Source organism: Rutidosis leptorrhynchoides, chromosome 3 (genome assembly GCF_046630445.1).
Source record: "Rutidosis leptorrhynchoides isolate AG116_Rl617_1_P2 chromosome 3, CSIRO_AGI_Rlap_v1, whole genome shotgun sequence".
In the NCBI taxonomy this organism is placed as follows: domain Eukaryota; kingdom Viridiplantae; phylum Streptophyta; class Magnoliopsida; order Asterales; family Asteraceae; genus Rutidosis; species Rutidosis leptorrhynchoides.
Window position 1 is genome coordinate 430738565 of NC_092335.1, and position 72089 is coordinate 430810653.

General features: G+C 34.5%; 2 protein-coding genes and 1 non-coding gene across 3 annotated transcripts; 1 reads left to right on the forward strand and 2 right to left on the reverse strand.

The window, feature by feature from the left end:
- Window positions 1–14970: 14970 nt before the first annotated feature.
- On the reverse strand, window positions 14971–15077 carry LOC139903336 (small nucleolar RNA R71). The gene has a single exon (XR_011778162.1). It is a non-coding gene; the product is annotated as a small nucleolar RNA R71 (small nucleolar RNA).
- A 22318-nt stretch (window positions 15078–37395) lies between these two features.
- On the forward strand, window positions 37396–40559 carry LOC139897869 (uncharacterized). Its single transcript, XM_071880581.1, has 2 exons — window positions 37396–39525; window positions 40413–40559. Exon 1 carries the CDS (start codon window positions 37422–37424, stop codon window positions 39246–39248), a length of 1827 nt encoding a protein of 608 aa, XP_071736682.1. The 5' UTR covers window positions 37396–37421; the 3' UTR covers window positions 39249–39525; window positions 40413–40559.
- Window positions 40560–40803: 244 nt separating this feature from the next.
- LOC139897871 (protein DOG1-like 3) lies at window positions 40804–42954 on the reverse strand. The gene is made up of 2 exons (XM_071880582.1): window positions 42487–42954; window positions 40804–41466 (listed from the first exon to the last, which is right to left on the reverse strand). Exons 1-2 carry the CDS (start codon window positions 42952–42954, stop codon window positions 41131–41133), a joined length of 804 nt encoding a protein of 267 aa, XP_071736683.1. The 3' UTR covers window positions 40804–41130.
- Between the last annotated feature and the right edge of the window lie 29135 nt (window positions 42955–72089).

Below are 72089 nucleotides of genomic sequence, written 5' to 3' on the forward strand. Positions count from 1 at the left end.
ACTCTCACAGGAGAATCCTATTGCTTGGTAGTTACTGATGAATATTCACGTTTTTCTTGGGTGGTGATGTTGAAGAATAAGTCGGATACTTTTGAGCATATTAAGGTGCTGATTCTAAAGCTCGAAAGTTTATATAAATTGAAAGTGAGAAAGATTCGTACTGATAATGGTACGGAGTTTAAGAACAATCAGATGCTGCAGTTTTGTAACGAAAAGGGGATACAACAGCAGTTCAGTCCTGCTTATACACCACAGTCAAATGGTGTTGCTGAGAGAAAGAACATGACTTTGATTGAGACCGCAAGAACAATGTTAGCTGATTCATGTCTTCCGATTGCCTTCTGGGGTGAAGCAGTGAGTACAGCGTGTTATGTTATGAACAGAGTTCTCGTGGTGAAGCGTCATGGTAAAACTTGTTACGAGCTGCTGCATAAGAGAAAACCTAATATTAAACATTTCGAACCCTTTGGCGCACCTTGTACTATTTTGGTACGTGATGCTGGAGGAAAATTTAATTCAAAGGTTGTTTCTGGTATCTTCTTGGGTTACGGGAATCCGAACAAGCGGGTGTACAACAATGAGACAAAACGTCTGGAAGAACAGTTTGAAGTTGATATTCAGCGCAATGCACCGCCTCGTGTCAGTAAAGGTTATGCATGGCAGTTTGAGTATGATAAGCTTTTTGATTCATTCAATCTTCCACCAGGTGCTACAGAGGAAGAACTTCTGACTCAAATATTGTTTGATTCTCGGAATTCTTCAGAAAATGTTATCACTATTCCTACGCAGGTTCAGAATCCGGTTTCTAGCGTGCAACCAAGCCCACAAAGTGTTCAAGGTAATCTTGAGTCTAATGAGGACGGGGTAGTTGATACAGATGAAGATAGTGAGTTAGATGATGATGTGGAACGTACAGTATTGACAGAGAGACATCTGAATCCTCTATATAACCAACCATCTACTGTGACTGATCCAGAACAGATAGCAGATGCAGGAGGTGTACGGAGATCGAATCGTGTTATTCTGCCACCAAAGCGTCTGGCAGACTATTATGTGGATACAAGAGGAATGCCTAGTGTCAATCCTCCTCAAACTACTACATCTGGGGCATCCACGTCAGGAGTTATCTCTACATCCGAGGTTCCCGTGGTTACTGAAAATATGACTGCAGTTGAAGATGTTCAAAGTGAAAGTGCGAATTTGGTGACAGCTTTTTATTCATCATTGAACAAGACAGGGAGAGTGTTTGTTCATGCCCACTCGTGTTATGTGTGTCAAATCGAGCCGGAAGATGTATACGAAGCTTTAAAGTACGATGAGTGGGTAAGTGCTATGCAGGAAGAGCTGTTGCAATTTAAACATCTTAAGGTTTGGAGGTTAGTCAATCCACCGCATGGTTGTGTACCCTATGGTCTTCGTTGGGTTTTGAAGAATAAGAAAGATGAGCAGGGTATAGTGATTCGTAATAAAGCTAGATTGGTGGTTAAGGGATATCAGCAAATCCCGGAAATTGACTATGATGAGGTTTTTGCTCCAGTTGCGAGACTGGAGGCTATCAGGATTTTCTTGTCCTTCGCGTCCTATATGGGTTTCAAAGTTTATCAAATGGATGTGAAGAGTGCGTTTTTGTATGGTGAGATAAACGAGAAAGTGTTTGTTGAACAACCGCCTGGTTTTGAGGATCCGCATTTCCCAGAAAAGGTGTATCGACTAGAAAAGGCGCTATATGGTCTACACCAAGCTCCTAGAGCTTGGTATGCAACGTTGTCTAACTACATGCTTGAAAATGGTTTTCGGAGAGGTGTCATTGATCAGACACTTTTCATCAAGAAGAAAGGACAACATCTTATGTTAGTGCAGGTCTATGTTGATGATATTATTTTCGGGTCTACAGATCAGAGTATGGTTGATGAGTTCGAGAAGGTTATGCAACGGAAGTTTAAGATGAGTTCCATGGGAACTATTAAGTTTTTCTTAGGTTTGCAGGTAGCTCAAACGGATAAAGGCATCTTCTTACATCAGACGAAGTATGTTGCTGATATCCTTAAGCGCTTTCAGGTAGATACAGAGAGACCAGCTAAGACTCCGTTGTCGGTTAATCATGGGATTTCACCAGATAAGGAGGGTGCTCCAGTGGACCCTACTTTGTACAGGGCTATCATAGGTTCTCTAATGTACCTAACTGCTTCTAGACCAGATATAATGTTTGCGGTGTGCCTGTGTGCTCGTTATCAGGCAAACCCTAATGTTCATCATATGTTAGTGGTCAAGAAGATTCTGAGGTATCTAAAAGATACTCCCAGCTTAGGGTTATGGTATCCGTGTGAGGATGGTTTTGATCTCACAGCGTACAGTGATTCAGACTATGGAGGTTGCAAGAAAGATTTCAAGTCAACATCAGGAGGGTGTCAATTTCTTGGTAGCAAACTAGTAACCTGGAAGTGTAAGAAGCAGACAGCAGTGGCTCAGTCCACTTGTGAAGCAGAATATATTGCCGCGGCCAGCTGTACATTACAGGTTATCTGGATACAACAGCAACTACGTGACTACGGTTTGAAAATCTCTAACACTCCTATTTATGTTGATAATATTGCTGCCATAGCTGTCACTAAGAATCCCGTAAATCACTCTAAAACGAAACATATAGGGATTAAATACCATTTCATTAGAGATTGCTATGAGAAAAAGTTAATTGATGTAGTGCAAATTGACACTACAGCCCAAAGGGCTGATCTCTTCACAAAAGCTTTTGATAAACCACGTTTTGAATTTCTATTAAATGAGATAGGTGTTAAGTTGCTTCAAGATGTAGTTCCTGAAACTGAAATTCCTGAAACTGAGGTTCCTGACACAGAGGAATCTAAGCCTGAGACTGAGTTGTGAATGGTTAGAAACTGCTTGTAGAGTTTGAATAGTTTTGCATGATAGCTTCTAGATCATTTGCATTTTTCGTTTGCATGATAGATTAGTTTTTACTGAAATTTGCATGTTTGCTTATGTTTTTAGATAGTTTTATGCTTTTGTACAGAGAAAATCAAAAAGCCATAAAAATTGAAAAACCAGAAAAACAAATAAAAATTAGAAAAATAGAAAATCCATAAAAAGTGAAAAATCAGAAAATGAGTTGCTTGTTATGTTTGTGGGGAAGTGATTGCAATACTGAACTGACATGTAAGTTGTGAAAAACAAGTAATACAGGATGATTGATAATATGTTGGTAAACTTTATTGATCTAATTCTAGATAGAGATGATCACACTAATAACGCGTAAATATCATGATGAGGAAATCGTGGAAAGGTTTACAGCGGTTGAGGGTAGTCACCTAATTATCACTGAATATGTACCGAGAAATGATTGAACAGAAACTCGACAGACGGTTGAGGTCTCCCCTACTACGATTTATACTCGGTAGCAAAAGGATAATTTTGTGAGTCCCCAAGGTGAGCATATTTTTTCTAGGATGCATACTTGTTTCTATTTACCTTTATTACTTGGACCGAAATCCAACAACATACATATCGGGTACCCAAAGGGAGGTGTTTTCTCTAAAAGGGTTGAGAAGTGCAGTTTTGTATCACAGACACAGAATGATTTTTAAAAGGCAACATCATCGGGTTCTAGATTTCCACATACGAAGATTGGTTTTCCGTGCAGTTATAACAAATGTCAAAGACAGTGGTGCGTCATCATCATATTTAGTTGTAATCATTTATTTATTTATTTTGTTTATGTATTGTAAGGAGAAAATGCAACATCAGAAAATCCAAAAAAATAAAAATAAAAAAAAATAAAAAAAATTTGCAAGTTATGGATTGTTTATGTTTATTTATGTATTTATTTCAATTTGTAAATAACATGATGCACTACATAGCTGCAAGAGAATCATGGATCAAGAATTGAACAGAGTTTCAGAGATTCCTCGGTTATCAATGTTTGAGACAACATACATTCCAATCGGAGACTTATTTGAACGATTTCGTTATCTACATCCGAGGGAGAGAATTTATCAGATCATCAGATATAGAGAACTTAAATCATTTAGTTCACATCTCAATTAGTGAACTTTACATCTTTTGTCTGTGATATGGGATTGTGCCTATTGACCTGGATAGAGGGAATATCTTCTGGAAGGTATCTTAGCGTTCCATCACTCAAATATATATATCACTTCCATCCATCCAACACCATACATCATACTATTTCCGTTTAAGTATGAGGTTTATAGCGGCCGGTATGCGTCCTTAACAGAGTATGCAATAAATTTGAGATTAACAATGTTATCTGAAATGAAAGTTATAAGTTTAAGGTAGAAGCCAAAGGCTGACAGGGTTGCTAGAAACATCGTGAGATGGTTCTGTTCAATAGAATCGAAAGTACATTGATGTGATAAGAGGACAGCGTCAACAGGTTTGTGCTCAATTGTTCTACCTGAGAAATCGTGCGATCTCAAACGAGGACTGACTTTGTGATGTAAATCTGACATTGAAAAATGTTAAAGTAATTAATCTAACGTGATCATCGAAGTCTAGGGTGAAAGTTGATGAATGTTTATTGATATATTTGAAGATTGTTCTGTATATGCTTTAATGAATAAGTTCGTGAATGAACTATGGAATAACATGTCAATATAGTTCAGTTCTGATCCCCGAATCAAAAAGATTCAATCAATTTTATATGCCAACTCACAAAAAGATATGTTATTCTTCTGGAAGTGTGACTGATGATAAGCAGTATTATTTGTTCCTATGCTGATAACATCATGAATTTGTTAATGTTAATGCTTTATGAAACTGATGTTAAAGGTTTATTATCCACAGATCTAAAAGGTTAAATGTTACTGATTATATCTGTTATTATATTGCTGATCATGATACACTTGATCTTATACAGTTATTTGCTTTGTGTATTTGCATGAGCATGCATTTCTGAATTAGTTTGCATTCATGTGTTAGTTGCATGTGCATTTATATTTCATCTTTTAAGTCTACAACTCAGTTCTGGGTAAGGTTTACTGTGAAAGGAACCTTAGGTTTCTTATTGTTTTGAATATAAGTTGTTTTGAGCTTAAAGGAACAAAGCGTGATGTTTTTTATTGTGGAGATCAGTCCCAGGGGGAGTTAGTGTAAATGGGTAAAAGTCTGATATTGAAAAGTGTTAAGTTTTAAAAGTTTTCAAATGTCAGACCACCGGCCGACACTCTTTACATCCGGCCGATGGACTCAGACCCTCGCCAGAGTGTCAAGACCATCGGACCGACGGACTTGACCATCGGCCGAGGGTCTCTGACCATCGACCGATGGTGTCCATCGATCGGCCGGACATCTTGTCACTCGGCCGAAGGTCGTTATTTGACCAGTGTGTGTATGTGGTTAGACCATCTGCCGTAGGTCTAGACCATCGGACCGATGGTCTCCACCATCGACCGATGGTCATTCTGTTGGACCGATGGTAGATTATTTTGATTAATTTTAATTGAATGATTGGTCTCTGATAATTTCTGTGATGCCCATCTAATGCTAGTGATTGTAGTTTGTATTAGAATGTCAGGTGGCTCATTTGTTGGTCAATGGATGTTCAACATCGACCGTAGGAGAATCCTAGCTAGATATCGACCAATCTTAGTAGAACAAAAGGTCATTGCGACTCGACAGACTTATAGTCCTTGGGAACAGATTGGGTGTCAGGCTTTCATAGATATTGGGGATTATTACTGTCCTGCTCTACTTAGAGAATTTTACGCCAATGTTGCTTTAGAGGATGGTAAGAAGAAGTTTGTACACTCGGGTCTATTTAATCAACAGTATAGGTGGACTTTAGAGGAATTCTCAAACCTGTTAAACGTTCCTCATACTGGGGTTAAGATACTGTACCCTAGCAAAGATATCAGAAAGATTCCCAGTAGATTCAGATTGTCAGATGTTATTGTTAGGATATGCAAGCCAGAGAAGGTAGTGTATACTGGTAGAGTTGAGGTTAGTGATGAAGATATCTTGCCACAACATGAGATACATTTGAGAATCATCAAAAGAAATGTGACTTTTAGGAGAGAAGGAGATCATTTGCTGTCTGGTACTGAAGTCTTGTTTCTATATTGCCTACTAGAGGGTATTCAAGTGAATGTGGGACACTTTCTCATTCATGTGATGAAAGATTTTCTTGAATCAGAAGAACCATTCCCATATGCAGCTTTACTGTATAACTTGTTTGAGAAACTCGATGATGGGGAAGTTGATGGTTTAATGGAAGATGTTACTTTTGAAGAATATCCTACGTATATGAATGATAGGAATGAAGATCTTCCTGGTTTTGAGGAGTTGTTTAGAACAGATGACGAAGTTTTGAATCGGAGGTGTAAAGAGAAAGAGAGAACTGAGGTTTTGCCTGAAGGGTTCTTGCCAGTCAAGTATAATGATGAGGTTGCTGCGAAGTTAGAAGCTGACTGGCGTGATATTTTGAGGATTCGAAAGTATTGTGAAAAACCGAAGCTTGAGCCAAAGTATTTGAAGATGATAAATTTGAGGAAAGGTGCGAAAGGAAGGATCTTGGCCTGGGCATACATTGAAGAATTCAACATGTTTGCAATTAAACGAGAGTTTGGAGTTGACTACATCAAACATGGTCATGAGTTCAAGTCACTGCCGTATTTTGAGCTTATGCAGATTGCCAGGTTAAAGATGTTGTATTGTGGAATGAACGATCGCTCATCATTGTTGGTTAAGAAAGTTCGAATCGCGTACAATTCGAATAACTGGAAGGATTTTAGACCACAGTATCCGAGGATTAAGTACAGGGTTGATCCTATTAATGGAGTATCTCGACAAATTTTGAAGTATAAGCCGGCAAAGACTATGAAGAAGGTTCCGTTAAGAAAATTGCCGCAGAATTGGAGTCAGAGATTTCGTTGGTGGTTTTATGATGATCGTTCTGAGGAAGCTGTGATTGTTTTAGATAAGCTGAAGGAAGATGATATCGATTGTATTCGTGTGTTGGATCCGATCTGGTTAAGGAACTGTACCGAAGCTGATATTTTTACTTTGTACTATAACCGTATGCTTTATCGTCGTGAAAACAGGGTACAGGCTGAACAGTATGTTAAAGTGAAGACTTATGATGACTGAAGACTTATGGAATAGAACTAGGTCTTAGGGGGAGTTTGTTGGTGCATAAATCCCGAGTTCTATTACGTTTATTGTTCTATTTGTTATGTACTTGATATTTCAGTCATATATGTACGTGGACACTTATACTTTGTGTTTATGATGCTTAGTATAATGTCGTGAATAGGTCAAGCAGTCGGTTGGCTGCTCAAGACCATCGACCGATGGTAGGGACCATCGGTCGAGGGACTGTCACCTTCGGCCGAAGGTCCCCGACCACCGGCCGATGGTCGCTGTATTTAGTATAAATACGGGTTTCGTGGTTTTGTGTTAGGTTACACACCATAAACCCTTAGGCCGTCGTATTACTTGCTGCTAATCGTCCCAAAACCCTTACCAACCGAATACACAGTCTTAGGCATCGATTCTATCAATTATTCATTGGTTAATTCGATCCCGTTAGTCTAATACGTATTCGACTCATTCTAATTAGTGTTTCCGCCATTAATCTAGATACAACGTATGATCTAAGGTCCAAACTACATCTACACTATTTGCTTTTACCAACAGTGACACATTTGCATGTTGCTTGTCCATGAGTATCCCACAGTGGTATTTGAATATGGGTAAAAAAATGATTTTATGTTTTATTGGTCAAAAAATGACTTAAAATAGCCTAATTTGAAAAGGCAGGATGTAACTGTGCAAAGAAAACTAATCAGTGAGACGAATTTAAAATTTTACATTAACAACCCATAATCACAATTCATAGAAATCAAGATTATCCAATGTATAAGTGTGCTTGTGATAGCATACTTATTATATGTATGTGTTTTAGTGATACAGAGAGACCACATTTAGGCTGGAACTAGAATGCAAGTTTTAGGAATATAATTCAGACACAAGCTAAGTTTTATTGTCAATTCACAATAACAAGAAACGTAAGGTGGTGAAACATTGTTTGTAATTAAAGAAAATAAACGACACTTATAAAAATATTGGACGGTGCTTGCGTTGAACAGGCTAAACCGCAATAATCCGTCTTAAGGATTTCAGGAATTCACATATTTCATCATTAGCATCGCATAACTATACGATCAACATTCTGAATCCATATTAACTTACGACCTTTCTGTGAGAAGATTGTATTTACCAGTTTGATGTAATGAATGTGCTGTTCAGACCCAAATAATAGATGTAGAATGAACAAAAAGAGGCAAATAATTATTTGTGATGTCCAATGAATTCTTGTCTGCATTTACAATTGTTTCTATTAATGAAGTTTTAATATCATCATCATCATCGTCATCATCATCAAAATAAGAATACGAGGGTGACTGAATGTTCATTTCAAAAGTGATTAACATGAAGAATTAGAATAAGGTAACCAGTATTTGTTTTCAGTTTCTTAGTTTACATTGATCCTAAATAATTGAAAATCCGAATCATAATCATTTTAAACATACATAAAACAGCCCTGATGAAGATGAAAATGATAATGATGAGGCAACCATTGACCCAACTATGTGAGTTGCAGTGTTCTGCTTTTTTTAATTTTCTCCAAGGCAGTTGGGGGCGAGTTATGATAAACGCGTGGGTGGTTTAGTCCCTGGTGATCCCGAACTGATGTTCAAAAATAAACATGGTACCAATAAAATCTTGGGTCCTTTACTCATTTGCCAAATCTGCAAAATTTATGCATCATTATTTGGACAGGTTGATCTGCTTAGGTAGTGGGTAAATTTTGGTGCACATTAGAATGAGGCGACTCAGGTTGAGCAACTCACTAACACTTATTTGTCAAAATGCATTTGAACTTTTAAACTTTATAGTATTCAAAGAAGTGATTTTGAAAGTAAATGCAAACCAACTTATTCCAATAAAGTGGTTTTATAAGTTGTAACTAAAAAATCGAGTTCGCTTCAAGTGACTTTTAACCTGTTTACTCGGTCGGCACTCTTTGGGGAGTACTCGGCAACTCGCGGGAAGTACTCGAATGTTGACCAAGTTTGACTTTGACTGATTTTCACCGACTTTTGACCTATTTTACGAGTAATATTGACTTTTGACCGAGTAATCCCGAGTTTTGACCGAGTACCCAGAGATCTCAAAACAGTGAACTCGGCAAGTACTCGAAGAGTTTTATCGACTTCTACAACCCTGTTTTCGTATTCTCGAGATTTATTTAGGATGAAAAGGAGAGGAGATTGATGGATTAAAAAATAACAGCGATTCTCGAGTTTTAAATTTCAGCGGAAATGAGAGGAGAGGAGATGATTAGGAAGGATAGTTCCTTTAGATTTTGTCACCAAAACTCTCCGCCCATATTTGGACAGATTGGGAAGGATAGTAAAATACTCTCATTCCCTTTCTTCTCCACTCTTTTCCGCTAAAAGAAAAACTCGAGAATACAAGAAAAGTGATCTTTTGAACTTGTAAGAGGTAATGCTGCATGAATTTAGAAATCCGCCAAGTCAGCTTTAGCTACAACTACTATATGCGATTTTACAGCAAATCTATAGTTAAAAAAACGCAGTCATATCTTAAAAGTCGAAACTACTACAAACTCGTTAAACAACATATTCCGATGTGTACTTTGGTCGAGATTATGTGATATTGAATGACTTCAAAAACTTGCAAGAAAATCAACTTAAATGAAACATGCCTTTGAGATAGTGTTTGAATTATGTTGCTTAAAAGTAATACAATCACTTAAATATCGTGTTGTTTATATTACTTGTATACAAGGTTGAAGAACTCGGAACTCGGGGAGTTTTCGGCGGGACAATTTTTAGGAGTTCTCGGAGAACCCGGGGAGAAGTCGGTGGTTGACTTTCGTTGACTTTTAATATAAATATATATTTTTGAATATATATGTATAAATATTAGACTTTTGAGATAATTACCGAGATTTGACCGATTTTTTCGAGAATTTGACCGATTTGACCGAGAAGTTGACCTATTTGACCGACAAATCGGTCGTTGACTGATAAATTACGCGTTGACCGCTTTTTTGCCGCTTCACAAAACGAGTTCTCGCCAGGATTAAGTTTCCGAGTTCTCGCTGACTTCTCGGCGATTTTTTCCGATTTTTGCAACCATGCTTGTACAATAGAATTGTCAACACGCATACAACGGAAAGAATTTGCTACATTTGTGTTATTATTGTTAAGTTTTACTTACAAATTTTAGGCTTACTTTATGAATTTATTCGAGTTTAATCTCATTAACATCCAATAAAAAAACCAAAAGTTCAACTACGTGTATGAACCCTACTTATTAGCATTTCAAACTTGGTTAGGAATACGAGCAAATGAGTTTTCAGATTCGTCTAAATCTCTATCCGCAGGTTAAAGATACACATATTGGATACCCTATCCGTTAAACGTAAAACACTCAAAAGAAACCTTCCGGAGACGGTAAATGCCACCCGGCGTGACGGATGAAGATGTCACCTACAATTTAGTATCAAGGCCAAATCCATCAAATAAATTGGAACCGCTACAAGGTACACGTTGTCCGGCTGTATTTACACGTAAGCCCAAGTACCTGGCAGTGTGCATACGTCATCGATATGCCACATAAGCCCGACATGTCAGCCTTAATAGGCTTGGACCCAACTCACAATGTTGGTTAGCCCATCATAGAATGCAACGTCAGCATGGTCGGCCCATGACAGTACAAAACCTAGTAGTTGTCTATAAATAGTACCATGCTACTGTTATGTCGGACCTTCAATCGCTCAATAATTCGCACACTGACAATCCTTTATTAAGACTAGTACTTGATAATGCTAAAAACGAACATATATTTCATAGCATTATCCCTCAAGAAAGACAAGCTTTTAGTTGCAGTTGTCCTATTTACAAGGAATATTCGTTTAAATATTAAAAGGTGAAGACAAAAGGCAGATTCGACAAATTAAAGACGCAAACGACCAAAAAGCTAAAAAGTACAAAGTACAAGCAAAGAGGTTCAAATTATTGATAAGGAACGCCTAAAAATGACAAGAGTACAAGTCGCAAAACGCAAAGTACAAGATATTAAATCATACGAAAGGACGTTCGAAAATCCGAAACCGAGACATGAACCAGCTTTCAACGTATGACGCAACGGACCGAAAGTTACAAATTAATTATGTATATAAATATAATATAATATATAATTAATTATATAAATTATATATTTATATTATATTTATATAATAAAATCCGTCGGCAAGCTAGGAGCCAAACTTATGTTAGCTGGAATCAGGGGCTCCGCACTCGCGGAGCTTTGAAGACAAAAACCTCCGCACTCGCGGAGGTCAAACAGTATTACGTGGACCTATAAAAGGCCGAGCATTCGGCCGATTTTTACACATCTTTTTCTTCTTCATTCATACGTAAGATATATATATATATATATATATATATATATATATATATATATATATATATATATATATATATATATATATATATTTTAATTTTAATTTTAATTTTAATTTCTAATAATAAGGGTATGTTAGCGAATATTGTAAGGGTGTAAGTCGAAATTATGTCTGTGTAACGCTACGCTATTTTTAATCACTGTAAGTTATGTTTATGTTATTTTCATTAATGTCTCGTAGCTAAATTATTATTATGCTTATTTAATACCGAAGTAATCGTGATATTTGACTAAATATTAAATTTGAGTAATTGGGCTTTGTACCATAATTGGGGTTTGGACAAAAAAACGACACTTGTGGAAATTAGACTATGGGCTATTAATGGGCTTTATATTTGTTTAACTAAATGATAGTTGTTAATTTTAATATAAAGATTTATAATTGGACGTACCTATAAATAACCATATACACTCAATCGGACACGATGGGCGAGATATTTATATGTATGAATAATCGTTCATTTAGCCGGACACGGGAATGGATTAATAGTCTATGGAATTATTAAAACAGGGGTGAAATTATGTACAAGGACACTTGGCATAATTGATAACAAAGTATTAAAACTTTGGGTTACACGCAGTCGATAACCTGGTGTAATTATTAAACAAAGTATTAAAATCTTGTTACAGTTTAAGTCCCCAATTAGTTGGAATATTTGACTTCGGGTATAAGGATAATTTGACGAGGACACTCGCACTTTATATTTATGACTGATGGACTGTTATGGATAAAAACCAGACGGACATATTAAATAATCCAGGACAAAGGACGATTAACCCATGGGCATAAAACTAAAATCAACACGTCAAACATCATGATTACGGAAGTTTAAATAAGCATAATTCCTTTATTTTCATATTTAATTGCACTTCTAATTATTGCACTTTTATTTATTGTCATTGTATTTAATTTCACTTTTAATTATCGCACTTTTTAATTATCGTAATTTTATTTTATCGCACTTTTATTATTCGCAATTTCATTATCGTTATTTACTTTACGCTTTAAATTAAGTCTTTTATTTATTTAATATTTTACATTAGGTTTTAACTGCGACTAAAGTTTTAAAAATTGACAAACCGGTCGTTAAATGGTAAAAACCCCCTTTTATAATAATAATATTACTTATATATATTTGTATTTTTATAAATTAAAACTAATATAGCGTTAAGCTTTGTTTAAAAGATTCCCTGTGGAACGAACCGGACTTACTAAAAACTACACTACTGTACGATTAGGTACACTGCCTATAAGTGTTGTAGCAAGGTTTAGGTATATCCATTCTATAAATAAATAAATATCTTGTGTAAAATTGTATCGTATTTAATAGTATTTCCTAGTAAAAATAAAGCTATTTCATATACACCTCGCATAACATCAAGTATTTTTGGCGCCGCTGCCGGGGAACTTAAACGCCGAAAGCGCAATGCTAATGATATAAAAATAATAATAATAATAATATAATTTTGTAAAAGTTTTTATTAAGTCCTTCGTATAAAAATATAAGTTTTTTTTTAAATATAAAAATACAAAAAGAGTTTGTTAAAAAATATATAAAGTTTAAAAAAAAGTATTTTTACTTTTGAGTTTAAAAATAAGTATTTTATTGTTTTATAAAAATATTTAGTTATATTTATATTTTATATATATTTGATAAAACAGAAAAACATAAAAAAAAAATAAAAAGAAAAAAACTGAACCCGTGCAAAAACGAACCCCTTTTCAGCCTAAATTTGACCCTCCGCGACTCGCGGAGATTTTGAACTGGACCTAACCGCACTCGCGGAGGTCAATCTGACAGGTCAACCTAGGACTGCAATTAATACGAAATTAGGGTTTAATTAATTTAATTATTTAGTTTTTAGGGTTTTATTTAATTAATTAGTTTAGTTATTTATTTAATTTGTATTATTAAGTTATAATTAGTTTAATTAATTTATAAAATTAATAGTTTTATTAAATAAATAATATAAAAATAATATTTTTATAAAAATTGTACTTTTTACAACTTTAAGTATATTTTTATATTTTGTACTTTTTTTTATTCGTTTTAGCGTAATATTTATATTTTTCGCTCGTATTTAGTTTTAAATCATAGTATTTGCCATAGTTATTTTTATTTCTAGATTTTTAGGCTTTGCCGTAAAATCCCTTAAGTGCTTTTTCTTTAGACTAAGATTTAGGTGCTTTAGAATTTTGCAACGCTGTTCTAAGTTTTTAGTACCTTTTTAAGATATTTCCATTTGGGATATAGAATTCCTTGTAAGCTTTAATATTTTTAGACGCAACTTTTAATTCTTAGTTTTTAGTTCCTTTTTAAGTTTCGACACGCTACTTTCTTATTTTTATTTTTCGACGCCTATTATTTTTCAATCTTTTATTTTTCGACGTTTTTCGACGCGCTCTTTTTCTTTCTTATTTCTCGACATTCTAGTTTTTAGGACTTAGAATTTTCTCTATTTCTTATCTAATATTTCTTTAAATTTCAAACGAAAAATTGTTTTAAGTGATTAAATTGATAGACATCAAAATTTTCTGGTTCGTAGTAATAGTTGGATTTGTACATGGACCGAGTTATTGAAGCCAAACAGTACTCAATTATATTGAGACCAAACGAATCCTGCCCCTCTGCTGCATCTTTTGGCTATTCGAAACGTGGGCAAAATCAGAAAAGTCTATTAATTTGATAACTTATATAATTTTTCTTTCTTTTTAAAAACTAATAGGATATTCAGTGAATGCACTGAGCAAAACGTTCACCACCTTTTGTACGTTCACCACCTGTAACTCGATCAAGACATCTAGCAAATATTGTCGCCGTTGATTTTTCTTCAGAATTATCATCCAGTCGACCAAGTACTCCAATTCAAATTTCCGATAATCCATTTTTTGAACCCGACCTCACAATTGAGAATCATGAGAATATTCAGGGACGGTTCCGAGATCCTGAACCACTAATCTTTCCTCCAGAACCACCAATCATTCAAACAAAGATTGTTGAGGAACGAACCATTAAATCAGAATCCTCTAGTGATTCAGATTCAACAAATTCAATCATGGAAAATCTGGAACCTTTAAGTATGGAAGACCGAATGAGAGCTAAACGCACTGGCTAAGGTCACGCAATTACTCATCCAGACATTAATGTGCCAGATTATGAAATCAAAGGACAAATTCTACACATGGTGACTAATCAATGCCAATTTAGTGGTGCACCGAAGGAAGATCCAAATGAACATCTTCGTACCTTTAATAGGATCTGTACTTTATTTAAAATAAGTGAAGTGGAGGATGAACAGATATATCTCATGTTATTTCCCTGGACTTTAAAGGGAGAAGCCAAAGATTGGTTAGAATCGTTACCTGAAGGGGCGATTGATACATGGGACGTTTTAGTTGAAAAATTTCTTAAACAATTCTTTCCGGCATCTAAAGCCGTAAGACTTCAAGGAGAAATTGTTACGTTCACACAGAAGCCAAATGAAACTCTATATGAGGCATGGACAAGATTTGGTAAGTTATTAAGAGGATGTCCTCAACATGGTTTAGACACTTGTCAAATAGTACAAATATTATACCAAGGATGCGACATCACTATAAGGAAAGACATAGACATAGCAGCTGGTGGTTCAATTATGAAGAAAACAGAAACTGATGCTTACAAAATTATTGATAACACTGATTCCCACTCACATGAGTGGTACCAAGAAAAAGATATCGTTAGATCATCTAAAGCAGCTAGAGCCGATTCTAGCTATGACTTAGATTCCATTTTCGCAAAGTTAGATGCTGTCGAGAGACGAATGGAAAAGATGACTAAGGGTATACACTCAATACGAATTAGTTGTGACCAGTGTGGAGGACCACATTTGACAAAAGATTGTCTCAGTATTGAACTAACAATGGAACAAAGAGAGAATGTTTCATATCTAAACCAAAGGCCTGGAAATAATTATCAAAATAATTATCAACCACCAAGACCAATTTACAATCAAAACCAGAATTATAATCGAAATGTTCCATACAACAACCAACAAGGTCCTAGTAATCAACAAGTATCCAATAATACTTACAATCAGCAAAGACCTAATTTTCAAAACAAACCACCACAAACCGATGATAAAAAGCCGAATTTAGAAGATATGATGACGAAGCTAGTTGAATCTCAAACGCAATTTTTCACATCTCAGAAACAAACAAATGAACAAAATGCTCAAGCATTTAGAAATCAACAAGCTTCTATTCAAAATCTGGAACAAGAAGTAAGTAACCTAGCAAGGTTAATAGGTGAAAGAAAACCGGAAAGTTTACCTAGTGATACAAATGCTAACCCCCGGAATGAAACAGCTAAAGCTATTACCACAAGAAGTGGTATTACACTTAAACCACCTGAAATACCTGTAATTTCTGAGGAAGCTATTCCTACTCCACAAGAACCACAACCTGAACAAGATAAGGAAAAAGAACCGATAGTTGAAAAGGTTAATGAAGATAACACAGTTAAAGCTAAACCTTATGTTAAACCATACCAACCACCACTTCCTTACCCGAGTAAAATGAAAAAAGAGAGACTTGAAGCCGTGCAATCCAAATTCTTGGATATGTTTAAACAGATAAATGTAAATCTTCCTTTCATTGATGTGATTTCAGGAATGCCTATATATGCTAAATTTCTGAAAGATCTAATCACGAATAGAAAGAAAATGAAAGAACTCTCGGCTGTTACTATGAATGCTAATTGTTCTGCAGTGCTGTTGAATAAGATACCAGAAAAACTATCTGATCCAGGAAGTTTCACAATTCCATGTTTTCTGGGTAGTCTTAGTTCAATAGAAGCATTGGCAGACTTAGGTGCTAGTATAAATCTAATGCCGTATTCACTATACGCTAAACTAGACCTTGGAGAATTGAAACCAACAAGAATAAGTATACAACTAGCAGATAGATCAATAAAATATCCTAGAGGGATAATGGAGAACATGCTAGTTAAAGTTGGTACTTTAGTATTTCCAGTAGATTTTGTTGTTCTGGACATGGAAGAAGATTCTCAAGTTCCTCTCATATTAGGAAGACCATTCTTAAACACGGCTAAAGCAATGATAGACGTGTTTGGTAAGAAACTGACCCTAAGTATAGAGGACGAGAGTGTTACCTTTTCTGTTGATAGAGCAATGCAACAACCGCAATCTGCAGATGATACATGCTATTATATTCAAACTATAGATTCACATGCAGAATTCTTAGAAGAATTTTCAGAATTACAAGGAACGGGAGAATGTTCTTTAGGAGAAGGTACTGAACCAATTGATGAAACTGAAATGTTAGCTACACTTATGGCTAATGGATATGAACCAACAACAGAAGAAATTCAAATGCTAAAATAAGAAGACAGATATCGATATAAATCATCTATAGAAGAACCACCGAAATTAGAGTTAAAGCCACTTCCAAACCATTTGGAATACGCTTATTTACATGGTGAATCTGAATTACCTGTAATAATATCGTCTTCTCTTATTCAAAATGAAAAATCTCAACTCATTTATGTGCTAAAAGCTCATAAACCAGCTATTGCATGGAAGATTCATGATATTAAAGGAATAAGTCCTTCGTATTGCACACATAAAATCCTTATGGAAGAAGGTCATAAAACGTATGTGCAACGCCAACGAAGACTAAATCCTAATATGCAAGATGTTGTTAAGAAAGAAATTATTAAACTGCTAGATGCAGGTTTAATTTATCCAATTTCTGATAGTCCATGGGTAAGCCCAGTTCAATGCGTGCCTAAGAAGGGTGGCATGACTGTCATCACAAATGAGAAAAATGAGCTTATTCCTACTAGGACTGTAACAGGATGGCGTGTATGTATTTATTATAGAAAATTAAATGACGCCACCAGAAAAGATCACTTTCCCTTACCTTTCATTGATCAAATGTTGGAAAGATTAGCCGAAAACAGTTACTATTGTTTTCTTGATGGTTTTTCCGGATATTTTCAGATTCCAATAGCACCCGAGGATCAAGAAAAAACCACGTTCACGTGCCCTTATGGTACTTTTGCTTACAAACGCATGCCATTTGGACTTTGCAACGCCCCTGCAACCTTTCAAAGGTGCATGATGGCGATTTTTCATGACATGATAGAAGAATGCATGGAAGTTTTCATGGATGACTTTTCAGTCTTCGGTGATACATTTGAATCATGTCTAGTTAATCTTGAACGAATGCTTATTAGGTGCGAACAATCAAATCTAGTACTTAATTGGGAGAAATGCCATTTCATGGTTAAAGAAGGCATCGTTCTTGGACATAAAATTTCAAAGGAAGGAATTGAAGTGGATAGAGCTAAAGTAGATGTAATTGCTAAACTTCCACATCCCACCAATGTTAGAGGAGTTAGGAGTTTTCTAGGGCATGCCAGTTTTTACCGACGTTTCATAAAAGATTTTTCTAAAATTGCCACTCCTATGAATAAACTCCTAGAAAAGGATGCTCCATTCATCTTTTCAGATGAATGTATCAAATCTTTTAATATTATTAAATAAAAACTCACTAATGCGCCGATTATGATAACTCCAAATTGGAATTTACCATTCGAACTAATGTGCGATGCAAGTGATTTTGCAATGGGAGCCGTTTTAGGACAAAGGATTGAAAAACGATTTCAACCTATATATTATGCTAGTAAGACGTTACAAGGAGCACAAACAAATTACATAACTACTGAAAAAGAACTCCTTGCTATTGTCTTTGCTTTTGACAAATTTCGTTCATATCTCGTTCTAGCTAAAACGATGGTCTATACCGACCATTCTGCTCTTAGATACCTATTTTCGAAACAAGATGCTAAACCACGATTAATCCGTTGGATCTTACTCTTACAAGAGTTTGATATTGAAATCCGAGATAAAAAGGGAGCAGAAAATCTCGCCGCTGATCATCTTTCTCGTCTTGAAAATCCCGAATTAGAAGTTCTAAATGAATCGGCCATACAAGACAACTTTCCTGATGAATATCTATTGAAGATAGATTATAATGAAATTCCATGGTTTGCATACTATGCAAACTATTTAGTATGTGGATTCCTTGAAAAAGGATTGTCGTACCAAAAACGAAAGAAATTCTTTAGTGATATAAAACACTATTTCTGGGAAGATCCACATTTGTTTAAAAGTTGTCCAGATGGAATAATACGTCGATGTGTATTCGGAGATGAAGCTAGTAAAATCTTAAACCATTGTCACACAGGACCAACAGGAGGGCATTATGGGCCTCAACTAACAGCAAGAAAAGTTTACGATGCTGGATTCTATTGGCCTACAATTTACAAAGACGCACACCTTCTTTGCAAATCCTGTGATGCTTGTCAAAGGGCCGGAAAAATAAGTCAACGTGATGAAATGCCACAAAATGTCATTCAAGTATGTGAAGTATTTGACATTTGGGGTATTGACTTTATGGGTCCATTTCCAAAATCTCATAATAATCTCTACATTCTCGTTACCATTGATTATGTATCTAAATGGGCGGAAGCACAAGCTCTCCCAACTAACGATGCACGAGTTGTAGTCAACTTTTTAAAACGTCTTTTTGAAAGGTTTGGAACACCGAAAGCTTTAATAAGTGATCGGGGTACTCATTTCTGTAATAATCAACTTGAGAAAGTTCTTAAAAGATATGGAGTAACTCATAAAATCTCCACTGCTTATCATCCACAGACAAGTGGACAAGTTGAAAATACCAACCGAGCATTAAAACGTATTCTAGAGAAAACCGTAGGATCAAATCTGAAGGAATGGTCCATTAAATTGGAGGATGCACTCTGGGCTTTTAGAACAGCCTCCAAAACTCCAATTGGAACCACACCTTTTAAACTCGTTTACGGAAAAGCATGTCATCTTCCAGTAGAAATTGAACACAAAGCATTTTGGGCTTTGAAGACATGTAATCTTGATTTACATGAAGCTGGACGTCTACGATTAAGTCAACTAAACGAATTAGAAGAATTAAGACAAGAAGCATACGAAAATTCGCTAATCTATAAGGAAAGAACGAAGAAATGGCATGATAAAAGAATCAGAAGTTCAAAAGAATTTAAGAAAGGAGACAAAGTTCTTCTTTTCAATTCACGATTCAAGCTATTTCCTGAAAAATTGAAATCAAGATGGTCTGGACCATTCATAGTCAAAAGAGTTTTCCCATACGGAACAGTAGAATTAATAAATTCAAATGGGATTGAATTTAAGGTTAATGGTCACAGGGTTAAACATTACATAGATAGTCCGATGGAAGTCGACAACAAAGTTAATCACAATTTCAACACCACAGCTAACTAAGTGTGGGGAGAATCAAGTCTTTTAAGGATAATATGTATTTATGTTAGAGTTAGATTTTCTGTTTTCGTGTAGTTCTCGAAAATAGAACCCGAATGGTCTTTCCTTAGCAGACCCTAAAGAACTAGTCTTCTCCCCCCATTCTAAATTTTTATTTTTTTAGGTTTTACGAAATGAAGACTTCCTGTGAATTAAACCATGGTCTAATGCTACACGCTTTGATTACTAAACGTAATAATGACACCCTTCCAAGTGAAATAGTATCATTAATCAGAGGCAAATTGGACGAAGTAAGAAAAGAATCCAGATGCGAAAATAATAAGTTACAATTTGGTAAAGGAAAATCAAAATCCGCAGCGAAAAGAAGAGCACGACACCTTGAAAGATGTCACAAATGCGGAAAATGGTCACACGAAGATAAATGTTCAAATAATCAAACCTATTCAAACACCGAATTTGTTACTTTATGCAGAGACGGACCGTTCATATGTTTAGAAGAAAAATCGATAAATGCTCGAGGTTACGCCTATGTAGCTATGGAAAACCAATTAGTCCGACTATCTTATGAGTGGGCTAGAGCATATCACTAAGAAATCTCTTTCACAGGTAAGTTTGTACAGTTTTCATTTTTATTTTTATTTTTAACCTTTTGATAATAAACGCTAAATTGTTCGCTATAAAGTATTAAATTGGTATTCGATAAAATTAGGTCTTGCGACCAAAATTATTGATATCATACAAAAATTTATTACATCACTGCGAAATTTACCGTTTATTCTTAAGGTATAAATATCTTTAATCAATCAACCCAAAATATTTCAAAAATTTTTCATGAGTTAAATTAGGTTATGAAACCGAAATTACTTTACCGAAAAGAGGGGCGCATATTTTTGATAACATTTGATTGATTAAAGTGGGATAAAAGCCAAAAAGATTTTTAATTTTATTTTTACCATGTTTTTAAAATTAATATATAAATATTAAATTAATATTGTGAATTTTTTTTAAAATCAATATATTTAAGTTTGTAAATATTTGAAAATTTTAATATTTTTAATATAAGTTTGTATGTATAAAAACAAAAATATAATTTAAGTTTGGTGTGAATTTTTAATTTTATGCATTTTAAATTTAAGTTTGGTGTGAATTTAAAAACAAAAATTTACTTTATTTCGCTAAGTTAAAAATATGATTTTTAAAATTCGTCGTAAGTTGAAGACTAGGTCGTTGAACCGAAATTGCTTTACCCGAGGGAGGGACGAGAACTTTTATTATCATTATTTTTAATCTTATTGAATTAAAGTATGCCAAAAACATTAAAAAAACCCAAAAATCTTTGCTTTTAAAACCGCGCTTAAAAATGACAAATTTTAAAAATTTTGTCGAGGGACGGATTAGGACATCGATCCGAAACGCCCTCATCCTAAAAAGAAACAAAATTTTAATTTTTAAATTAATTTTATGTTTTATAAAGTTATAAGGTTAAAAAAAAAAAAAAAACCACCGCAACTCGCGGAGGTTTAAATGGTCCCACCACCGCACTCGCGGAGCATCAAAAATCCAGAAAAAAATATAACTAGTCGAACAGACCAGTTTGCACACTCACACCCATTTTTCTGCGAAATACACACAAAAAAATTGCTCAAATTCGTGATTTTTCACCATTTTTCATCAAATCTTTCGTAAAATCACAATGAGGAGACTATTATCAAGGAATTACTCAAGGAAATCGGTAAATTTCTACACCTAAACACCATTTAATCCGAATTTTTAGTGTTCTTGAACAATTTTATGCCTAATTCGATTTTGATGCTTTCTAGTGTAATAATGCTTCAATTATTTGTGTATTATGCTTGTATAACCTAGATTGATGCTATTTAACATGATTAGAAGCTTTGAACTTCAATTTTTGAATAATCTAGGGTTTGTGTTCTTGAGCAAAATTAGGGCTTTTTGATATAAACAGATTATGGTCGAATTTTGTTGTTAGTTTATGCTAAATTGAGTAGTGTAACATGTTTAGGTTGCTAAATGATCAAAACTTTGATCCTAAACATGATTTATGAAGATTAAAGTGGACTTTTTGAACCAAAATTGCATAAACTTGATTTAATTGATATGAATGCCATGAGGAACTTGTTTAATTGTTATAATAATTATTTTTGACATGTTTTAGAAGTTAAATGCGAAGAAACTTTGTATACATTTTTGTATAAGTATATTTGAAAAAGTATAGAATTGTAAAAAAAAAAATGTGAAAATGTGTATAAGTTTAATTTTGATTTAACATGTTATTGTGATTGTTTTAAGTTGTTATTTTGCTAAAACTAATGCATATTTGGATGCACAAAAATTGTGTTTGATATATTTTGCAGACTGAAAGGGGTGAATCTTCATCCCAGGCTCGCAATGCTCCTCCGGAAGATGCAGATCAACAGGAAATTAATAACCAATACCGACAAGATATGCCTCACCCAATTGTTTCATATTCAAACATTCATGAGGCAGATTTACATCCGAATTTGAGATTTGATAGATATTGGATAGACTATCCAAAATATCAAAAGAACCTGCACAACCTTGTGTCTAATAATGTTGAGGTACCCAGAGTTATAGATTGGGAGCCATTAGAGGTAGTGGAATTGGCCGAGCCAATCAGGGAATTACTTACTCAAAGGTATGGTAATTCTACTTTTAGTGATTGGGTACATTTATTCAACATGCGTAGACCTGTATATAGAGAATGGTGTATAGAGTTATTGTGTACTATTGAAATAAATGATCGGGTAGATACTTTAACCGATCGTAGTTTTATTAGATTTTTATTAGGAGGGGAGATGCGCCATATATCCTTACTAGACATGGCTCGGGCTTTAGATATATATACGCCCGAGGAGCTAGCATCTTATGATTGCCAGAGGTTAATAGTTTATGGTAGGAGGGTGGATTAGAATTTTGATACAAATGACGTATGGAGTAGGATGACTAGCCATCGCCGATTCCAGGGGAGATTATACTCTTATCTTGATATTGATAGAGCTGAATTAAGAGTAATCCATAGGTTTTTAGCCAATTCGATTACACAACGAGGTAAGAATAAGGAAAAGGTAAATGAACAGGATTTGTTTTACCACATGTGTATTCGAGACCCACATAGCGCTGTAAGTATACCTTTTTGTGTGGATTATTATTTATTGACTATGGTTAGGGGTATGAGGCGTGGTAGCATAATAGGAGGTGGTATATTTATTACTTTAATTGTTGAATATCTTGGTGTGGATAGAAGTCGGGGGGAATATTAATGACAGAACCAGAACCCCGCGATAGAATAGATTTGCGTGTTTATCATGGTGATAAGGTCTTAAAGAAACGAAACAACGCGGCAGCACGTTATGATGGCAGGCATCCACAGGTTGAGAGAGATCAACAGCAAGGTCAACCGGGAGGGGGTAATCCAATGACGGAAATGCAAAATTTTATGGCTCGACACGAGTATGAAATGGCTAGACAAAAAGCATTTCAAGATTGGCAGTATCATCAAAACCAAATCATAAGTCATTGTACACACATAGGTAGAGACTATATTCCTACCGTTATGCCCGAATTTGCTCCTTGGACTTTAGAGAGCCGACCACCATATCCTACATATGACCCGGCCCAAGCATTTTACAGCATCTATAGATACGCTTGGGACTCATACTGGAACCATCCTCCTCATCTGTAATTTTCTATTTTTGTTTATTTTATTGTAATGTTACTAATTTTTAATTTTCTTATTTCTTATTTCTTATTTCTTATTTTATTATTATAATAGCTTTTATAATTTTCTAACTTTATTAGATTTTAATAATTTTTGAATGTGGTGCGAAAACCCAACTTCAAAAATATGTATATATGTGTTTGTATTTTATCTCATGTACAAAACAGGGTAAAACAGCGCATTTTCAAAGACTGGCATTAAGTTCAGCAAAAGCTAGTACTTTTGACGGAAAAAAAATGAAAAACAAATGTGATGTACCAACAGACGGAATGAACAAATGATGTGCACCATTTATCATTCAGCAAACAAACACCAATATGTTTGGAAACTTTGGTAAAATTTAATCATTTTTCTACGCTAATCACCCTCAATAATTTAAATTGTTACTGATTTCTTGCAAATGAGGGCATTGCAAGATCTTAAGTGTGGGAAGGGGTTAAATTCTTTCGAATTTTTAAAATTTTTAACTTAAACACTTGGTTATCATTAAAAATACTAGTAACGTAGTAGTTGTATTAGAATCTAGTGCTCTCTGATAACAAAGAACAGCCCTAGTCTTATATACTGACTACCCACTTCTAGTAAAAATTTTCAAAATTTTCAATTAAATGAATTCAAAATCATGTTTATACATATTTATGAACGATAAAACTAGGTGTTAACACTGAAATTATTGTTACCTCGGAAAAGACATAAATTGAGAAACAAACCAAAATGTTAGAATTCATTTAAAATGGAATAGAGGACAATAAAAAGGCAAATAAAAGAAAATAAAAGCCAAGTGTGGGAAAATTTACCAAAGTTATTTAAAACATATATCACATATTTTTGTACAAATAACTGAAGATACTTTTGCTTTGGACTAATCTAAAAAGTTTTACCCGATTTACTGTAAGAGAGATGGATCTACACGATGAATCAATTCCATCGTTAAAAGGAAGTAAAGTCTTCCGAAAAAGAAACGCGCTTCTTGATTTAGGTCAGGAAGTTGTCGTCCAGACCAGCTGTAGGTTGACGAAAAATCTAGAAAAGTCATCTCTAAAATCAGCAGGAAATTCACGGACCTCAGCATCAAACAGGGTCGCCAAGTGGTCAGACTTATCCAAACCATGAGAGGATTTGTCTTGTAAAATGGGGAGGACGCCGTGCAAATTAGCTGAATAAGACTAATGAATCAGATCCCCAGAAAGGATAATCTCCTTTAAAGATCAAAAATCAGCTTTTAAGACTGATATTACTCAATCCTTGAGATTGACCTTAAAGATTGAGAATTACAAACTCATGGAATTCGATGATATCTAAACTCGAGCTTGAACGAGAAAATATTTTGATCAAAATTACAAACCGATTTGTTTTCTGAAAACCCATTTTCAATGCATGCATTACTATTGAACGTAAAATCCTAAGAATTCACCTGGAATTCATTAGGTCACCTGAACCAATTCGGGTGTCAACCGTAAGAACGGTGGTTGCATAGCATGGTCAAAGACAGGACCTTGTGCCAGACCGAAAAATTATAAGGGTGAGCTTTACTATTGCTTCTACAAAGGATAGTAATTGCATCCGATACGTTATAGACCATAATTAAAAGCATGTCAGGGGACATTGCCTTAACAGTTGCTTGTTCAATGCTTTCCTTTACAACCGGACGGTAGTTTACCGAAAGGTAATATACGGAGCAAGTATACTGGATGTGTTGCTTTCCCAATACAAGGTTAGCAAGTGGGTGACACAAAACCGCAAGTTTTGAGCTAAAATTTTTAAATCTGAAACCCACCAAACCCACAAAAACAATTTGCAAACACCGGTGAAGGGTTATTCCGGAAAACTTATCTAGGGTAAAAACTAGATTTAATTTTCAAAAGATCAAATGTGTTCATAAAGATCCAATTTTCTAACGGATCTAAATTTTTATAGTCATGTGGGACTGTAAACCATAACGTTACTACCATTGTTCATACCGCCGTAATGAAATCACTGATGTACAAAGTGTGAAGAATAAAGAAGTGATTCTAGTATATTTCAAGACTATATTGCTTGAGGACAAGCAACGCTCAAGTGTGGGAATATTTGATAATGCTAAAAACGAACATATATTTCATAGCATTATCCCTCAAGAAAGACAAGCTTTTAGTTGCAGTTGTCCTATTTACAAGGAATATTCGTTTAAATATTAAAAGGTGAAGACAAAAGGCAGATTCGACAAATTGAAGATGCAAACGACCAAAAAGCTAAAAAGTACAAAGTACAAGCAAAGAGGTTCAAATTATTGATAAGGAACGCCTAAAAATGACAAGAGTACAAGCCGCAAAACGCAAAGTACAAGATATTAAATCATACGAAAGGACGTTCGAAAATCCGAAACCGAGACATGAACCAGCTTTCAACGTACGACGCAACGGACCGAAAGTTACAAATTAATTATGTATATAAATATAATATAATATATAATTAATTATATAAATTATATATTTATATTATATTTATATAATAAAATCCGTCGGCAAGCTAGGAGCCAAACTTATGTTAGCTGGAATCAGGGGCTCCGCACTCGCGGAGCTTTGAAGAAAAAAACCTCTGCACTCGCGGAGGTCAAACAGTATTACGTGGGCCTATAAAAGGCAGAGCATTCGGTCGATTTTTACACATCTTTTTCTTCTTCATTCATACGTAATATATATATATATATATATATATATATATATATATATATATATATATATATATATATATATATATATATATATATATATATATATATATATATATATATATTTTTTTTTTTTTAATTTTAATTTTAATTTTAATTTTAATTTCTAATAATAAGGGTATGTTAGCGAATATTGTAAGGGCGTAAGTCGAAATTCTGTCCGTGTAACGCTACGCTATTTTATTCACTGTAAGTTATGTTTATGTTATTTTCATTAATGTCTCGTAGCTAAATTATTATTATGCTTATTTAATGCCGAAGTAATCGTGATGTTTGACTAAATATTAAATTTGGGTAATTGGGCTTTGTAACATAATTGGGGTTTGGACAAAAGAACGACACTTGTGGAAATTAGACTATGGGCTATTAATGGGCTTTATATTTGTTTAACTAAATAATAGTTTGTTAATTTTAATATAAAGATTTATAATTGGACGTACCTATAAATAACCATATACACTCAATCGGACACGATGGGCGGGATATTTATATGTATGAATAATCGTTCATTTAACCGGACACGGGAATGGATTAATAGTCTATGGAATTATTAAAACAGGGGTGAAATTATGTACAAGGACACTTGGCATAATTGATAAAAAAAAGTATTAAAACCTTGGGTTACACGCAGTCGATAACCTAGTGTAATTATTAAACAAAGTATTAAAATCTTGTTACAGTTTAAGTCCCCAATTAGTTGGAATATTTGACTTCGGGTATAAGGATAATTTGACGAGGACACTCGCACTTTATATTTATGACTGATGGAATGTTATGGACAAAAACCAGACGGACATATTAAATAATCCAGGACAAAGGACAATTAACCCATGGGCATAAAACTAAAATCAACACGTCAAACATCATGATTACGGAAGTTTAAATAAGCATAATTCCTTTATTTTCATATTTAATTGCACTTCTAATTATTGCACTTTTATTTATTGTCATTGTATTTAATTGCACTTTTAATTATCGCACTTTTTAATTATCGCACTTTTATTTTATCGCACTTTTATTATTCGCAATTTCATTATCGTTATTTACTTTACACTTTAAATTAAGTCTTTTATTTATTTAATATTTTACATTAGGTTTTAACTGCGACTAAAGTTTTAAAAATCGAGAAACCGGTCATTAAACGGTAAAAACCTCCTTTTATAATAATAATATTACTTATATATATTTGTATTTTTATAAATTAAAACTAATATAGCGTTAAGCTTTGTTTAAAAGATTCCCTGTGGAACAAACCGGACTTACTAAAAACTACACTACTGTACGATTAGGTACACTGCCTATAAGTGTTGTAGCAAGGTTTAGGTATATCCATTCTATAAATAAATAAATATCTTGTGTAAAATTGTATCGTATTTAATAGTATTTCCTAGTAAAAATAAAGCTATTTCATATACACCTCGCATAACATCAGTACTCTCTCTCACTATGTACTCACTCGGCTCGACACTCAACTCACTCAGATCATTACCGAGTCGAAACTTCATAGATTGGTTGCAAACCACCCTTTAAAGATCTTCATCTCAGAGTTATTCACGGTATTTAGATAGGAGAACGAACAATCAACCCTAAACTGGCCCGTTGCGTGTAATCGTCTTCAGTTAAATTTGTAGATTAAGTAATTACGAAGACGATGCAAAAAAAATCAAGAGAATCGGAGCTAAAACGAAGATTCTAGAGCGAAAACGGTGAAAGACAAGAAATCAAGTTACGATTCAGGAAATAGGCTGACCAGGGCAGGCCAAACGGCCTTCCACTATGGAAAATGGCCTGCCATACGGCCCAGACAAACGGGCATAAAAAACGGGCTGACTTGCCAAACGGTCTCACCAAACGGCCTGCCAAACGACTTGCCAGCCGTTTGCAGGCAATTTTCATTTCTATTTAAAGGCTTCATCCCACCATTTCAACACACACCTTCTTCACTTCTCTCTCTAAAATATCTATCTATTGTCGCTCTCTAGTGATCAGTAGGAGATTAGTTCTCTCTCTACTTTCTCTCTCTAGATTCTAGAGAGAGAAAAGTACAGAGATTAGAAAAATAATTATCTCTCTATTGTCGCTCTCTAGTGATCAATAGGAGATTAGTATGTAGTTAGTAGTAGAATCTATCAAGCATTGTAACGCTATGGATATTATAAAGAAATACAACTGTTATTCTGCCAACATTATTTGGTAACATCAATCCTTTCTTTTATTAATTTATTATAATATTCTTATTCGATGTGTGTGATTTATTAATATTAGAATTGCTTGTTGCCATGATGTGTGAGTAATTGCTTGATTGTTTACCACGATTTAATAATGTTAGTTAGGGATGATTATCATTTCGTACTCGCTTTCTGTCTATGATATTAAACCTCGTTATTATCGTCCTTCCACCAATAAACGTGATTAAAACCTTTAATAAAGTCGACAATTATAAGGTAATTAATTATTTGTGTTTATACATTGGTCAAGGTATGAACCCATCGGAAATACTAAAAAGTACATGGGAAATTACCGTAGGACCAGATCAAGACATTGGTCAAGAGTATAAGACTCGAGGAAATACTGTTGTAACAGTAGAGTACATTGTTGATGTACCATAGGACCACTTGAGCATGGTCAAGGTTAGAAGCTATGGAACCACTACAAGTCTAGTACATGGTGAATAACTAAGGGATTTATTGGGTAGATTTAAGTAAGGGCTGGTTTAAATCATAAATGGGAATTTAACGCACTACAATACAAACTAAGCTTATAAATCTTTAAGGATGACTGAGAACTATCAGAGGTTCTACTTTGTCTACAAACCCTTAGATTTTACCAAACCATTGACAGAAAGGAATTTGAAACACAATCATAACCACTCACTTGGGTGATACACTAAGGTATTAATAAATGTTGGATATTATCTATATATGGCTATGATACTTTATTCGTGCACCCAAGGTATGCATTGCATCCAAGATGGGCCGCTTATATCCTTAAACCGGATAAAGCATCAGGAGTTGAGCATAGTCCATCTGATCAGAATCACGATAGGCTAGTTCCTCATGACATGCTAATCGAGAAATCAAATAGTAGGGAATCTAGTGTTTACACCAAGGTATATCCATCCAGTGAGTGTCTCGCAATCATCCCGACACTACGTTATCTTTTAGGTCAACGTCAATTCAGGATATCAACAGAAGAAGTTGATTGTTTAATTTATATATGATGGGCCTAAATCAATTATTCATTCCTATGGGTTAGCAAGGACAAATATGACCTAGGGTCGTTCCTTGAGCGGCTGAATTTGAAACGGGGCTTATTCAGATAATTTAGTGATTAAGATGAGTTTGTACACAATTTAGTATCCAAGACTAGTGGCCAGGTACACCTTGTGTGGAGAGGCAGGATCCTTTTGGTCCCAATAAATTGGCGACTGTTCGGAAAATTCAAAAACCAAGTCCAACCGGTTTATTCTAGACACCACTTTATCCAGAATATCAATTGTGTAAATGCTATAGTTGGGTTGATTTGATTTATAATTGTATTTAAAATATTAAAGCAATATAATTAAAATAAGCTAGCTAGCATGCAACAGCTAAATTAGTAGGTAAAATAATTTCATCAATAAATAAGCGAGTACCACAAACAGAGAAATCAACCTCGTCACCTAGCATCCAAGACCACGATTCTTCCACACTCGTGATCGAAACAGGCCCTATTACATCAGCCATTTCGTCAAGCAGCAACAAGTTTTTCGAACCTAAATCACGTTTCCATGACCAATTCCACCCATTACTATTACAACGATCCACTAAAAAACAGTTTTCATCCGTGTCTAAATGAAATAATCTCCCGTATTTTACACGCAACTGGCCAATCCCAAGCCAGTTATCATGCCAAAAACGAGTTAAACAACCATCACCAACTTTTACCCGAAGAACATTATTAGGAAGAAAACCTTTCTCTTTCACTTTTTAAAACGAGTTGACAATATTATACCAAATACCTTTACAACATACAGGATTTCCATCTAAACCCGCATTGAACCGTGTAAAGCTTTTAACACCGACACTCATTTATTATTCGGGCTGATGATCATGGCTAAACACCCAAAGGAGAATAAGAAACGAATAAGAACAATAATAAGAGCAACCTTCTCGGTTTGCTAATTTATTTCATAAAGTGTCAATAATCAAAATCAATCATCGACCTTATTTTTTAGTACAATATAAATATAAATACTAAATGAAAAGATAAGTTTAAACAACTAAAGAGATAAACATGAGATAAACTTGGAGTTAACAAACTCTTAATCTAAAAAAACGTGCTCAGCTTCATCTTGACTCCCCATCCATTTGCAAACTTCAAGCTTGGCCAAACATGTAAATCCACAAGATAATCTGTGATGACCCATCCAAATCCATTTGGACGAATACATCATTCATCGATTTCATAGTGAGGTACTGACCTCTATATGATACGTTTTGTAAACATTGCATTCTTTTGAAAAGGCACACCATAAATGAATATATAAATCCAAGGTTTTTGACGTCTGTTGATTTCTACGTATAGACAATCACCGTATATAATAGTTTTTAACAATACATCCGTTGACAATACAGTCAAATAAGATACATGGTGATGATTTTGTGAATGCAAAGTTTTCTCGAATAAAGCATGTATGACTCCATGCACATAGCTTGTATAACATATAAGCAAACAGCGGAAGACTTCTAGGAACCTGAGAATAAACATGCTTAAAAGTGTCAACACAAAGGTTGGTGAGTTCATAGTTTTAATGTTGTGCATAATCTGTATATAAAGGTGGATCACAAAATTTCAGTTGTTTCATCCAGAAACGTTTATCAAAATATTCTACGAAATTGAGCACCCTGGTAACTAAATTTTAACGTTATAATAAGTACCCCTGTTTTAACATACATGCAACCAACATGTACAATACACGCAATCCAACGTGTACTAAACTCAAATAGCATACGTCTGTTTTATAGTTCAGGCTAGGGTTTCTATACCTGGAACAGACGGGGATGTCAAGCCCTATGGATCCATATACAACTACTCGCGCCCACCAGTTCTTATAACCAGCAGTTACTAGTTACCAAAGCTAAAGGATTTTCGGTTCAAACTCAGTGTAGAATTTAGTATGTACTTGTGTCCATTGCATTTAAAATAAAGTGCATGTATTCTCAGCCCAAAAATATAGATTGCAAAAGTAAATAAAAAGGGATCTATAAACTCAGGTATCAATATTGTGGTTCAATATTGTAGGAAAAGTGTGCAGACGCAACGGAAATGATAAATGCAAGGTTGGCCTTTGATTCACGATCATAACCCGCAAGCAATACCCATAACCTCCTTAGCTATAACCCATAATTTCCTTAGCTCTATCCCGCTCGAAAAACTCGTTTTGAAATAATTCGCTCATGACCTCGTCGTAATATTTTATGTAAATAATACTAATACTAATACTAATACTACTAGTAATAAGATTAATAATAATAATAATCTTAATAAATAATAATATAAATATAGATATTGTTGTCGAGAGAGATAGAATGGATAAGTGTGTGTGTTATCGATCGATCGACGTTCATATATATAGTTAGAAAATAATATTATAATAATAAAAGGAATCAAACGTGTTTAATTATAATAATATAATAATATAATAAAGTAATAAAATAATAATAAAATAATAAAATTGAATATACTTCAGGGATATTTTATGTAACTTGTAATTAATAATTTCAATCATGTCGTTTTTATGTGAATAGTAAATGAATTAATTTCGTTTCATTTACTATTCAATGAATAGTAAATGAATTAATTTAAATTCAACTATTTAAGCTACACCTTGTTGTACGTTGTGCTTTACAAATTGTACATTTTTAATTTAACTTCGTTTCTTAAAAAAAATACAAAAATTATATCATAAAAATAAAACGATTATATACGTAAAAATTTTAATTTGAAATTGCATCATTCAATAATAAATTTTTATCATTTCGTATATAACTATTATAAGATTTAGTTGTCTAGAACTAATATATTCAAAATCATTTTATTAAGAGGTTATAATAATAGAAAATCATTATATCATAAAACGTCTTCATTTAAGGAAGTAAAATCATATATAAATCATGACGGGTTCGAGTTTTAAATTATAGGTTGTTCGTGAATCGTAGGGTAAAGTCCAATGGTTAATTAAATGTATGAAAAACATTTTAATGCAACACATCAATTTGCTTATCTTGCCGGAGTTATCAGAGTTTAATTTGACCGAAATTTCTGGGTCGTGACATAATCATTCAAGGTAATTGGCCCAACGAGTAGCCCAGCAGGCCCATCTGTAACTGCATCATCCCCTCCCCTTTCCGAAAGACTCGACCTCGAGTCAAGATCGCCAGAGCCCAAGTAGGGAGAAAAACAGAAAACATTAAAAGTAGCTGAGACATTATAGTGACCCGGAAGCTCTATCTTGTAGGCCTTATCATTAATCCTCTTGAGAACATGAAACGACCCATCAGTGCGAGGGTTGAGTTTACCAAACCGACCACCTGGAAAGCGCTCTTTGCGCAAATGAATCCAAACCAAGTCACCTTCGTCAAATACCATGCACTTTTTGCGCGTATCAGCTCGATGCTTATAGGCCGCATTTTGGGTCTGAATACGTTTTTGAACGTCCATATGTACTGCTTTAAGATGCTCTGCGTGATCCACTCCATCTGAAGGTCCTGCACGATTAATTGGTTGCAGTAATAAGTCAAGAGGAGTGAGTGGATTGGTACCATATACAACCTCGAAAGAGCTCTTCCCGGTTGTTCTGTTAACTGAACGATTGAACGTGAACTCGGATTGAGGAAGGATAGTGTCCCACTATTTGGGATGGTCACCTACAAGGCTACGTAATAGATTACCAAGACTGCGATTAATAATTTCGGTTTGCCCGTCGGTTTGCGGGTGATGAGAACTACTAAACTTCAATGTAGAACCGATGCGAGCCCATAGAGTGCGCCAAAAATGGCTCACAAACTTGACATTACGATCCGAGGTTAAAGATTTTGGGATACAATGTAACTTGACTATCTTAGCGAAGTATAAGCGAGCAACTTGGCTTGCGTCAAATGTTTTATTACACGATACAAAATGTGCCATTTTATAAAACCGATCAACAACGACCATGATGGAGTCCTTGTTGCGTGGCGTTTTTGTAAAACCAAAAACAAAGTCTAATGATACATCGACCCATGGAGCATCTGGGACAGGTAAAGGAGTATACATGCCATGATTGGTGCTCTGTGTCTTCGCCAAGTGACAAATATAGCAACGCGAAAAGATTCGATTCACATCGCGGACCATATGTGGCCAATAAAACTTATCATGTAGCAATGCAATTGTTTTGTTCATACCAAAATGTCCACCCAAACCACCACCGTGAGTTTCCAATATGATTGTGTCTCTTAACGAACCTTTCGAAATGCACATTCGACGTCCATTAAAGAGGTAACCATCATAAATGAAAATGACTTAAAAACACCTTGCTTACAATGTGCCCAGATTGCACCAAAATCAGTATCAGTGTGGTACGAGTCCTTCCAACCTTCGAAACCTTGGACCTGAAGCTGCATAGTACAAACAAGTGAATGTCGGCGGCTAAGACCATCTGCCGCTTGGTTTTTTTTTTCCGCTTTGTGTTTGATAACAAAAGAAAATGCTTGTAAAGGAGAATAAGAAATGAATAAGAAGGTTTTAAAATATAAATGCATATCAATATAGGCTCTCCCGATCCATATCCGGTCCATTGTCATCCATACTAGCAAGACCTTGGATTGCAAAATGTTCGAAGCATTGGTTGCTTTCCAACGCAGGAAGCTACGGGCGGGAGCCATATTGTGGCAAAAGATGGTTGGATCGAGTTTTTGACCGTTTCATTTGATTCAAAATAAATAAAAAATAATTAAATTGAATATAATTACTTTTCTATGTATACCAATATATTCACTTCATTTTTATCATATCATACAACACTTCTATTAACATTTCCTTTTAATTTCAAATTTCAAATTTCAAATTTCAAACTTCAACAATTGACTTTGATTCTAAACAAAAAAATTGTCTTTTTGCAACCACGATATCATAGCAATCGACGTTTATTTTGGGGGAGATTTTGACTCCGAAAAAAAGACGTACGTGAAGGGCTCGATAAAATCGTCTAATGATATAAACGTTAGTGGCTTTGAGCTATACATAATGAATGTGTTACTTGACGGAGAAGTACATTCACTCTACACATAAGTTTTGTATTTTAGCGAAGACACACAAAAATTTGAAAATTTTGATTATTCGCAAAAATGATATGAAATTGTAGGGGAAGACAAAAGAGAACAAATTTCATTTGTATCTTTTTCTTCAATCATGACGATTATCAACCTTTCTACAAACACGTGAATAATTCTGATAACAGATACTATACTTATTAGTAATTTTATGTTTTCATTATTAATTTATGTAATGTTTAGTATTTTAGTAGTTTATTTTATTATGTAATCGTATAGTAAATGATGTATTTTTTTTGGGGGTTTGATTATGTTTTTAAGCATATTAATTTAAGTTTCTTTACATATATAATATTAAACAAATTATATAACAAAAAAAGAAATAAAAATTAATGTCACATTATCATTTCATTTTCAACTCATATCAAAAACCCATACCATCTAATGATCAAAAATAAAAATTAATGCCACATTACTTCACAAAAAAACCCATACTACTTGATCATCAGAAAGTGAAAAAAAAAAATTCACCACAAAAATCTACACCATGATAAAAATGGTCCAAGTCATAATCAAGATTAATGTAACCATTCCCAACGGGCTCCGCCCTCACACTGTCATCACCTCCGCCCTAGAAGGCGCCGATGACATTCATCCCGCCCTCGGCCGGCCTCAATTCTCTCACCTGGACCAGTGCTCGTGTATGTCATGCGTATGAGATTTTGAGGACGGGAATCAATGCAATTTAATGATTTATATTTATTTTTCAAACGGTATTATAGCCGTTGGTACCTTTTTTTTTCAACCCCCACTATATATACCTCTATACCATTAGACTATCACTTCATAAAATCTCTACTTTTATATCACAATATTTATTCTATTCCATTAAAAATGCCTAAAAAAATTATGGACAGTCTTATGAAAGATGCATTGGATATTGCAAGTTCTAATTTCAATATTGTCGCACTCGATCTATTTGATAAGATAGATAAAGACGAAGAGGAAGAAATCGTTCAACCAATTCCAAGGGCGCCTCGAAGATTTATTCATAGAGACCGAGAGGGAACCGCGATGCGTTTATGGAATGATTATTTTTCTGAGAATCCCACTTTCCCCGGAGATTATTTTCGTCGCTGTTATAGGATGAGTCGACCATTGTTTATACGCATATGCCAAGGTATAATGAATTACTCTCAAGAACCTATTCCCGATTATTTTTTATATTTTCATCAAAAGCGTGATGCTACCGGGTTGTAGGGTTTTAATGTTTTCCAAAAATGTACATCCGCGATACGCCAATTAGCATACGGTCCTGCACCTGATGCTTTTGACGAGTACTTACATATGGGCCAACAAACATCATACGACTGTTTGAATAATTTTTGTAAAAGCGTGATTCACTTGTACGGTTCGGAGTATATGAGAAAACCGACTCCACAAGACGTAGCACGTCTTGTATCCGCACATGCGGAATTACATGGTTTTCCGGGAATGTTGGGTAGCCTAGATTGTATGCATTGGGCATGGAAAAATTGCCCATATAAATATAAAGGTCATTATACTAGAGGCGATCATGGCTATCCAACAATCATGTTAGAAGCTGTGGCATCTTATGATTTATGGATTTGACACGCTTATTTTGGACCCGCTGGTTCAAACAACGACATCAATGTACTTAATCAATCTGATTTATTTAACGAGTTACTTCAAGACACGGCTCCACCGTGTAATTTTTCGGTTAGTGGATGTAACTTCAATAAAGGTTACTACCTAACCGATGAGATATATCCGGATTGGGCGACATTAGTTAAGTCTTTCAAAAGTCCGCCTGACCCTAAATCAGCAAAATTAAAAAAATATCAAGAATCTGCTCGGAAAGATATTGAACGGGCATTCGGTGTGCTTCAAGGTCGATGGCAAATAATAAAAAACACGTGCCTTCAATTCTATGTCGAAAGAATCCGAAGAATTATGCACGCTTGTGTTATTTTGCATAATATGATCACCGAAGACAATGGACATGCAATGTGTTCACTTGAAGAGAATTACAAGCCGGCTCGTCGTCCAAATCGCTCAATCCAGGAAAGGGTTGAAGCACACATGCACATTAATAAAGAATTGCGAGATTCGTCCATTCATCATCTACTACGACAAAAGCTCATCGAACACATTTGGAATCTTCCGGCTAATTTCGGTGTTCGGCACGTTCCACATGCCCGAGCCGCTCCAGAAGCTGGAACTTCCAACACCGCCAAAGATGTTGAAGAAAACGAGGACGAAAGCGAGGATGAAAATGAAAATGAAGACGTGGACTTGGACGAAGATGACACATAGTTTCATAATTTTTAATTTATGTTTAATTAATGTAACTTTTGATTAATTTTTTTTAAATAAATGTAACTGTATTAATGTTATTTAATAAAAGTGTTGTTCAAAAAATTATATTCGAAAAAATATATTTTAATAATTATATTCGAAATAATAATAATAATAATAATAATAATAATAATAGTAATAGTAATAAATATTAATAAAATATGTGGGGCCATGTGATGGGAAGTGAGGATGTCATGGTTGGTAGTGGTGTGTGATGGAGAGAAAGTGAAAAATAAATAGAGAGAAAGCTGATGTGGCGCTGATGTGGTGGTGTGTCATGTGGAGTAAGTACGTAGTGTTGGAGTGGTGAAAGAGAAATATGATCGTAACTGATTGACTAAATTAACAACTCGCATCCTGTAAATTGAAGTTATTTGGAGAGCAGCTTATCTCTTCAATTTCACTGCTTACAGACATGCTTCAACAAAACCCTTCTTCCATCTCTAAAACCCTAAACCCCTCCTATTTCTCCTCCTTCAAATCTACTTATCCACTAGCAAAATTCTCAAACCCTGTTTACAAAACCTTAAGAATCCCAATTCACTCTCAATCTCTTAAAATCCCTTTATCAGTCACTTCATTTTCTCATCCACAAATAAATCCATCTTCATGCAGACCAGATGTTCGATCATATGCCGGACGCAGCAAGAAAAAAGCAGGAGGTACCTCCACCGGCCGTATCGAAGGTAATGCAGAATTACGCCGAGAAGCTAAACGGAATGCTAGAAGAAAGAGCAAACAGCTTGCTGAAAACCTGTTTTATCGGCTCAAAAACCCTCATGGTAATTACCCTAATAACTTTTCAGAAGATGAGTTGCAGATGATTGGGTTAGGGTATGATAGAATGGTTCAGTTTATGGAGAAAGATGACCCAAACCTTAAGCACCCGTATGATTGGTACAAGTACGGTGAGTTCGGGCCGTATTCGTGGCGTGGGGTGGTTCTTGGAGAGCCGATTAGGGGTCGATTTTCGGATGAAAACGTGACTTTGATTGGTGAAGTTAGGGATCAAGAAGAGTGGGAAAAGATTGAACAGTTTGAAATGAGTCAAGATTTTGGGCAGAGGTTGCAGTCGTTGGATAAAAACGTCGGGTTTAGGTACTTTTGGGTGTTTGTTAGGCATCCGAAATGGAGAGTTTCGGAACTACCATGGGAGCAATGGACTCTTGTTAGTGAAGTTGTGGTTGAATCTGATAAAAAACAGAGATTAGATAAGTGGAGTTTAATGGGTAGGCTTGGGAATAAAACAAGATCGTTGATTACGAAATGTGCAGCTTGGATGAGGCCTGATATTATTTATGTAAAGAGACCGGTTTATCAATGTAGATTTGAACCTCAAGATGAGTTTTTTAAGTCAATGACGCCTTTGCTTGATCCTGATAGTGAGCAAGATTTTATGTGTCAGTTGGAAGGTGATGATGGAAGGGTGGAAATGTGTACTTATTTTGGTGGGTTATGTAAGATTTTGAGAGTGAACCCGAAAGCTTTTGCGGATGATGTTGTTAAGGCGTTTGAGAAAGCGAGTGATGAAAGGAAGTCGAAATGTTTGGAGTTTGTACTTGGGAATCATCCAATTGAGTTGCTTCATCCGTATACGAAGGAATGGAAGGCTAAATTGGAAGAAGAGGAGTTGGGTTGTGATGCACCAGATGAAAATGATGATGCTAAAGGTGACGTTTTGGATTGGGTCGAAGATGATGATGATGAGGAAGATGAAGATGATATAGTTTTGGATGCAGAACTTAGTGAAGTAGAAGATGATGTTGATGGTGGTGGTGGTGGTGGTGGTGGTGGTGGTGGTGATGGTGATGATGATGATGATGATGATGATGATGATGTGGAAGAAGATGAGAGGTATTGGGAAGAAGAGTTTAAGAAGGCGGCGAATAGTAACGAAGAAATGGAGGTTGTGGCAAGAAGAAGTGTGAAAATGAGTAATAAGTTGTATGAAAAGCAAGCACAGATGATGGAAGAGAAGAAAATGAAGAAGATGGAAATGGAGAATGTTGAGGATGATGAGCTGGCAACTAGACGTGGACCCCGGCCAAAGATAAGTCCAGAAGAGTGGAAGCAATTGGGTTATGGTCCGAGGATGAAGAAGATTAAGAAGAGTAAGATTCCACCGGGTCAATTCTTGAAAGCTGCGGTGAGACCTTTTTTGTATAAAAATCTTGTTAAAGAGATTGTTCTAACAAGACACGCGATAGTAGAAGGCGAGATTGGTGGAGGGAAGAAGAAATAAAGTGTGGTATAACTCCATTGCATTCATCATTATCATACAATATATAATCTTGAAGGCGATATTTTTTGTTCTTTTGGCTTTGAATTACCTGATAATTTGTGAAAGAAACGCCATCTTGAATTGAGCGGTGATGTCTTGGGCTAGATATGATCATGTTACATTAGTTTGAACTAATCGACTCCAACTTGATCGAATTTAAGACCTTGTTCTAACTGTGTTACATGCAAATGCTGATGTACAAGTCAATTTAGGGCAATGAGTCAGTGCATTTATTCGGGTATTTTGCTTTATTCAATTAAGCTAAATCAGTATAGACTTTGAAGTAACTAAATTGGCATTTGTTTGGAACTGCTATTAGTAGTGATGCTTTTTATATTCCATATACCTAAAAACTTGTTCAGTTTGGGTTATGTACTTATGTTTGATCTTAAACGCCTCAAATTATTGTAGGGTGACTGACATAACTAAGTAAATAAACGAATAAAATGGGTCAAACGGGTTGAAAGTCATCTTAAAAGCATAGAAGAGCTCATACATTTTATTTGAAAGATGGATTGTTATTAAAATATGTTTGTATATTAAAAATGTTTACCATTCACCCCAACCTAATCTACTGTTTGAACACCAGCATTTTCAATAAGGCAGAAGCAGTGGCGGAAACAGGAATTTGTTTCACCAAGGGTGAAATTTTTTTTAAAACGTAGCAATTTTTTTTTGGGACAAAATATGGAGGTTTTTGGGCAAAATATGGAAGTTTTGGGGGGCAAAAATCCACTCGGGAAAAAAATTGAAAATCCAAAATTTTTGCACTAAAAATTACAAATTCAAAGGGGACAGGTGCCGCCGGCCCTTACATATTTTCGGCCCTGGGCAGAAGGGGACACACGGGGATGCTGTCAACAATCTTGTGACTTGTGAGGATTGTACCAAATTTATCAGAAATTTGTATTAAAATTCTTTTTATCATTGCACCTTTGAGATGTAATTTCATATTTTAGGTGTGGCAATTTCAACCCATCTACATGTTGGTGGTGGACTAATGCTACTGTTTTTGCTGTATCTATAGCACTTCGCTACTGTTTTTGCTGTATCTATAGCACTTCAGCTCAGATTTTATGTTGTAAAATGCATATTTATGGTTGTTTTTGGTGCTGTTTCTTACAGTTTTCAGCTGCTGTTTAATAGTGCAGAAATATTTTTAGCTAAAGCTTCATTTTATGCCAGTAATACAAGTTGCTGGATTCGCCACTGCAACATCGATCAGGATTTAATGCCAGGTGCCTTATTGCATGCGTGCCACTTCATATTATTTTGTCCATGTCTTCTTGCTTGTATATAACCAGTTCAATTTCCAATTTTACATTGTTATAGCGGTTGGTTGGGTCCGTTACTACTTTATGCTTTTAGGTAACTAACTTTTACGCCTAATAGTAATAGAAATGATTATTTCGAGCTGTTATAATTATAACCAACAATGAAAGAAAACGACATAATATATATAAGTTGTATGCTTAATACATATGCCTGCTACTAATACTGACCGAAGAGAGGTCGAGTACTGTTTCATTAAAACTTATTACAAACCGGCCCGCTGTTATAATTTGTACCAAATTATTCAACAACTGGGCTAAAACACAAGGCCAAAAGGAACACCTAAAAACATGTTGACATACAGGTGTTAAAACTTAAAACATACTAGGAGCAAGCTGTTACAAGCCAGCACTATAAAGCTTGTAGCTGCTCGAAAACATATATGATAACCTCTTATTCAAACTACACTCTCTTAACTAACTCACTGACCAACATTGTTACGGTTGATGGGACCTAAACTAGGGCAAAAAAGTAATTTCTTTCACACGAGTTGTTATAACCACGACCCATTTTACACCTCTGGTGGTGGGTCGTTAGAGGATGATGGAAAATTCATATTCAAAAGTTGAGTAACTCCCATTTTGATATCTCTTCTCTTACTCCATTCATGTAAAGAAAGGTGCAATTTTTTGGATGCTACTAGCAACTCCACCCCCTGTAATGGTGTCAAAATGTCTATTACGCCCTTGAGGACGTTCAACCTCAATGTGTCTGCTTCTATCAGGATATTATACATATCAAGGGCATGAGTGTCCATTACTTTCTCGACAGCCTCACCTGGACTCGACTCCCCTATTTGTGTACAGTCATTTGCTAGCATTGCTAGTGGCTCATCGGCTACCCTCTCCTGCATACACGGTGTCGTAATCAAATTAGTAATGTTCGTATATACAAGTATTATATATTATATGCAGTTTACTAAACTATACTACTATTTCAGTAATTTACAATACAGTTCAAAACATTTGGGTAAATGGGTTCAATTGACCTTAGTAGTCACGTATTATTATTTACTATTTCTGGCAGGGTATGCAGTATAATAACAAATACTTCGTCTTTATAAAATGTTGCAACGTATTTTTATTTTGCTTTTGTAGGATATATGGCATTGTTGGGTACAAAAGATATTCCAAAATAACCTATTGGTTAAGACTTTGACATCCTTTTAAGAGGTCGATCTTAAGTTCAAATCTCATTGGCAGTGGTAATGGAAAAGGATTAAAAACTGTCACGGGAATCACATTTGGGATTTTTAGGAGGATATGAGTGTCACATTTATTGGGAAGGGAGTGTCACATCCATACACACTTTTTTTATCATAAAACTTACAGTTATATCAGTTATATCTCTATGTTTATTGAAAGAGTTGAACTTTCATTATTGTAATTAAGGGTATAATACTAATTTAGGTGTGTGTGGATCAAAACTGATGTGTGTGTATCCTTCTGAGAAAGGAAAAGTTTTGGTGATGTGGCAAAATATAAGTGGTAGTTCAGTAAAAAAATGAAATAAATTATACTAGGAAAATGAAATAAAAATTTAATTTATCCCGTTATTCACTTAACAGACGCCTGGGTAACGTCATTTTTAACGCCTTGTAACTAGCGTTACCCCTAATCAAAAAGGTCTACCTCATGTCAAAAACATTTTTGCCGCCCCATGGTTAGACATCTTATAAAAAAAGTATGGTTGCGAACAAATACATATATTATATCGTTTGTAACATAAAGAAAACAAAACTTGTATATAAATCATGAGCTAACCCCTCCATTTGGGCATATATACCAACAAGTAAGGCTGAAAAAAGTCTCGACATGTACAATAAAAGTCGCCCTCAAAACGCAAATTATGTAATAGTAGTGTATGCCTGTAAAGTTGCCATACGAGAGGTGATCTTATCTTCATCCTTAACAGTTTTAGCATGGAGATCATCTACGCTTTTAAGTTGAGACCCCGATATTTCTCCTAAGTTTCCATGCCTAACACCTTCAAGAAACTCAGTGAAGTGCTCATTTAATTGGGACCCGCATAACGCGTAAACAAGCCGAATGCACAACGAAGGCCTGCAGCCACCGATCCAAAGAAACGAGTTTTCAAAAGTGGACCCCCATGTTGGAGCCAAGAAGGAAGGACCGTCATGTTTAGCCAGTTGGGCTCGAGCACTGCTGTAGTGTTCAATATGACTGATGCTTTTCTTGGTAATAAGTTGGAGGTAGTCGATATCGGTTGGGTAATTGGTAAGTGCTTGGAGTAATTCATCCAGATCGAGCCGTTGTTGAGCCATCCAATTCTGAAAGCAGCATATGGACTGTTGGTGGTGCACTTGTTTTGACATTTTTTTTGTAAGCACACCGGTCACCTTATGAAAATATGTGGATATTTATTGAACAAAAAAGGGATGTAGAAGTTTGAGAAAAAACCAAAGTGATCCGCCAAAGGGCAAAATAATAATAATAATATTTAATAATACAACAACAACAAAACCCAATACCACACATAAGTGGTTGTACGGGAGGTGAGATGTAGGCAATCATTCCCCTATCCGAGAACAAAGACAAGTCATTTCTCCACCCAGAGTGAAAACACTTTCAAAAGTAGAGAAAGTCATCCCTTTATCTATTTGACGGATAGAGAGATTGCTTCTGAGTGGACCTCCGGTCTCGGCCAATAAGTAGAAATTTTTTTAAAAAAAAATAAAATAAAATTGAGATGTCATAAAAATGGTAAAATCAAATTTCCATGAGTTTTAAATCATGCATGAAATTTAATTTAGGCTCTAAAAATTATTCAAGTCGCTAATAAATTGACGCTTGCTGTCGACTTAATAACTAGAGCAGTTAATAATTAATAATAAATAATATAAAATGAATGAGCATAACTTTTACGATTTCTTTTCTATTTGATGGCAAAAATTAGCAAATCTACAAGAGAGCATGTGGGATAGCCACCAAGCCCTCATGAAATCTAAGATTTATTATTAATATTTTAATTATAATCTATTTATCTCCGCGATTATTATATCTTAAATCCATGTTTAGTATCGAGTAAGACTAGGGGTGTTCATTTTCGGATATCCGAAAATTCGGATAGTGAAAAACCCCATCCGAAATCCGAATCCGAAATTTCGGATATCCGATTTTCGGATATCCGAAATTTCGGATTCGGATATCGGATTATCCGAATATCCGATATTTTTTAAGAACTTCCAATATTTTCGGATAATTTGGATATTTTTCGGATATTTCGGATATTTTTTCAGATATTTTGGATAGTTTTCGAATATTTAGGATAATTTTCAAATAATTTTCGGATTTTTTCGGATTCTTTTCGAAATTTCGGATATTCGGATATCCGAATATCCAAAAATTTTGAAAACTCCATCCGATATCCGAATCCGAAAAATCGGATATCCGATTTTCGGATATCCGAATTTCCGGATATCCGATTTTTCGGATATTTTCGGATTCGGATTTCGGATAATTCGGATTCGGATTTCGGATTCGGATATTTTGAACACCCCTAAGTAAGACTTGAACCATAAAGAGTCTTACTGATTGTTAACTCTTAAGTAGTTAGTTTAGTTCAGTAGAAGCACCAAAAGTGACTACAAACAATTATACAGAGCATATTCTTTTTCTTTTAATTAATAATAAAAAGACTTATCAGCATATACAGATTTCTACCGATCCTTCAAGCAGTAATGCTTCTCATGATTAATCCGAAATAGCTACCCAAAACAATTAAAGTTGTGTTGTAATTAGTGGTCTCTAAACAAGTCGAATGTGAGATGAAACTTAGTACTAAAAAAAGTAAGTAGAAAGAACTTTTGGAAGTTTTAGTAACGACAATATATAAGTGGTGACATCATGTAGGCGAGGTTGTAAATATCCAGAGATTAATACCTAATTAATATATTTAAAAAGTAGTTTAATTAGATGTTTCAAAATTCATTTAATTAATTGGTTAACATTGTTCAATAGATCAGAATCCGATTTAGTTAGTTAAAACTGAATTTAGTCAGTTAAAATAAATCAAAGTTAGTTAACGTACATTTGAACACCTGAGCAATTATGTTAAATTGTTTATGTTCTGGACAATTATGTTAATGATATTTTTAAGATTATTTATATTTATTTGACAACTATTAAACCGAGACCGAACAAGTAGTATCCAAAAACCGTAACAAATCAAACGAAAGAATTAACAAAGTGCTTGGCAGAATCTTACACTTTTGGGAATACCAACGCTTGTACCCTTATCCCATTATTATTTTTTTAAATAAACAATACTATATTTATTTTGAACAATCCAAAATTAGTAAATTTCGTTGGTTAACCTTATCCCATTATTTTTATTTTTATTTTTATTTTTTAATTAAACAGTACTCCGTATTCATTTTTTTTTTTTTGAAAAGCAAAAAGTAGTATTATTATAATATATGGAATGTATCGTTGATTAAGCTTACTAAATCAGGAGTATTTTATAATCAGACTACTCTTGCTAAGTTTAATATCATGGGAAGTTGGGAAAACGACAAACACGTGTACGACAATAGAAAAGATGCTATTGAACAAAGTCCGATCAAAAGGTGAGACAAGATTTGGGAAGTTGTGTTGGGTTGATTCAGTGCATGTATTGCATGTAACGAATTGCAGAATCAGCTGCCTCTCTCTCTCTCTCTCTCTCTCTCTCTCTCTCTCTCTCTCTCTCTCTCTCTCTCTCTCTCTCTCTATATATATATATATATATATATATATATATATATATATATATAAGGACGAACGTATGGAGATATAAAATAAAAAGGTTTAAAGCTACAAATAGATTATATATTTTTTCACATATTTTGATATAAACTATATCGTCAACTATATACTTTCAAAAAGTATTCTCATGTCAACAATTAGTTACCAGTTACCGGTACAACAGGTCAAAATTATTACGTGTAATTTTTTTGTTTTTTTTAAGGTGACGTAGACTAAATATAGTTTCTCTTTTGTTTCAATATAGGTTATATAGTTTCTTTTTTTCATTCTATTATAAATCGTAAATATGATGACACGTCATCATATTTTTTGATTGAAAGTTAAAAAAGTTTAATCGTTTATATTATTATACTTTTTGAAAGTATAATCGTTTATAAATGTTTGAGTTTTTAATCAATTAAATTGGAGTTCATATAAATAAAATTAGATCAAAACCGATACAACTCACTAAATCTTTAAATGTTGTCAATAGTTTACCTTTTCTTCATCTGTTATCTGTTGGATATAAAAATTTTTCAAACAAAACAAGTATGCATTGGAAGTTTATGAAATCAGCCTAAATATAATTTATGTATATATTCATATATATTTAGAACTTAATAGTATAGTAATTTTGCGTCCCCTCACCAGCAAACAAGTTAAAGCTCGTCAATGTACATATACAAATATATAGATCGAGCACAAAATCTTAAGAGACCCAGGAATAGGGTCAGCGTCGATGTTTTGACTCCGATACGCTAAAGTAACAACGTTCCACCACTCTCAACCGGTGTTTCAAGGTCACGTTCTTAGCGTTCTTATTCCGCATCACCTCCCCTACGCTAAAAATTGGTTTTTTATTATCTTCTTCTAATACTAAGTTCTTGGCTGTTGATACCTATTTCCAGCTAGCGGGTAACAAGTATCAGTACAAGTCTAAAACTACTTAGTGTGATGTGGGATGAGTTTAACGATTGATGTTTACTCTCGGGAAAGAATCCCTGCAGACCCGGATCACGGCTATAATGTCGTGGGGTGGCTTTATCAATCTTCCGAAACGAAACTGCGAGTTGGTCCGTTTAGTGCTCTGTGGCTAAGTGTTAAGATTTTAGAGTGAGAAAGTACGTGTGGGTGAAAAAGTGTGTTCTCTTTCACAAGTGATTAGATGATCTAAAGTGATGACTCATACTCCGTGATGTTCGGAGACATGTGTTACATTATCATTGGTTGATTTATGCGAATAATGCGTGGTCAATTTGATGTTGTACACTCACGTAGCATATGTGTTGCTCGCATGTTTACTATTAGGGCTTAAGCATAGAAAGCTGCCTTCAGAAAATGGTAAACGAATTATCAATAAAGACATTAAAGACATTAAACATAAAAACATTAAACTATGAAAGAAATAAAGTATATTTGCCTTGAGAAGGGATTTCTGTTGGCGTTGTTTTTTACTGAACTGATTTGACCACCAGTGATGAACTGTTTATATGTTTTCACCGACCCTATAAATACCCCATATATAAGTTTGTTATTATTTTTCACAAATTTTTACCTTTTACCTTGTGTGAGATTTCATCATCATCTTCTCTGAAACATACTTTTGAATCTTTTAGGTTTCATCCTTGCCGAAAGGTGTCAGCAGGTGCGCGAAGCCGGAGTTTGGAATGCAAAGCTTTCCTGTCTAATTACCAAACTGACTATCAAGACAATTCTTGTGAAATTCTTACTTAAAGGTTATTGTCTTACGTTCTCGTCTTTTTAATATATTCCCTAAGATGTTACCATGGTCGAGACTTCGAGTATTGTCGACATAAAAGATAGCAAAGATGTAGGCACAATTTCTACTACTGTGGCGCAGGAAAGGTTAGATTCTCTTCGACCATCGTTTAAAAATCTTGATAATTTTCATCGAATAGTTCCTTCTTCGTCTAAAATAGCCAATAACCACCCCAAGGAGAAAATTACCCTTTATTCTCTTCAAATAATCATCGACAATATTCGAATTCCAATTTGTCCTTTTCTTTTGAACGTTTTAGAACACTATACTATTGGTCTAAGTTGAATCCACTGATATCGGCTAAAAAGTCACGTTTTTACCTCCGATATTGAGCCTTAAAACTATAAAGTAATTAACCTTATCAAGGAATTAAGAATTTATTTGCTTTATTTGGTAGATCAGGTAATTACAAAGAAGATGCGAGAAGAATCGAAGAAAACGGATTTAACGAAAAATCTAGAGCGAAAACGGTGAGAACTAAGTTACAACTTCAAAAGCTGAAATCCAGAGCCAAACGGGTGTGGCACACGTCCATGGAATACGACTTGTCTCAAGCCATATGGCTTGCCATGGTCTGGTGAATCCGGCTACCACAAACGGGTTGCAGTGTGCATGGCCATGGCATACGGCCAGTGCACACGGCCTGCTCAATTTATACGGGCATGGCAAATGCCCTACCAGGGTCAGGATTTTCCTTTTTAAAGGCCACTTGTTTTCTCACTTTTTACACACTTCAACACACAACTATGTTGGTCCCGATTTAACAATAGGAAGTTTGTAGAGGGAAGGTGAAGACAATTCTTTTTGTTAATTAAGTTAATTTATCAGTTTAAGCATATAATCAACAAACAATTATATCAGAGTCATATGTAAATTTCAACGTTATTCTTTTATTGAAGTAATCTCAAAGAATCACGGTTATCCTTTGACGGAATAGATACCCAGTTGATACAGATTACACGTAGATAGCTTTTGAATGAATGAAGCTAATACAAGGTATGACTTTTTTGATTTAATACCCACACCAATAATTTATACAATTGTGATTTCAACTATTTATAGGAGCCCTAATAACCTTATAATTGATCTATTATCCCCTGGTACAAATGATGTTTGTACTTAGATGACAACTGTGGCAGGAAGCACGTGACTCCCCTTTCCTTCTTCAGTAGCTAATTGCAGGAACACCCCTTTAGAAATCCAAATTGATTAAAGAAATAGAATGTTGGGTTCCCTAGGCGTTGACAAAGCATTAACCATGAGCTGCGCATGGGTTAAGCTTCTGCATTCCATTGTTGTCTTGTAAGGACACTTGTCAGCCACTGATGAGTGTTCTTCCATGTTCAACTTTGTCTTCGATGTCAGTTGAATAATACCCTTTGATGTAGACAACACAGGAAACCATCATGCTTGTAATGGAGCATGATTTGTCTAAGTGTTGTGTGCTGCTCCAGCCTGTGCTGGTTCTTCAGTTACTAGTCATTTACTTGATCTTCTTGCTAGTTCAGCATACATCCTATGCTGGTCATGAAGTACCCTTGAATCTTGAACTATCTTGTGCTGATAGTGAAGGCAGTACACTAAAACACTAAACACTTAAACACATCATATAATTCTGTGTTGGTTAAGAATTATAATATTCAAAAGTTAATCACTTTGTTTTGATGATGACATAAAAGAGATAAGTGCTTAATCATATGTAAGACGACATGAGTTCATAAGCCTACACTATCTATAGCAAAAGACCAATACATAAATAATTAACTTGGTAAAACTGCTATGCGGCTGCACCACGGTCGACCGCGGATCTGACCGTAGATGTCCTGTTCCAACGGCTGCACCATTTTACAAAACTATTGATCTACGGTCAACTTCACGGCCGACCGTGGATCGACCGCAGTTTTCTCTGTAACCAAATTCATCCACTTTAAGATAGACCACTTTGAGGCATCTATAATTTACAAAACCTTTTTAAACATACTTATAATAGTTGCCTTCTTTGATTTCAAAAGAGTTTTGAACCAAAAGATGTTAATTTTTACTAATCACACCTAACGACATCTTAATGACATTTTAAGCTCAAATAAGATTAAACACGAAAGTGTTTTACTTTTTAAGTGTTACAAAATGTCATTTAAATACATACTAATAATGGTCATCAAAGTCCCAATTAAAGAGGTGCCCTCCCATTACTTTTAAGTACAATTTGTATGTATGTAAGTTTTAATTAAATTCAAGCTAGTCAAGGTTGTAACAAGGTTCATTTAAGCTCCAACTAGAATCAAACTAGTTCAATCAAGATGCAAGTATGTTCTAAAGAGCAAGACACTTCCATTAAGAAGATGACAAGCTATTAAAATGGGTTAGTGAAGTTTTGGAGGCTTGTAGTTTGTCGAAGGATGATTAAAGCAACTAGTTAAAGGATTCTTCATTATAATCAAACTAGTCAAAATTAACTTGTTGCAAGCAACCAAAGAAGTATGATACTTCCATCCAAGTATTGACAAAGTGTAAGATTCATGGGTTATTGTGTTTGGAGCTTTATGGGTTGTCAAGGGACAAGAATTCAGCATTTACCTTTTTAGGAAATCAATGACAATGGTTAAAGGCATTGGACTTTCCTCTTTAGCTAGCACATGTCAACCTCCATGCATATGTCCAAGATCAAAGGGGTAATGGAGTTAACTTCTAGGTGTATTAAGCATATTTTGAAAACTCTATATTAGGTAAAGAAGCCAAAAATCAAAGAAAAAGGAGCTCCAACGGATATGTTGAAATGCTGACAGAAGTTGTACGGCTGCCTGCAAGGTCGATCGTGGTTCGACCGCAGTTTTGTCTGTCAATATTTTTTTGGAATATAAATACACCACTTTGCCAAACTAGAAGACCACCTCTTTTCAACATTCTTTCAAAGTCATATCAACTAATCTCCCAAGCCTCAAACACACATCTATGAAGAGATTATAAGAGAGAAAGAGAGATTCTACTTACACTAAGTAGAATTGAAATGTAAACTTTATGCTTATCATTTGTATCTTTAAGTTTACTTTGTAAGACACTTCCTTAGGGGGGTTAAGGAAGTTAGATAGTTCTTATGATAGGAAACACCATCTTTCTTAATGATTCAACTTCCTTAAAGGGATCTAGGAAGTTGATCAATTCCATTGGGAATTAAGTTGGTGTGACATATTGAAGAACTATGAGTGATTGTAAGCTTAGCTATAAGTTTACTTGTAAGCTATCTTCTTAAAGTGATTTAGAAGGTAGTTGTGATTTCACTAGGCTAGAGCATTAGGATCTTGTGGTAAGAGCATTTGGTGTTTGTGAATTCTTCAAAGGGACGCAAGGGTTCATAAGTAGCGGCTTATCGATGAGCTAGTGTTGTATCCGGACACTCCACCGGGTTTGGGGTATCATAGTGAAGAAAAGTCTCAATTCGTAGAATTGGGGAGTGTATTAAGGTGGATTAGTTAACATCCACCCGAACCACTATAAATCCTTGTGTTTGTGCACTTACATTCTTTACATACTTGCATTAACAAACACAAACGCTTCTACACTTAAAACTTATGTTTTGATCGTTAAAGATTTCGAAAAACTTTTAAGAAACCACTAAGTAACTATTCATCCCCTCTAGTTACTTACAATTGGTATCAGAGCGGTTGCTCTAATCTTTGCTCAAAAAACGATTTTGTCATGTCAAAAAACTATTTTGTGCAAAAACCCGAGTTAAAGATCTTGGAACCAAGCTCTACTTGTTTGGAGAACGCAAAGGAGATTTTGGATAAGTTAGTTTTGAATCGTAATGAAAATTTTCATATGAGAAGCAACTTCAAGACACTCGTGTGATGTGGAGTCAAGGATCGAACCCGAATGCTTAAACTTACATCTACTACTTTGAGGAAAAATACCACCATTCACATGGTGAAGTAAGCTTGCTTGTTTTTAGTCTTTTAATATTTGTGTACTCAAAATGTTGTGATAATTAACAAAACTATGATTGAACAAGAAAGCTTGAACAAAGAAACATATTTTTTTTTTAAATAAACAAAGTTAATTTTTGAAAATTAAAGTATGTAATGAAAAATGTGGGGTTGGGTTAAAATCACAACTATAATGTACACAATAGAAGTGCCTTGAAACTTGCCATAAAACTTAGGTCTATGCAATGTATGTGATAATTGAAATTACTTGTGCCTTGAATCCTTGCATGAAAAATGACATGAGTTATTGCTTAATGTGTGCTTGATAAATTGATATTACATCATAGAATACTTAGGTTATCACACATCTTAGAGCCTTAAGTGATAGACATAATATCTAAGATTAGACTTTAAGAATCTCAATAAGTATTCTCAAAACTCATATAGTCAAAGAAAAGGTTAATTAGGAATAATAATAGTTTGAAACTAAAATCACTAGCTTGTGACTATTTTGAACAAGAAAAAGAATTACCTCTCTTCAAAATGACAAAAAGTGGTGATATAGTAAAAGTGATTTTTAAAGTTAAAGATACCAAATGATAAACCAACACTTGGCTATAAAAGACACATTGAGTAAACTATTGAAAACACACTTTATAAAACTCAACATAGTGTCAAACCTGTAGGCGTTCGAACCTACGGTCGACCGTGGATCGATCGCACATGCTCTGATCAAAATGTGCATTTGCAATTTTAAGATCGGTCGTAGTATGAGACTTTTAGATGTTGAATCATTTTAAAATGAATATAATATTAGTTTTACATTTTTTATTGGTAAGATTTAAACATTTGCTAATGTGAAGCTAATTATCGTCATTAAAAGACACTTGTTTAAAAGGTCAAGTTTTCAACCCGTAAGTGTTAGTGATTTTCAAACAACTATAAGCATACAAGATCAATTATTCTCACTCAAGACATCAAATGGATTTACCAAATTCTAAAATATAAACATGTCTTAAAGAACAATACTCTATTCATTTGAGAAAGGTACAAAGATGAGTTATTGTGAGAATATTTGATGCTAACAATCTCGGACCCAACAAACATTGGGTACCATGTTTTGTGTCTCTAACAAGTTGTAGGTTTGTTAACAAGTGTGGTGGAAGATGATGTAATCACAAGTACTCAAAACACATGTCACACCGAGCACAAAGAACATGATGACGGTGATGTAATGTTTGATGGACATATTTGAAGGACCATTATCGGTAGAGGTAACATTTCTTGCAAATAAATGTGTTACTTGAATTCTAGCTTGCTATGTGAACATATCTTAACATGCTAGTTAGGTCACAACTCATTTGAAAGTAGAAATATGTTACAATTAGGTAGAATGTCTTATATGCTTGCAAGTGAAATTGCTGAAAGATAAAAACATGTCAATATATGCGTCGCATCAATAATTGTTTTCAATTTGATGGCATAAAAGATTAGATCACACGACCATGAAACTAATCATTAGAGATCTACCTAAAAGTAATATATGATGATCACTAAGTGAGCTAACGTATTAAAAAGATCATCCTTAACAAAGTAAATATTTGAGAAATGATGATAACTAAGAAAGGATAAATGACAAGATCATAAAATGAATCATAACAAACAAATCTTATGAGACATCGATAGGAGACAAATTAGATCTTAAGTGTGTAGTATAAATTCTCCATTTTCTAGGTATAGTATAGATTTCCAAAGTTCAACTTTGTAGTCTTACTAAATGGGTTGTATATTGTAACAACCCGACTTTTTCCGTTACTATCGTTACTTGTCCGTTAAGTGTTTAACGGTGTTTACTTAGACTTGTGTGTTTAATAGAATTAAATGCATAATTGATCCTATCGAATTACTTAAATTAATATGTTGTATTAATTTATGAACTTATTTCGGATAGCGTGATAACTAGAAAACGTTACGATTAAGTTAATCGCCTAGAAAGCTTTTCAGTTTACGGAACTAAAAAAAACGACAAAATAATTATTTTCAATAATTATTGACTTTAAGAAAAACTAATTTAATTTATTATTTATTTAATGAATTAAATCCGGTGATTTCGTTTCAACGACTAGTTAACGTTCCGGAGACCCGGTACGATTAACGGCACTCGAAACGGACCACGCGCGTACAAGTAAATAAGCAAAATGAGCACAGGAACACCCCTATAGGGCCATACGGCCGAACCCCCCCCCCCCCCCCCCCCATGGACTCCCTAAGTGGACCTTAACTTGGGCTACAAGGTCATTAGTGGTTAATTAGGCCCTAACTTGATCTATAAATAGAAGCTAAACCCCAAACCCTTCTCCCTTTTCTTTTTCTTGGTCAACACTCACCTCTCCCCTCTCCATCTTTGGCCGTCGGCCACCACAACACCACCACCACCCTCAAAAGTTGATTTTAGAAGAAACCCCGTACATGAACGTTGTTCCTTGCGTCGTTCTCTACGCGTACGTACAAGCAATTTGTGATTTTAAGGTATACCTAGTAAACCTAATTTTATTAATTCAGATTTTTATTCAATTACATAGTGTAATCAAGTCTAGTGCTCAATTAATGGTGTTTAGTGTTGTAATTTATCGTTTGGTTGCTCGATTGATGTTGTTTGCATGAAAAATGAATTTGTATTTTAATGATCTGATTAAATTGATATGTGAACTGATCTTGTAATATGTTTAGATGGATAGATATCGGAAAGTTATTAATTTTAGACTTTGATTTTGCGTGATTTCGTTATCGTATGCTCAAGATATGCTTAATCGAAGTTTTGACTAGGTTATGCTTGTAATCCGAATTTTTTGAGTTTCATGCTTTGTGTTTTCGTTTAAAAAAGTGTACTACTGTATTTCTTATGAAAAGTTATGCAATTTGGACTTAATATTTGAGTTAAAAGGTTTTGTAATGCTTCCGTTATGTCAAAACGAAGATTTGGTTCTATAAGTGAGCTGAATCAGTTTTCAAAGTTACATAAAAATTGCTTGAGTGAACCAGGAGTTGGTTGAGACTTTGATCTTCTGTAATATGTTAGTTTATATGTTACTTGACATATTTCATTTGTATGCTAACTTGCGAACACATGAATTGCCATGAGATATATGCTCATCTAAGTGATATGTCTGTTTGATGAACAAAAATGGAAGGTCTGTAAAGATTGATTAAACTGTACGAATTGGCTAAAGATATGTCTTTGATTATTTTACCACTAAAAGTTTAGAATGTTTTGAGATGAATCCAATTGGCCGTTCATCAAAATCTATTTTCTATATTTTTTGAGAAATGTTACAAAACAGATGCGCGTGTTGAAACTGATTTAGTAAACCATAAATAGACCCCTTCTAATTTCTGACTTTTAATTATCGTATGTGGCTTTGGCAGGACGTTTTGGAATCGATTTTAAGTATATATGTGATCTGGAGTTGGTCATAATTTTAGGATTTATGTGCTATGAGCTATAGTTGAATCTTTCTACGATGTACGTATTTCGAAGGCATGCTTTAAACGGCGAATGTGTAATTTGCTTAACTATGAATTGTAATGTGATACTTGACCTAGGTTTGACATGTTGACCATGTTTTCTTGACCTACTGAGATGTTTGAATTTATTTGACCACTTTGACCGAGTTGACTTTTGGTTTGACTTTAGTTGACTTGCTTGGACTAGTTGACTTTTACTTGTTTGTTGGGTCAGTCTGAGCACTAGGACTTTGCGTACACTATGGGTTAACATAGTATGGCCTATATGTGTATACTTAAGGTGACTTACATGATTAGGTTGCGTTGTTCGGTCGAGATTGTTCGACTACAGTACGATTTGCTAAGATATTTCAGGTGCTCTTGCTAAGGTGAGTCTACAGTTCCTTTTTCATCAATATTTTTGGGATGAGATACATGCTACTTTTGAAACTATTTTTTTACAACTATTTTACATATTAGGCACGAGTAACTTACCAGAATATACATATGAGTTCAGATCAAAAACCCCTTAGCTTGATTATATTAGTTACTTTGTAAGCTCGACTTATAGGGACGGTACCGTTAGGTTTGACAAACCTCACCGCAACATAATTGGTACTTATTTTGTTGTTACTCGTACACTTGATTGGTGTATCGCTTAGATAGGGTAAAACGAAGACGTGTGGCTCGGCTATACGCAAAGGTTAAAGCTTTATAATCAAGTGCTCATGATAAGTGTATATTATTACGAAGCTTTTCAGAAATCTCGTGGCCTAACTTACGATGAATGTTACTTAAACATGATGTTTACAAACTTGAAACTAGATATGGTAATATCTACAAACAGATGAAACGAAAAGAACTTTTTGATATCACTCACAGTTGAAACTTGACATCTTACAAACAGTTTATTACTTAGCATTTGCTATATGCAAACTTTTGAGATTAAACCTTAGCAGTTTATTCAGATAAACGATTTTCAGAAATGATTTTTGACAAACGATTTATGGAAACTATTTTATGAAACATACGAGAACTATTTACTCAAACCTGTAGATTCACTCAACTTTATGTTGATCCGTTTTGCATATTTTATCTCAGGTATTAGTTGTTTCCGCTGTAGAACATTGCTGTTATGTAGAAGTCAAGCCAAGCATTGGGACCAGAGTTAATACGCTGTTAGTGAATTCTAATGGGGGTATTACATTTGGTATCAGAGCTTTGGCTATAGGGAACTAGGTTACATTAGTGTGTCTAACCGTAGGGCGCATTAGTGGGTCTAGTCTATAGCCGTGTACTTAGAATGACTGTTATACGCCAGGCTTACACTATTTGCTCTACTATGCTACACGTAGGGCTACATATTATATATCACATGCATATACACATGTATACCCATAACGATATGGATTTGGACTAGATATACAATATCACGAATCACATACGTACACACGACGCCACACCTAAGAGAATTAAATTAACCACGCTATCTGGAACTTATGGAGTAATGTCGAATGGATATGTGTGATAGCGTAATGTAATGACCGAGATTACATTACGGTAACTCATATAGAAGTTTCGACATCGCAAAATAAGGAATTGGGAGCGAGTCAAGTAGGTTACTAGGATAAACACAGTTTAGAACATGAACCGTGTAACATCCCGCCTTTTTCCGTTTACTTTTCCGTTTAACTATTTTAAACTCCGTTATATGTTTATAACATCTCCCGTTAATACGCGTTTCAAATTATCTCGTTTAGGTAATTTAATGCACCCGACTACGACTTGAGGGACTTGTTTTGCCAAAACCCCAAAATGGTGACTAGCACTTGACTAGTCAACCATCTTCCACCTCCATTTTTCATTTTCTTTTCTCTTTTTATTCTCTACTTTCATATTTTCTTTAAATTCATCAAAAAGCAAATCTTCATCCATATTCAATCGATCAAGCTTCGGGCCAAACAAATTTCATATTTGAACTCCTCGTGATCTCCTCTTCGATTCCATACCAATCTCATTGCATTTGGGTAACTTTCTAAAATCACTAATTTTATGTGTTCTTGATATTTTTGAGTTAAAAGGTTGTTAATTAGTGTCTATGGCTCAAGTCTAGTATGGTTATGTGATTTGTATGTTTGTTCTTGCTATTTTGATGTAACTAGTTCATATTGAAAGTTCACATGCTTAATCTTGAGTTTTAAGTGTTCATATGTTGTTTGATGCTAAGAGTTCATGTTTTAATCTTATTCCTAGTGTTACTAGCTTCGTTATGATGTATGGTTTGGTTAAAGAAACCTTCTAAACTTGATTATGAAATTTGGTGAATTTGAGTTAGGGTTTCATGAACTAGAAATGGACTTTTGATGCTTTAAATGACACGAAATGCTAATTATAAGTGTTAGGTTGTGTTGTATGCTTAATTACCTTCGAAACGGCATATTGTTCATGTAATTTGGTTACCGAATCATTAAATGGTATTTATGACTTGTATGCATTGAATGAGGAACATTAATTGCGGTTTTTGGTTGTTATAAGTGGAAGTTTGATTGATGATATGTGTTTAGTTGCATTCCTCATCAAAACACCTTTCCAACGATGTATGATAAGCGTTATAAGTATTTGCGGGTCAAGTGTTGTGTTAGAATTGGTTTTGGTTCGTGCATATCTTTGAAAAACAGGAAAATAGCTGAACAGCAGGTGGCGCGGAGTGCACCTCACCCCGCGCGGCGCGCAGAACAACCTGGACAGATTCTGACCTCCGTGTCCCATTTCACGTGAAACGTTTGACTAGCTACCGACCTCCGATTCACATGAAACTTGTTTTAATATACTTATATATGAATAATTAGCATAGAAAATTTGTTCGGGACCCGACCCGAACATGTTGACTTTTTCGTTGACTTTGACCGACCAAAGTTTGACTTTTTGTCAAACTTAACCAATTGATTATGCAATCTTTCTAACTTGTTTCTATACATGTATCTTGCATGAAACTTGACTATTTGCTTCACATGCTTCATAATCGAGTCGTGTCGAGCCATAGGACTAATTGAGCAACTTTGACCCTTCGTGACTATCGTTATTGATACAACCTATTTGTTTAGGTCGAGGCTAGCGTTGTCCTTTGCGCACATTACTTGTTGAAGTACTTATTTACTCTTGCAATCAAAGGTGAGATCATAGTCCCACTTTTACTCTTTTTGAACTTACATTTGGGATGAGAAAACATAAACATTTCTTTACTAAGTGAACACAAGTACAGGAAAACAAACATTCTACATACGAGTTTAGAACAAAATCCTCAATTCGATTATCATTAGTTACACTTGCCGGGTGTAAGCGAGAACTTATGTTGTATGGATCCATATGGGTTTGACAAACCCTCATTCAAACGGTTCGCTACCGTTTACGAATGAAATGTATTTTCGAGAAACAGTGCATGTTCTAGCACTAAGTGATGGGGTTCAATGGAAGGAATGTTAAGCATTGATAATTGGGTGCTCGTGAAACAAACTTTTGGAATGTATTACTATTATTTCATTGATGCAAATCTTGTGGTTCACTTGTACTTACTTACTTAAACCTATGATTTCACCAACGTTTTCGTTGACAGATTTCTATGTTTTTCTCAGGTCCTTGAACGATACATGATACATGCTTCCGCTCATTATTTTGATACTTGCATTGGATGTCGAATATATATGCATACATGGAGTGTCTTTTGGCTACTTTTAAATTGTGTCGCATAAGTTTCATTTGTACTTAAAACTTTGTATCGTAACTTGTGGTGGAACTATTCTTGTAAACTTTGAACAATCTTTACATTTGAAATGAATGCGACATATCTTTAGGTCAAACGTTGTTTTAAAGACTTATGACCACGTAACGGGACCTAAGTAGACGGCGCCGTCAAACATGATTTGGTCGGGTCGCTGATAATGCTAAAAACGAACATATATTTCATAGCATTATTCCTCAAGAAAGACAAGCTTTTAGTTGTAATTGTTCTATTTACAAGTGATATTCGTTTAAATAATAAAAGGTGAAGACAAAAGACAGATTCGACGAATTGAAGACGCAAACGACCAAAAAGCTCAAAAGAACAAAAGACAATCAAAAAGGTTCCAATTATTGATAAGAAACGTCTCGAAATTACAGAAGTACAAGATTCAAAACGCAAAGTACAAGATATTAAATTGTACGCGAGGACGTTCGAAAATCCGGAACCGGGACTAGAGTCAACTCTTAACGCTCGACGCAACGGACTAAAAATTACAAGTTAACTATGTATATAAATATAATATAATATATAATTAATTATATTAATTATATATATATTATATATATATATATTAAAAACCGTCGGCAGCAAGAAACTCCAAGGGTGTGAGCTGTAAATATATCTCCGCGACTCGCGGAGTTTTAAGGGCATTTTGCCGCGAGTCGCGGAGCCCCAATTTTCAACTCTGGCTATAAAGCCAACCGAATTCTGATCAAATTTCATATCTTATTTCATCTCTCTCTCAATATATACGTAATATATATATATATATAATTTATATTTTAATTTTAATTATAATTCTAATAATAAGGGTATGTTAGCGAATGTTGTAAGGTGTAAGTCGAAATTCTGTCCGTGTAACGCTACGCTATTTTTAATCATTGTAAGTTATGTTCAACCTTTTTATATTAATGTCTCGTAGCTAAGTTATTATTATGCTTATTTAAAACGAAGTAATCATGATGTTGGGCTAATTACTAAAATTGGGTAATTGGGCTTTGTACCATAATTGGGGTTTGGATAAAAGAACGACACTTGTGGAAACTAGACTATGGGCTATTAATGGGCTTTATATTTGTTTAACTAAATGAAAGTTTGTTAATGTTAATATAAAGAATTACAATTGGGCGTCCCTATAAATTACCATATACACTCGATCGGACACGATGGGCGGGGTATTTATATGTACGAATAATCGTTCATTTAACCGGACACGGGAATGGATTAATAGCCACTAGAATAATTAAAACAGGGGTGAAATTACATTCAAGGGTAATTGGTGTAATTGTTAACAAAGTAGTAAAACCTTGGTTTACACGCAGTCGATAACCTGGTGTATTCATTAAACAAAGTATTAAAACCTTGTTACAATTCGAATCCCCAATTAGTTGGAATATTTAACTTCGGGTATAATAATAATTTGACAAGGACACTTGCAATTTATATTTATGACTGATGGACTGTTTTGGACAAAAACCAGACGGACATATTGAATAATCCAGGACAAAGGACAATTAACCCATGGGCATAAAACTAAAATCAACACGTCAAACATCATGATTACGGAAGTTTAAATAAGCATAATTCTTTTATTTCATATTTAATTTCCTTTATTTTATATTTAATTGCACTTCTAATTATCGCACTTTTATTTATTGTTATTTAATCGCACTTTTAATTATCGTACTTTTTAATTATCGCAATTTTATTATTCGCAATTTCATTATTGTTATTTACTTTACGCTTTAATTTAAGTCTTGTATTTATTTTATATTTTACATTAGGTTTTAACTGCGACTAAAGTTTTAAAATCGACAAACCGGTCATTAAACGGTAAAAACCCCCCTTTATAATAATAATATTACTTATATATATATTTGTATTTTTATAAAAGTAAACTAATATAGCGTTGAGCTTTGTTTAAAGATTTCCCTGTGGAACGAACCGGACTTACTAAAAACTACACTACTGTACGATTAGGTACACTGCCTATAAGTGTTGTAGCAAGGTTTAAGTATATCCATTCTATAAATAAATAAATATCTTGTGTAAAATTGTATCGTATTTAATAGTTTTTCCTAGTAAAATATAAACTATTTTATATACACCTCGCTTGACATCAAGTTATTTTTGGCGCCGCTGCCGGGGAACTATCTTAAAAGCCGGAAGCGCAACGCTAATAAAAAAAAAAAAAAAGGATTTTTAGTTTACTTTTATTAAAATTCGTTTTTGTAAAAATACGTTTTAATTATTCGAAAATATAAAAAGAAAAAGAAAAATATATGTATTTTTAAGATTTTGTTAAATATTTAAGTTTTATAAGTTTCTTTATCTTTATTTTAGTTTATAATAATATAAATTTTATTAAACATCTTTTATTTATATAAAAAAACAGAAAACAGAAAATAAAAAAAAAAAAAAAAATAAAGAAAAACGCGTAAAAATTATCAGCTGTCAACAGAATTTCTGAACCCCGCGACTCGCGGGGTTTTCCTCAATAATCACCGCAACTCGCGGAGACTATCTGACACGCGAACAGATGCCCTAAAACTGCATTAATTACGGATTTTTAATTATTATTATTATTATTAACCCTAATTAATATTAAAATTAAGTTTTATTTTAATTTAAGTTTTATTTAATTTGTATTTAGTATAAATTAGTTTTATTAAATTATAAAATTAGTAGTTTTATTAAATAAATAATATAAAAATAATATTTTTATAAAAAATTGTACTTTTTACAACTTTTTATATATTTTGTTATTTTGTACCTTTTTAATCGTTGTAGCGTAAAATTAGTATTTTTTAGCTCATATTTAATTTTAAACTTAGTTTTTGCTATAGTTATTTTTACTCCTAGATTTTTAGGCTTTGCCGTAGAATTCCTTAAGTGCTTTTTCTTTAGACTAAGATTTAGGTGCTTTAGAATTTTGCGACGCCTTTTTAAGTTTTAGTTTCTTTTTAAGTTATTTCCATTTGGGATTTAGTTTTTCCTGTAAGCTTTAATATTTTTAGACCTTTTACTATGTATCAATTATCATTCCAATTAGTAATATCAATTTGCGATTATAATTTCAAGTTAGTTGTAGTAATAAGGTTAAATTAGTTAAGTATTTTTAAGTTTTTATAAGTTTCTTTTATTTTTCCGTCACCTTTTATTTTTCAACCATTTTTCTTTTTCGACCTTTTGCGACGAACTCTTTGTCTTTCTTATTTCTCGCCATTCTAGTTTTTAGGACTTAGAATTTTTTTCTACTTCTTATCTAAATTTCTTAAAATTACGAAAATTTATTTTGAGTGGTTAAATTGATAGACATCAAAATTTTCTGGTTCGTAGTAATAGTTGGATTTGTACGTGGACCGGGTTATTGGAGCCAAACAGTCCTCAATTATATTGAGACCAAACGAATCCTGCCCCTCTGCTGCATCTTTTGGCTATTCGAAACGTGGGCAAAATCAGAAAAGTCTATTGATTGGATAACTTATTATAATTTTTCTTTCCTTTTTAAAAACTAATAGGATATTCTGTGAATGCACCGAGCAAGACGTTCATCACCTTTTGTACGTTCACCACCTGTAACTCGATCAAGACATCGTTTAACAAATATAACCGCCGTTGATTTTTCTTTAGAATCGTCATCCAGTCGACCAAGTACTTCAGTTCAAATTTCCGATAATCCATTTTTTGAACCCGACCTCACAATTGAGAATCCAGAAAATATTCAGGAACGGTTCATAGATCCTGAACCATTAAACTTTCCTCCGGAACCACCAATCATTCAAACAGAGATTGTTGAGGAACGAACCATTAAAACAGAATCATCTAGTGATTCCGATTCAACAAATTCAATTATGGAGAATCTGGAACCTTTAAGTATGGAAGACCGAATGAGAGCTAAACGCACTGGCCAAGGTCACGCAATTACTCATCCAGACATTAATGCGCCAGATTATGAAATCAAAGGACAAATTCTACACATGGTGACTAATCAATGCCAATTTAGTGGTGCGCCGAAGGAAGATCCAAATGAACATCTACGTACCTTTAATAGGATCTGCACACTATTTAAAATCCGAGAAGTGGAGGATGAACAGATATATCTCATGTTATTTCCCTGGACTTTAAAGGGAGAAGCCAAAGATTGGTTGGAATCGTTACCTGAAGGGGCGATCGATACATGGGATGTTTTAATTGACAAATTTCTTAAACAATTCTTTCCTGCATCTAAAGCCGTAAGACTTCAAGCAGAAATTGTTACGTTCACACAAAAGCCAAATGAAACTCTATATGAGGCGTGGACAAGATATGGAAAGTTGTTAAGAGGATGTCCGCAACATGGTTTAGACACCTGCCAAATAGTACAAATATTCTACCAAGGATGCGACATCACTACAAGGAAAGATATAGATATAGCAGCTGGTGGTTCTATTATGAAGAAAACCGAAACTGATGCTTACAAAATTATTGATAATACTGCTTCTCACTCACATGAGTGGCACCAAGAAAAAGATATCATTAGATCATCTAAAGCAGCTAGAGCCGATTCTAGCCATGACTTAGATTCCATTTCCGCAAAGATAGATGCTTTCGAGAGACGAATGGAAAAGATGACTAAGGATATTCACTCAATACGAATTAGTTGTGAACAGTGTGGAGGACCACATTTGACAAAAGATTGTCTCAGTATTGAATTAACAATGGAACAAAGAGAGAATATTTCATACATAAACCAAAGGCCTGGAAATAATTATCAGAATAATTATCAACCGCCAAGACCGATTTACAATCAAAACCAGAATTATAACCGAAATATTCCATACAACAACCAACAAGGTCCTAGCAATCAACAAGTATCCAATAATACTTATAATCAGCAAAGACCTAATTTTCAAAACAAACCACCACAACAAACCGATGATAAAAAGCCGAATTTAGAAGATATGATGACGAAGCTAGTTGAAACTCAAACGCAGTTTTTCACATCTCAAAAACAAACAAATGAACAAAATGCTCAAGCATTTAGAAATCAACAAGCTTCTATTCAAAATCTGGAACAAGAAGTAAGTAACCTAGCAAGGTTAATAGGTGAAAGAAAACCGGGAAGTCTACCTAGCGATACAAACGCTAACCCCCGGAATGAAACAGCTAAAGCTATTACCACAAGAAGTGGTACAACACTTAAACCACCTGAAATACCTGTAACTTCTGATGAAACTATTCCTACTCCACAAGAACCACAACCTGATCAAGATAAGGAAAAAGAACCGGTAGTTGAAAAGGTTAATGAAGATAACACAGTTAAGGATAAACCTTATGTTAAACCATACCAACCACCACTTCCTTATCCGAGTAAAATGAAGAAAGAAAAACTTGAAGCCGAGCAATCCAAATTCTTGGATATGTTTAAACAGATAAATGTAAATCTTCCTTTCATTGATGTGATTTCAGGAATGCCTAGATATGCTAAATTCTTGAAAGATCTAATCACGAATAGAAAGAAAATGGAAGAACTCTCGGCTGTTACTATGAATGCTAATTGTTCAGCAGTGCTGTTGAATAAGATACCAGAAAAATTATCTGATCCAGGAAGTTTCACAATTCCATGTTTTCTGGGTAGTCTTAGTTCAATAGAAGCATTGGCAGACTTAGGTGCTAGTATAAATCTAATGCCGTATTCACTATACGCTAAACTAGACCTTGGAGAATTAAAACCAACCAGAATAAGCATACAACTAGCCGATAGATCAATAAAATATCCTAGAGGGATAATGGAGAACATGCTAGTTAAAGTTGGTACTTTAGTATTTCCAGTAGACTTTGTTGTTCTGGACATGGAAGAAGATTCTCAAGTTCCTCTCATATTAGGAAGACCATTCTTAAACACGGCTAAAGCAATGATAGACGTGTTTGGTAAGAAACTGACCCTAAGTATAGAGGATGAGAGTGTTACCTTTTCAGTTGATAGAGCAATGCAACAACCACAATCTGCAGATGATACATGTTATTATATTCAAACTATAGATGCACATGCAGAATTATTAGAAGAATTTCCAGAATTACAAGGAACAGGAGAATGTTCTTTAGGAGAAGGTAATGAACCAATTGATGAAGCTGAAATGTTAGCTACACTTATAGCTAATGGATATGAACCAACAACAGAAGAAATTCAAATGCTAAAAGAAGAAGACAGATATCGATATAAATCATCGATAGAAGAACCTCCGAAATTAGAGTTAAAGCCACTTCCAAACCATTTGGAATACGCTTATTTACATGGTGAATCTGAATTACCTGTAATAATATCGTCTTCTCTTACTGAAAATGAGAAATCACAGCTCATTTCTGTGTTGAAAGCTCATAAACCAGCCATTGCATGGAAAATTCATGATATTAAAGGAATAAGTCCTTCGTATTGCACACATAAAATCCTTATGGAAGAAGGTCATAAAACGTATGTGCAACGCCAAAGAAGACTAAATCCTAATATGCAAGATGTAGTTAAGAAAGAGATTATTAAACTGCTAGATGCAGGTTTAATTTATCCAATCTCTGATAGTCCATGGGTAAGCCCAGTTCAATGCGTGCCTAAGAAGGGTGGTATGACTGTCATCACAAATGAGAAAAATGAGCTTATTCCTACTAGGACTGTAACAGGATGGCGTGTATGTATTGATTATAGAAAATTAAATGACGCCACCAGAAAAGATCACTTTCCCTTACCTTTCATAGATCAAATGTTGGAAAGATTAGCCGGAAATAGTTACTATTGTTTTCTAGATGGATTTTCCGGATATTTTCAAATTCCAATAGCACCCGAAGATCAAGAGAAAACCACATTCACGTGCCCTTATGGTACTTTTGCTTACAAACGCATGCCATTTGGACTTTGTAACGCCCCTGCAACCTTTCAAAGGTGTATGATGGCGATTTTTCACGACATGATAGAAGAATGCATGGAAGTATTCATGGATGACTTTTCAGTCTTCGGTGATACATTTAAATCATGTCTAGTTAGTCTGGAACGAATGCTAATTAGATGCGAAAAATCAAATCTAGTACTTAATTGGGAGAAATGCCATTTCATGGTGAAAGAAGGCATCGTTCTTGGACATAAAATTTCAAAAGAAGGAATTGAAGTGGATAGAGCTAAAGTAGATGTAATTGCTAAACTTCCACATCCCACCAATGTTAGAGGAGTTAGGAGTTTTCTAGGGCATGCCGGTTTTTACCGACGTTTCATAAAAGATTTTTCTAAAATTGCCACTCCTATGAATAAACTCCTAGAAAAGGATGCGCCATTCATCTTTTCAGATGAGTGTATCAAATCTTTTAATATTCTTAAAGAAAAACTCACTAATGCACCGATCATGATAACACCAAATTGGAATCTACCATTTGAACTAATGTGCGATGCAAGTGATTTTGCAATGGGAGCCGTTTTAGGACAAAGGATTGAAAAACGATTTCAACCTATATATTATGCTAGTAAGACATTACAAGGAGCACAAACAAACTATACAACTACTGAAAAAGAACTCCTTGCTATTGTCTTTGCTTTTGACAAATTTCGATCATATCTCGTTCTAGCAAAAACGGTGGTCTATACCGACCATTCTGCTCTTAGATACCTATTTTCAAAACAAGATGCTAAACCAAGATTAATCCGTTGGATCTTACTCTTACAAGAGTTTGATATTGAAATCCGAGATAAAAGTGGAGCAGAAAATCTCGCCGCTGATCATCTTTCTCGTCTTGAAAATCCCGAATTAGAAGTTCTGAATGAATCGGCCATACAAGACAACTTTCCTGATGAATATCTATTGAAGATAGATTATAAAGAAATCCCATGGTTTGCAGACTATGCAAACTACTTAGTTTGTGGATTCCTTGAAAAAGGATTATCGTACCAAAGACGAAAGAAATTCTTCAGTGATATAAAACACTATTTCTGGGAAGATCCACATCTGTTTAAAAGTTGTCCCGATGGAATAATACGCCGATGTGTATTTGGAGATGAAGCTAGTAAAATATTAAACCATTGTCACACAGGACCAACAGGAGGGCATTATGGGCCTCAACTAACAGCAAGAAAAGTTTATGAAGCTGGATTCTATTGGCCTACAATTTACAAAGACGCACACCTTCTTTGCAAATCCTGTGATGCATGTCAAAGGGCTGGAAAAATAAGTCAACGTGATGAAATGCCACAAAATATCATCCAAGTATGTGAAGTATTTGACATTTGGGGTATTGACTTTATGGGTCCATTTCCAAAATCTCATAATAATCTATATATACTCGTAGCCATTGATTATGTATCTAAATGGGCGGAAGCACAAGCTCTCCCAACTAACGATGCACGAGTTGTAGTCAACTTTTTAAAACGTCTTTTTGCAAGGTTTGGAACACCGAAAGCTTTAATAAGTGATCGGGGTACTCATTTCTGTAATAATCAACTTGAGAAAGTTCTTAAAAGATATGGAGTAACTCATAAAATCTCCACCGCATATCATCCACAAACAAGTGGACAAGTTGAAAATACCAACCGAGCTTTAAAACGTATTCTAGAGAAAACCGTAGGATCAAATCCAAAGGAATGGTCCATTAAATTGGAGGATGCACTCTGGGCTTTTAGAACAGCCTACAAAACTCCAATTGGAACCACACCTTTTAGACTTGTTTATGGAAAAGCATGTCATCTTCCAGTAGAAATTGAACACAAAGCATTTTGGGTTTTGAAGACATGTAATCTTGATTTACATGAAGCCGGACGTCTACGATTAAGTCAACTAAACGAATTAGAAGAATTAAGACATGAAGCATACGAAAATTCGTTAATCTATAAAGAAAGAACGAAGAAATGGCATGATAAAAGAATCAGAAGTTCAAAAGAATTTAAAGAAGGAGACAGAGTTCTTCTTTTCAATTCACGATTCAAGCTATTTCCTGGAAAATTGAAATCAAGATGGTCTGGACCATTCATAGTCAAAAGAGTTTTCCCATACGGAACGATAGAATTGATAAATTCAAATGGGATTGAATTTAAAGTTAATGGTCACAGAGTTAAACATTACATACATGGTCCGATGGAAGTCGACAACGAAGTTAATCACAATTTCGACACCACAGCTAACTAAGTGTGGGGAGAATCAAGTCTTTAAAGGATAATATGTATTTCTGTTAGAGTTAGATTGTCTGTTTTCGTGTAGTTCTCGAAAATGGAACACGTATGGTCTTTCCCTAGCAGACCCTAAAGAACTAGTCTTCTCCCCCCATTCTGAATTTTTATTTTTTTTAGGTTTTTACGAAATGAAGACTGCCTGTGAACTAAACCATGGTCTAATGCTACACGCTTTGATCACTAAACGTAATAATGACATACTACCGAGTGAATTAGTATCAGTAATCAGAGAAAGAATGGACGGAGTTAGAAAAGGATCCAGATGCGAAGATAATAAGTTACAATTTGGTAAAGGAAAATCAAAATCCGCAGCGAAAAGAAGAGCACGACACCTAGAACGATGTCACAAATGCGGAAAATGGTCACATGGAGGTAAATGTTCAAATAATCAAACCTATTCAAATACCGAATTTGTTACTTTATGCAGAGACGGACCGTTCATATGTTTAGAAGAAAAGACAATGAATGCTCGAGGTTACGCTTATGCAGCCATGGAAAGCCAATTAAACCGACTATCTTATGAATATAATAGATCATATAACTAAGAAATCTATTTCACAGGTATGTCTGTACAGTTTTTATTTTTATTTTTATTTTTTTTAACCTTTTGATAATAAACACTAATTTGTTCGCTAAAAAGTATTAAATTGGTATTAAATAAAATTAGGTTTGGCGACCGAAATTATTGATATCGTTCAAAAATTTATTACATCACTGCGAAATTTAACGTTTATTCTTAAGGTATAAATATCTTTAATCAATCAACCCAAAAATATTTCAAAAATTCGTCATGAGTTAAATTAGGTCTTGGAACCGAAATTACTTTACCGAAAAGAGGGGCGCATATTTTTGATAATATTTGATTGATTAAAGTGGGATAAAAAGCCAAAAAGATTTTTAATTTTATTTTTACCATGTTTTTAATCTTAATATTTAAATCTTAAATTAATATTGTAAACTTTGTAAAAACAATATATTTAAAATTGTAAATATTTGAAAAATTAATATAAGTTTGATATGAATTTATAAATTTTTAAATTAAGTTTGGTGTGAATTTTTAATTTTTAAAATATTAATTTTTAATTTTATGCATTTTAAATTTTGAGTTTGGTGTGAATTTTTAATATTAATTTTGAATTTTATATTTATGTTGTGTGAATTTAAAAACAAAAATTTACTTTATCTCATTAAGTTAAAAATATGATTTTTAAAATTCGTCGTAAGTTGAAGACTAGGTCTTTGAACCGAAATTGCTTTACCCGAGGGAGGGACGAGAACTTTTATTATCAATATTTTTAATCTTATTGATTTAAAGTATGCCAAAAACATTAAAAAAACCCAAAAATCTTAGCTTTTAAAACAATCGCTACAAAAAGACAAATTTTAAAATTTTGTCGAGGGACGGACTAGGACATCGATCCGAAACGACCTCATCCTAAATAACAAGGGAAACAAAATTTTAAAATTAATTACTAAATTGTTTTAAGAAGTTAAAGATTATAAAAAAAAAAAAAAAAAAAAAGAGTAAACTCCGCGACTCGCGGAGTTTGAAGTGCAAACCTCCGCGACTCGCGGAGGGACCAAAACCCAGAAAAATAAAATAAAATAGCTGAACGATCAGTCACTCCCCCACACACAAAACAGAAACATACAGCTCGAAAATAACTGCGAAAAAACCCGAAAATCACCCCCAAAAATCTCAATTTTTAACCGTTAATCACCAAATTTTTTGCTAAAATCATGTTGAGAAGGATGATATCTAAGAATTACTCAAGAAAAACGAATGAAAGGGGTGAATCTTCATCCCAAGCCCGCCATGCTCCTGCTGAGAACTTGGAACAACAGGAGGTAGATAACTACTACAGGCAGGATGTACCTCATCCAGTCATGACCTTTTCAGATATGCACTTGGAACAGTTGCACCCGAACCTGAGATTTGACAGACTTTGGATAGATTATCCAAAATATCAACGGGGTTTGCATACTCTTCATTCCAAGGTTGTTGAGGTACCGAGGGTCATAGAATGGGGACCCTTAGAAGCTGTAGAATTGGCCGGGCCAATTAGGGAATTACTGGTACAGAGGTATGGTAATTCTTCTTTTAATGACTGGATATGTTTATTCACCATACGCAGACCTGTATATAAAGTATGGTGTGAAGAGCTGTTATGTAGTATAGAGTTGAATGATCGGGTAGCTAGTTTAACCGATCGTTCTTTTATTAGATTTTTGTTAGGCGGTTCGATGCGCCACATGTCTTTACTGGACATGGCTCAGGCTTTACGTATATATACGCCTGAGGAATTAGCGTCTGCCGATTGTAGAGGATTGATACTAAACGGTAGAAAGATAGATGAGAATTTTGATACACACGGTGTGTGGAGTCAAATGACAAGCCATCACCGTTTCAAAGGGGGAAACTACTCTTATTTGGATATAGATAGAGCCGAATTAAGAGTAATACATAGGTTTTTAGCTAATTCGATTACACAAAGGGGTAAAAACAAAGAAAAGGTAAATGAACAAGATTTGTTTTACCATATGTGTATTCGAGACCCACAGAGCGCTGTAAGTATACCATATTGTGTGGGTTATTATTTATCAGCTATGGTTCGGGGGATGCGACCACATAGCATAATAGGTGGTGGTATTTTTATTACTTTGATTGGTGAATATCTCGGTGTGGATATAAGTCGGGGGGGATTATTACTAGAAGAGCCGGAACCCCGCGACACTATAGGTTTAAATGTATACCATGGTGCGAAAGTTTTGAAGCGGCGAAATAACGCCGCAGTACGATACAATGGTAGACATCCACAGGTAGAGAGAAACCAGGAACAAGGTAATGTAGGAGGGGGGAATGAGATGCAAGAAATGCATAGGTTTATAGCTTCTCAGGAATACGAAAATGCTAGACAAAGAGCATTTGAAGATTGGCAAGTTCATCAGAACCAGATCATAGCGCATTGCCAACATATAGGTAGAAACTATATTCCTACACCGAAACCCGTCTTCCCTCCTTGGTCGATAGAGATGCAGCCACCATATCCTACGTATGACCCTGCCGAAGCATTCTATAGCACTTATGGTTATGCGTGGAACCCCTATTGGTACCAATATCATCCTTAGTTTACTTATTTTTTTTTATTTTGTAATTTGTAATTATTGATATGTTTAATACTTTTGTTAATATTGTAATCATTTTTATAATTATCTAACTTTTATTCTTAGATTTTAATAATTTTTGAATGTGGGGTAATAAACCAAACTTCAAAAATATGTATATATGTTTGCAGTTTATCTTATGTACACAACAGGGTAAAACAACGCATTTTCAAAGACTGGCATTAAGTTCAGCAAAAGCAACTAATTTTGACGACAAGATGCAAAATATATGTGAAATAACAACAAGACGGAATGAACAAATGATGTGCACCATTTATCATTCAGCAAACAAACGCCAATATATTTGGAAACTTTGGTAAAAATTTAATCATTTTCACACAAATCACCCTCAATAATTTAAATTGTTACTGATTTCTTGCAAATGAGGGCATTGCAAGATCTTAAGTGTGGGAAGGGGTTAAATTCTTTCGGATTTTAAATTTTTTACTTTATACATTTGGTTACCATTAAAAATACTAGTAAAGCAGTAGTTGTATTAGAATCTAGTGCTCTCTGATAAAAAAGAACAACCCTAGTCTTATATACTAACTACCCAATTCTAGTAAAAATTTTCAAAATTTTCAATTAAATGAATTCAAAATCATGTTTATACATATTTATGAACGATAAAACTAGGTTTTAACACCGAAATTATTGTTACCTCGGAAAGGACATAAATTGAGAAACAAACTAAAATGTTAAAATTCATTTAAAATGGAATAGAGGACGATAAAAAGAAAAAATAAAAAGCCAAGTGTGGGAAAATTTACCAAGTTATTTTAAACATATGCCACATATATTTGTAACAAATAACTGAAAATACTTTTGCTTTGGACTAAACTAAACTGTTTTACCCAATTAAAGAAAAGAAGAGATGGATCTACACGATGAATCAATTCCATCATTAAAAGGAAGTAAAGTCTTCCGAAAAAGACACGCGCTTCTTGATTTAGGTCATGAAGTTGTCGTCCAGACCAGCTGTAGGTTGACGAAAAATCTAGAAAAGTCATCTCTAAAATCGGCTGGAAATCCACGGACCTCAGCATTAAACAGGGTCGCCAAGTGGTCAGATTTATCCTAACCATGAGAAGGATTTATCTCGTACAATGGGGAGGCACCGTGCAAATTAGCTTGATAAGACTAATGAATCAGATCCCCAGAAAGGATAATCTCCTTAAAGATTAAAAATCAGCTTTTAAGACTGATATTACTCAATCCTAGAGATTGACCTTAAAGATTGAGAATTCAAACTCATGGAATTCAATGATATCTAAACTCGAGCTTGAACGAGAAAATATTTTGATCAAAATTATAAACCGATTTGTTTTCTGAAAACCCTATTTTCAATGCGTTCATTACCATTGAACGTAAAATCCTAGGAATTCACC

What these genes read in the sequence shown, in the direction of transcription:
- LOC139897869 (XM_071880581.1), top strand. Translation starts at nt 37,422, where the DNA reads ATGCTTCAACAAAACCCTTCTTCCATCTCTAAAACCCTAAACCCCTCC.
- LOC139897871 (XM_071880582.1), bottom strand. Translation starts at nt 42,954, where the DNA reads ATGTCAAAACAAGTGCACCACCAACAGTCCATATGCTGCTTTCAGAAT. An exon ending in CTCGTATGGCAACTTTACAG is followed by an intron (nt 41,467 to 42,486) that starts GCATACACTACT and finishes CCGTGTATGCAG; the next exon opens with GAGAGGGTAGCCGATGAGCC.